General features: G+C 30.1%; 3 protein-coding genes and 1 long non-coding RNA gene across 4 annotated transcripts in view; 3 read left to right on the top strand and 1 right to left on the bottom strand.

Moving 5' to 3' along the window:
- LOC145950796 (uncharacterized) overlaps window positions 1–5 on the bottom strand; it is a 5169-nt gene extending 5164 nt beyond the window's left edge. Inside the window, exon 1 of the long non-coding RNA XR_014428650.1 lies at window positions 1–5. This exon is cut by the window's left edge and continues 107 nt beyond it. This is a non-coding gene — a long non-coding RNA (uncharacterized LOC145950796).
- The window catches only part of LOC109817239 (putative aminotransferase TAT2), a 12159-nt gene extending 7390 nt beyond the window's left edge, over window positions 1–4769 (top strand). Inside the window, exons 5-7 of the mRNA XM_020382455.3 lie at window positions 1–39; window positions 939–1032; window positions 4372–4769. The exon at window positions 1–39 is cut by the window's left edge and continues 117 nt beyond it. Coding sequence (XP_020238044.2) covers window positions 1–39; window positions 939–1032; window positions 4372–4499 — 261 coding nt within the window. The 3' untranslated portion in view covers window positions 4500–4769. The remainder of the gene's footprint in view (window positions 40–938; window positions 1033–4371) is intronic.
- Window positions 4770–29752: 24983 nt separating this feature from the next.
- On the top strand, window positions 29753–32439 carry LOC109817238 (protein CUP-SHAPED COTYLEDON 2). Its single transcript, XM_020382454.3, has 3 exons — window positions 29753–30147; window positions 30353–30636; window positions 31334–32439. The coding sequence occupies exons 1-3, from the start codon at window positions 29913–29915 to the stop codon at window positions 31919–31921; spliced, it is 1107 nt and encodes a 368-aa protein (XP_020238043.2). The 5' UTR covers window positions 29753–29912; the 3' UTR covers window positions 31922–32439.
- A 15314-nt stretch (window positions 32440–47753) lies between these two features.
- On the top strand, window positions 47754–65990 carry LOC109817230 (ARM repeat superfamily protein). The gene is made up of 17 exons (XM_020382445.3): window positions 47754–47920; window positions 48004–48067; window positions 48807–48915; window positions 49737–49799; window positions 50971–51074; window positions 52304–52370; window positions 52485–52556; window positions 58078–58239; window positions 59205–59278; window positions 59374–59471; window positions 59914–60021; window positions 62392–62498; window positions 63513–63650; window positions 64298–64345; window positions 64947–65061; window positions 65183–65283; window positions 65706–65990. The coding sequence occupies exons 1-17, from the start codon at window positions 47866–47868 to the stop codon at window positions 65790–65792; spliced, it is 1572 nt and encodes a 523-aa protein (XP_020238034.1). The 5' UTR covers window positions 47754–47865; the 3' UTR covers window positions 65793–65990.
- The last annotated feature ends 6099 nt before the right edge of the window (window positions 65991–72089 follow it).

Genomic DNA, 72089 nt, shown 5'->3' with positions numbered 1-72089 from the left:
TTTTGCCCTTACAAACCAGAAGGGTCCATGGCTTTGATGGTGAGGAACTAAAGATATACTCCCAAGCTTCGTCCCTATCGTTCCTATTTTTAAGATATATTTTTCTTTTCCTTTCGTTTGTCTTTTTTTATACTTGACTCCTTTCCAATTATTTCTTCACTAATTGCTTTTTTACTAAAATTTTCTTAGTTACGATAAATTCGCTGGCTCTTTTATGAAGATTAGAGAACATAACATGCACACATAATTAAGTAGAAAGTAATTAAGTGCAGTGAAATGATGAGTACCAATAATTTTAAGAGTAATTTTAGAAATATGATTCTAATTGTTAATAAATTTAATGTTACTAATAAGAATAACTAACTTCTTAAATGGGTATGAATTAGTTAAAAGAGTCCTACATTTAAGAACTAAAGGAGTGTCACAATTGAGATTCTTTGAAAGAAAATATAAAGTGTAATGATATGACTAAGAAGTAATCTTCATTTCATAAATTAGTTTTATATAAGTTAATTATGCCACACAAAAAAAACTACATAATAAGATAATATCATAATGTATCTTAGCATTTGTTGGGCTCACATGTTATCAAGTTATTATCTAATTACTTATAAATATTTGATTTGTAAATTTTATTTTCTGAATGTTGAACCATATATCTGCAAATGTAAATGGAGCACTCATATCATATAAATTATTGATTTTATTAGGTTGAGTTAGATATAAAATACATATTCTAAGAAATAATCTTAATAAAGGTACTCTATTTCAATTTCAAGGAATGTTATTTGTATAATAAAATATACAATAAATTTTACAAATAAAGAAATAAACAATAAATATATGTACTGAATGTGATGGGGATGTATAACATAATGTTATAAAAATTGTGTCATGTATCAGTATCACCCTTTTATTTATTCTCGAATGAAATGCAGGTGAAACTAAACCTTTCACTTTTGGAAGGGATTAGTGATGACATAGATTTCTGTTTCAAGCTCGCTAAGGAGGAATCTGTTATTATTCTTCCAGGTACAATTGCATAAATCATGCTTTACACTTTACTTTTGTGGCAGAAAAACATCTGATAATTTCGTCCCATCGGAAAATTTTGTGGCAATTTGTGTGTGCCAATCAGTAGTAAAAGCAAAGTTGACTTTGAGATGGGTGATTTATACCATAAAGGTAATTACTTTTAGAAAGTATACTATTTAAGTAATTTTAAAATAAAATTACCCATATTTAATAAAATAGTCGAAGATGGTTTTGTAAAAATATTAATAAGTTTTAGAAAATAGGCTTTGTGATTAATACATTAACAATTAAAAAAATTGTTAAGTATTAAATAAAATTTCACAAAACATATTTTCAAATCATTTTCTCAGGACAAATTGATCTAAAGAAAATTTCAACAAAAGAATAACTTGAATACGCAAATTTTTTTAATTAAAAACTAAATAAAAAACTTTTAAAATTGATTTTAGGATTTTCAGCTTCTATATTTTTTATTTCAAATTCCAAGATATATATATATATATATATATATATATAATATCTAAGAAATTTTAAACTTGAAAGTAATTCTTAAGTTTAAAATGTAACGATCCAGCAAATTTTATACGGTCTATAGTGTTAGTGGAAAATTTATCAATTACATTTTTCCATATCATGCAAAATGCATAAAATAAAACATCACACTGTCAAAGTTATATACATACTGAGAACATACAACTAAATCTCATATATTGATACATATACAACTGGAAGTAAATGATGAAATATCATATACAAAATAACTAGGTGGCCGATCACAATAAAAAACAACAAAATATCAACTCATTTGCTAAGTCTCATCCAAAAGAATGTTTGCCCAACATCGCAAGGGCATATACTCCTAATGTGCTTGCATACAATTGTATGGTCATACCAGTTTCAACTATAAGGAAACAACCAGTAAGCTCACAAAAACAATCATCATATAAAATCAACATCATATAATGAACAACTAAAGGGAACACAACATTCAACTTTCAACTGTCAACTTAAACAATAACATATATAAATATACACAACATCAACAAATATGTCGTCACGCATATACAACTTAGGAGATCTTCAACAACTGAGGTTGAGCAGTCTAGGTGGCATAAACTCTATCAAATCTAGCTTTAGACCTATCTCAGTCAGGTCAGGTATAGTACAACTTTAGGAACTCTAAAGAAAATCAGGTATGAACAACAATAGTTGATTTCTTATGTGTGCTACTTAGACTCGGAGGTCTAGTACTACTATTAGGGTAGAAGGGTTTGGGTATGAGCCTACCACGGCCTTGGCCTGCATCACCAATCCACATGTGGAGTTAGTCCACCCATTGTCCTCCAAGTACCACGCATCCTCCAGTACTTAGTCAAAAACTACATCTCTAATAAGATACCTTATTCACTTTGGTCATTCAACCATAACATGGATCAACTACTTCCATGTTGCCCATATAATACTAAGGGAATCCACTTTAAAAACATCTTTCAACTTTCACCTTAACACTACGTAACTCAACATAAGACACATATCATCAACTATATATCCTCAACTTATCAACTTTACAACCATAGGCAGCAAGTTATCGACTTTTAAACAACTTAGAAAATTTCATTCAACGTAGCAACTTTTAATCAACTTTGCAACCTAAACAGCATACAACTTAACATTTCACCTTAACCACTCAACATATGTCTATTGCAACACATTAATATAGCATCCGCATTAACAACACATAAACAACTGAACCAGCAAGTATACAACTCATTTTCATCATTAAGAAATCAACATTTCAATCCACATATTGTAATAGAGTTGTGCCCGGAAAAATTCCCATTTTGCCCGGTGTTAAGCTCAAATAGAGAACTCTAAAGCTCTCTCTCACGCCCGGCATGGGAAAGTCACCCCACACGTCAGTCTAGCAGATCTCGCCAAACGTGGGAATTTCCACGCTCGACGTGGTAAGTTCCACACCTGACGAATATACCCCGAGGGCAACAAGGCCCTCTCACGCCTAGGGTGTCTCGCCCAACACTAAGACTTGGCAGAGACTCCTTTAAAGAATTACTCCCGACGTGGTAAGTGTCATGCCCGGCGCCATATCAGTAGAGGTTCCCATATTCCTTTTTCTGATAACACGCCCGGTGCCACCTCCTCCACGTCCAGCGCCATTCAATCAGAGACCTCAATCTCACTTCATGCCCAACGCGACCAACTTCGCGCTCGGCGTGGTTGTGATACTTGGGTCTCTATTGAATGCTCGTTCGGTGCCATGAAGGCACGCCCGACGCGAGTTCAAAATCCAACATACCCACTTCACAAATTTCACCAAAACTTGCAATTCAAGGAGAATCCAACACATACAACCATTCCCAAGCCTTTACAACAATGTAAAGCAACTGAAACAACTTAGAACATGAACATACAACCATCATCTTTGTCCTAATTCTCATCATTTCCAATACAACACCAAAAACCCAACTTTCCCCCCTTCAACAGCTCAAATCGTCCCACACACACCACCAACACCTCAAACAACACGAATTCAATCCACACAACCTGAAAGTGAACTTCCCTAACCTAATTTCAGAAGCACCGAAGAATGAATGAAGTGTGGAAAAGATGGAGAAGAAGAATGAGACAATTCCCGACCCTCCGAGTTTGAGCTTCCCTCCCGTTACAACTGATCAGCTAGAAAATGAGGTGGAAGAGTGTTTTAGGAAATAGGGAAGTGTAGGGAAAAGAAAAGGAAAGACTTGGGGCATCACATAAAAGATACTCCCTCCGTTTTCTTTTCATAGTCGTTTAAGGTTTTGCACGAGACTTAAGGAAATCATTGATATTTTAGTTTTCAAAAATATTTATTACTTACTTTCCAATTTTACCCTTTATTTTTTTTTGCATTTTTTAGACTGTTGAACTACTCCATTAAATAGTTGTCCCTTTTTATATTTTTTTATAGTATTGTGTTGGAAACATATTGCTCTTATAAATGCACATTAACTTTATATGAGTAGTTGGAGAAAAATTAGGTAGACATTAAAAATAAATACACACATTGTTCATGAAACATGTATTAATTATCAAGGGTAAAAATGAAAGAAAAAAATTAATAACTCATTGATTTTAGTAATATGACAATGAAAAAAAAACAACAAACTTTGACAAAACGACTATGAAAAAAAAACGGAGAGAGTATAAAATTACTACAGAATATTTTAATTTTAAAGTTAAAGATCTTATATTTCAATTTTAAATTAACTATTAAATTTATATAAATAGATAAATAAAGTCAGGTCAAATACAACCTTATTCTTATAATTTAATTTGCAGGAACTGCAGTAGGGCTGAAAAATTGGCTTCGTATTATTTTTGCTGTTGACCCATCTGATCTTGAGGAGGGTATGAAAAGGGTAAAATATTTCTGTCAAAGGCATGCAAGAAAATTTTCCAAAGACTAGTCAATTCACAGATAAAAGGAGAGTAATAATTTCTGTACACTCATATGATATATGATATATACTCAGTGAAAAAAGTATATAAACATGATAGATTATATGATATAATAAGAAAAACAGATAAAGAGAAATAATAAGTATTGTGAATAATAATTATTAACATAAATGGTTGAATAGTTGTATTGGTTACCAAAAGATCAGAATTTGATGATTAACTTATGTAAATTATCAAATCAAAAGTATTATTTTACTTTTAAGTAGATTGACAGGAAAGGAATTCTATTTTCTTGTTAACCAAAACAATAAATAATTATTGTTCTTTATGTATATAAAAAAATGGGGTATTCAAAAATCCTTAGTCATAATTCATATGGCTACTAATATTATATATATATATATATATATATATATATATATATATATATATATATATATATGTATATATTTGTATTGAGGACTTAAATATCGAATGTTGGAAATATGTCTATTACATAAAAAGGTGCTGAAACATAAATGTAGTTCCTACACGTGTAGAAATACAATTATTAAAAGCAAGAAAACATAAGCTACTGTATGGGCCTCTATCAGCAACTCCTGGCCCAAAATATAATCTTTCATCCAAGCTGGGCTGGTCCTGGTACTTTTGGGCCTTGTTGGGCTAGCCAGATTGCTATCATTTGCCTTCGGTTTCTGGACACTCTAGTTGCAAGTAGTGAAAGCAGCCTTTTTGTTGCGGCGAAGTTTTTATGTTTTTTTTTTTTTTATCAATAAGAAAACATAAAAGCAAAACTTAGTTTTTATTTTTCTTCTCAGAACACGCATAACATATCTAACATTAATGAAGATAGCTGAGGTGGGACCCACATTCGTTACTCGTGTGATGTAAAAGTTGTATTAGTTTTTGTATTATATAAGTTAAGAAAATTGTGTTTATTAAATAAATAATATTTTTCTTCTTTATGAAAATCTAAAATACATTTTTTAAGGATTTTCTAATTTTACTTTTTTCTTAATTTTATGGAAGAAGTTATTAGAGCAAAAAAAAAAAGGAGAGTTAATTTTCCGTGCATACTAAATCAATTAGGATAAAATAATAAAACTTAATAATGGGAACATAACAAAAAAAAAGTGCAAATTTAAATTTTAACTCCCATATAAACATACAAGAAAAAAATTTTATTACTTTTAATGAATTTTTATGAGGAATATTTTTTAATCAAATATTTTTCATGAGAAATATACATATATTAATATTTTAACATGTACATACATATTTATTACATATAATTAAAACTTATTATAAATTATATATAAATAAATATTATATTTAGATATAAAAATTATATTTTAGATTTATGATAAACAATTTATATTGTAACCAAAAAATATTTTTATTTATTGATAAATTATTTTAAAATAATATATAATTTATAAATAATTATGATAAATAAAAAATTAAATTAGGTAGGAAGTTAAAAAATCTCTATAAACTCTCTCGTTGAAGAAAAATTCCTAAAAACATTTACCCATAAAATAGAGGTTCATATTTAATATATGGGAATTGATATATATATATATATATATATATATATATATATATAAAATTTTAAATTTATATAAATGTTTGTTAATATTACATTATAAAAATATATAGGTAATAAGTTTGATAAACTTGACTAAATTCATAGTTTTAAAAATCTGACCGGTCATCAAACTGATTAGGGTACTGAGTTAGTGGGTCAAAGGTTGAACCGATGGGTTACTAATTGAACTGCATGACTCGGTTTTTATTAATTTTTAAAAAAAAATATTCATGTTAAACATATTTTATGCTTATAAATTTCAATAAATTCATATCCTATTTTAAATTTTAATTTTCATCTTATTTAAAATTACCTTTATTTTTATTTTGTATAAAGAAATACATAAAAAAATTACATGTTAAACTGTATATTAATATAAATTAAAAATATAAATAATATGTACATATATAATATGCTTGCAACTGATATCACAAAATAATATATGTAATATCTACATAAATATTATATTATTAAATATATAATTTAACATTAATAATATACTATAAAAGTTATTTAAGTTGCATATATTACAAATAAATACATTAGAACAAGTAGTCATTGTTATGTTTAATAAAACTTTTTGCTTTTCCATTAAAAGATTCAATTCTCATTGTTATTTTTGTGATTTGTGGTCCCTTAAAAAAAATATAAAAATTTTGTGGTTGAACCGATTTGATCCACCAGTTCACTAGTCAAACTGAAAAATTGTCTAGTTCAATCCAGTTTAAAACGGGTCGAATGTATAACCGATCTAACTTAAGGTTCGGGCCGGTTGGATCACCGGTTCCCGATTCAACTGATCCGATCGGCCGGTCCGGTCCGGTTTTTAAAACACTGACTAAATTATACTTTTAGTCCTTTATATTTTTTTTAGATTTATTTTGATCATTTATCTTTTATATTTTGATCAATTTTTGTCCTTTTAAAATAATGATCATTTTCAATTTTGTTACACAATTTTGAATCAATTTTTTATTCATTCAAGACATTAAACTTGTAATATTAGATTCACTTATATGAAAATAATAAAATTTAATTGATGTTTGAACCCAAAAGGGTTATTAACATGTTAAAATTGTGTGAAAAATATATCCTAAGAACAACTAGCAAATAATATGAAATTAGACTTTTTATTTTATTTTTTTTGACTTATTTTTATGCGATTTTCACCATAGCATGACACTTTTTGGCTTGAACTTCAATTGCATTTAATAATTTTCATATCAATGAATTAAATGAGACAAGTTTTAAATCTTGAATCAATCAAAAAATATTCAAATTTGTGTTTCAAAATTGAAAACAATCATTGTTTCAAAAAGACTAAATTTACCAAAATTTAAGAGATGAAAAACTAAATAAACATTTTAAAATATAAAGGATCAAAATAAATCTTAAAAATAAGATAAATAATGTGACACCCTTCTACCCAAATATTTAACAAATAAAATACAACAAGAATTTCATAAAATAAAACAATGTAATGATACTTTTCATAAACTTGTAAAAGGATTCACATCATTCTTCAATTAAAACATATAAAGCATCATTTAAAAATAAATAAAAATATCTTATTAAATCAAATAAGTTTTGAAAACAAAACAACTTCATATAAAATTCAACATAAAACATTCATTAATCCTAAAACTCAGTCACAATGTCACACTAGTAGAGCAAGACCCTTCTTTATTGTTCATCATGTGCCTAATATATTCCTACAAATGGTGATTAGTCAAACACAAACATACAAATACAAGGAGTTAGAATACATCTCATTCATCACAACATATACAAAGTATAAAGATAGACACACACTAATCAAACAACAATTACATCTTATACACCTTCATTAATTCTCTCATACAATACTAATAACAATTTAATACATCACACTCCATCTATCACCATCATTCCATCAATCACAAACACAACATATTCATCAATTAAGACTTATGAGATGTATGCTCCTAACTTTATATGTATGTGATATCAATCTCATCATTATCATCGAGTCAAGTGTACAAAATAGCCTAGAAATAACGGAATGGGACCACCCTATCGAAAAGTGTAGGAACTACTCTGCAACAATGACCACCCAAACCACCTCACTAGCAAATGTTTATCAAGGTCCTATCGAAATATTATAGTTGACCATGATAGCCTCTCATTTTCGATATAGGTTTTTCCACCATAACACCCCATCGAATAGTGTAGGAACCATAGGGATGGCAAAGTGAGCCGTGGCCTGCGGGCCGGACCCATCATTTCAACCCGCCAAGCCCGCCAACCAGTCGGGCCAAATAGCGGGCCGATCTGCCAACCAGCCGGGCCAAATAGCGGGCCGGCCCGCCACAACCCGCCGGCCCGCATTTTTTTTCTTCTAATTTAATTATTTTTTATGTTTATTTTATTTTGATGTAGAAGATGAGGATAAAGATGATCAAGAAAAAAAGTACAGAAAACTTCTTCCAAGAGAGCTTCTAATATTCTTAAAATAAAAATTCAAAGTTAATTAATTGTATTTGAACTTGTTTTGTAGACTATCAAAAAATTTAGTTTATAAGTAATTTGTAAGTTTATAATTTGGTTTTGATTTTGGTGTAAGTGGACTAATTTCTATTTGATTTTGTTCTAAATTTGTAATTTGCTTTTGTTGAACATATATTATCTATAATATGTATGCATTTTTAATTTCATATGGTTATATTTATTTATTTGTAGCAAAAAAAATTATTTGAACATAAAATATATTATTTTTTTCATTTTTAAAATTTTTTTTTGTATGCAGGCTGGCCCGCCAGACCATCCTTAAACGTGGCAGGCCAGCATTCCCAGTCCGTTTTACATTGGCGAGCCGGGCAAAAATTGGCCGGGCTGGCCCGTTTTGCCATCCCTAAGGAACCACTCCGCAGCAATGATCCCCATAACCACCTCATCAGGAGATGTCTATCAGGGTCTTATCAAAGTGTTATAGTTGGTCATGGTAGCCTCTCATTCTCAATACAAGTTTTTCCACCATAACACTCCCTAGAGCACAGGTAAATGACCTATGATATCGTACCTACATAGACACACTATCCCGCAAAATAAAGTATGAATTCATGGATTCAATAATCACATCACAATAGCACAATATGCAATGACTTACTTCCTCGCTTCTTAGTTTGCAACACTAGACTTATTCATCTCATCTCATCACAATATTCATCATAAACACAATAATCCAATTCCTCATTTGTCAATCCGTAGTAGTGGACTTATCCACCACATCTCATCACATTACTCATGATAATTTAATACATCATACATCTCTATAACTTCTCATACAACATCTTCACACAAGGTAAAATCATACATTACTATTACTCATATTATTCATTTATCAATACATACACAATAATTCAATTCCCATTTGTCAATCCGTAGTAGTGGACTTATTCACCACATCTCATCACATTACTCATGATAATTTAATACATCATACATCTCTATAACTTCTCATACAACATCTTCACACATGGTAACATCATACATTACTATTACTCGTATTATTCATTTATCATGTATTATTACATTCTTCATTATCACATTATTATCATAACATCGTCATCATCATGATCATCAAAAGTCATAATATTATAAATTATCATTACTCCTATAACATATAGGAACTTAATGAATAAAATAACTCACAAATTATTTATTCTTATCTTAAGCTTATGTAACGTCGTATAATCTAAGTGTATTGTCTAAATATGTACCTATGTTATTAAGTTGATATTAATTTTATTAGAAAGCTAAGATAACTATCTATGTTAGACAAGTAGCCTCATATAACTTAAGAGGGGGTGAATTAAGTTTTCCAATAGTTTTCCGAATAATGAAGAGTTTTTCGAATTTCTTTCTTATAAATTCAATTCCTTAGATAAATTTATATGTAAAGAATGATGATGCACACTACTTAAACACAATCAAAGGAATAAATAAAAGAGTAAGGAGAAGGAATTGCAAACTCGTTTTATAATGGTTCGGCCAATCCTGCCTACGTCCAGTCCTCAAGTTTCCAACTTGATATTTTCACTATTCTTGTAAACCTTCACTACTAGAAAAACATTATTCTACGTCACCTTATTTACATCGGTTCCCCACAAAACGATGTAAAAAAATTGTGCGGTGGCAATTTCGTAAATAACTTGAATAACTAAAAATATTTACATCGGTTATTCTAAAAAACGATGTAAATATAAACAATTCTACATCGGTTATATGAGTGACCGATGTAGAAACAAAAATGGTTTTGTGTTGACCGATGTAGATGCGCTCCTCATGCTCAAACCTAAATTCTTCCCCGCCCCCGCCACCACTCAGTAGATGCACGCTCACTCTCAACCCTAAAACATTCTCAAACCTAAAGCGCTCACTTCACTTCTCGACGGCGCCAAGGTCACGGTAAAAGCCATGGAGCCCCGTATCGTGCGCGAGATTGACGCCATGCGCCGCCTCCAGCACCACCCTAACATCGTGGACTTCGCCGGCGGCGGTGAGCTCTTCTCTAAGCTCTCCCGCCGCGGCTGCCTCCCGGAGTCCCTCGTGCGCCACTACTTCACGCAGCTCGTCTCCGCGCTCCGCTTCTACCGTCGAGACGAAGGTGAAGGAGGTTGGCTTGAATTTGGGGTTTAGGGTTGAGGTTGGGAAGCTTCTCCAGACTCCACCTCTGCGCTTCGCCTTTAGGGTTTTTCACGCGATCGCTGTCGTCCTCGTCGGGGAAGAGGTTGGTCGTGCCTCTGGCGAAACGACGATTACGACAGATTGGGTCTCGGCAACTTGGATTCGCAATGGAAACCCTCCGTTTGCCCTGCCTTCCGCAACCATACCCTTAAAGCCATTGCTTGTGGCGGTGCTCACACCCTCTTCTTAACAGGTTCACTTTTCATTCCACTTTATCAAACTCACTATTCCTCCATTTATTTATCCAAAATCCTGCCTTTTTTATTTTAAAGGTTCCAAAAATGGTTGTGTTTTTATTTTCTTTTAAAGGAGAAAGTGCAAGTAATAGCTGAAAAATTTTCTGAGGACTTTTGTCAAGAAAGTTTTCTGGAGGAAAAGTAGTTATGTCCAAATTGAAAAATGTTTTGTTTTCATGTTATTTTGCTACTTAGGTTTTTGTTCTATTTCCTGGATAAATGTTAGTGAGAATGTGAGATCTTGTGCTTTCAAACTTTCTAGTAACCTGTAAAACTATTTTCTACAATCGCCTTTTCTACAATCATGTTTGAAACAACTACAATGAAAAGGTTTAGTTATGTGGTTAAGTCATGTGCTAGTAACCTGTAAAAATATTTTCTACAATCACCTTTCCTACAGTCATGTGCTTGTAAATTTTTATTTTTTTGATTTAGCAGCATGGGATTGTTGAATGAAGAGATTGTTGAAGATAGACTTGTAAATCGTTCATTGCAAAAAGGGTTGCTTTTGGAATTCAAGAAGGATTCTGATAGAGTATTGCAAGCAGTAGCTCAGAGACCTGATGGCAAGAAGAACTGGATGGTTTTTGATCAGGTTCTACAACATAATGCGGTATGTTTAATAGGTTGCTAGGTGTTGGAACTTCTTGCATTTTTATAAATGCTAAATATTGCTGGATTTTGTGTAGTCTAACTCTTCCTTGTTTTTGTTGGGCTGAAGAATGATGTCAATTCTTCCATCAAAACGCAGCAAGTGACATATATTGTTTCTGGTGTTGACAATTTTGACCAAGCAGATATTGCAGATTTTGCTCAGAAGGCTCAGGATAACATGGTCAGTTCCAGTGTTCCACAATGGAGATGGTAACAAATAAACCAAATTTAAAACTTGTTCATATGTCAATAAATAAATTCTGGATGATATGATACAGGACCCATCACTACTTGAATTTTCTTGGATTGAGCTCCTCGAGAAGAATAAGTCTATGACAGATGAAGTATACTTTACTGTACTGGAGACTAAAGGATGCCGCTCCATTTATGGTCCTCGACCAAGTGGGCAGGTAGATGTATTACTTTCACGTGTTGAGTAGCTATAAAAATTATGGATTTTCAATTACTCAAGTTATGTAGCTCCTCTTTGGAGTATTTTCCTAACATATAAACGTGCTACATGTTTTGTTTCACTAGAGCTTTTGAGGTATTTAATTGACAACTTTGTATCTTCTCTTCTATATTGGTGCTTGATATTAAAGCCTGATTGAATTACTTTCTCTTAGGCTACTCATTTTTTATTTATTTATTTATTTTAAAAAGATAGATATGTTAAAACGTCACAATGTATTTTTTTTTCTCTTAGGCTACTCGCTAAACTGATTCAAAGGAATTTGTTTTCAGTTCTATCAGCTTCTTCTACCATTGATGATTTTAGTTTTAGATACAGTAGAATATTGTTAGTTAACTTTGACTTTTGTATATATATATATTTTTTCTCTTTAAGCACTATGGTGAACCTTCCTTTTGGTTTATGAACTATTCATACAAGCAATGCACTGGAAACCTTGTGGGATAATCCTTAGAGTATAAAAACTTTGCTTTGTTTGTATTCATTTCCATGTAAAGAAGAAGCCTTTATACAAATGTAATTCAAACTTGATTGGAAAATGGAGAAGAAACTGTTTAAACATTAGTTATTGAAACAAACTATTTTTTTCATTATTTTCTTGACTTATTATAACATTTTGCATTTAAACTAAACTGGTTTGCTGTTTCTTTTCATGATTCTATGGCAGGCAAGGCAATCACTTATTGTGAGGGGTCTTTTCCCTATGCTGGCAGATCCCCGACATCCTGTAAGAATGATTTTATGTTAATTGATTTAGTGATGTAAAATGGGGAATGCGAACCGATGGAAGATCTCAAAACCTCAGAAATTCTTATATTGTGCAAATCAATTAAAAGAGATTCTACTATCAAAGCTAAGTTATGAAACCACATGCAGAATAGAAAATAAAATACTTGTCCAACTGAAAGTAATATTCCAAGGCCCAAAATCTAATTGCCAATTCCAAATTACTACCTAAATCTCAATCATAATTGAAACTTGATATAAACCAATGTCCTGTCTTTTGATTTTCCTCATCACATGCAATTCTAGGATTATTTTGATCTAGGAGTGTCACTCTAGTTTGGATTTGAATAATCCTTCAATCCATGAAATTTTGGGTTAGCCATTACAAAACTGTAAAAGTGAAGTTTATTTGGTATTGCTAGGGTATATTTGTAGTCGTGCACATGTTAACATGTACGCATGTCTTTTTGGTACAGGCTGAGTCTAAAAGTGCATCAAATGAATCAATTTTGAAGGTAGCTTTAGATCATGGCAAAGCTTTTGGTATAATAAAGCCACATGATCGAGTTGTTGTTTTCCAGAAAGTTGGTGACTCCTCAGTTGTGAAGATCATTGAGCTTGACGATTAGAAGTTGGATCGTTTTCAAGGTTGCATTATAAGATGTCCTTGTTTTAGTATTTTCTGTTGTATGTTGTAATAATGAACAAACTTAAAAGTTATATTAATAATGGGTTTATTACACTGGAAGAAATGCTCTCGGGTAATGGAGATCATCCATTACCAGCATGCCAACTGATTGTAGAATAAATCCATTTGACCCTTTTGTCAGTACATAATGCTGGTTCATTTTCAGTGGATACAAACGAAGTATAATCCAAAAACAAGCATAATTTTTTTTTATAAAAAAAATGCAATCTACATCGGTTCTTAAGAAAACCCATGTAGATTTAAGCATAAATCTACATCGGTTCTATGGACAACCGATGTAAATTTATGCTTAAATCTACATCGGTTCTCTAGAGAACCGATGTAGATTTTAGCATAAATTTACATCGGTTTTTCAGAACCGATGTAAAAATGTATACATTTTTTACGTCGCTCTATTCTACATCGGTTTTAGAACCGATGTAGATGCCTTTAGAGAACCGATGTAGAATATGTATCTTGTAGTAGTGCTTATAAGACTTGAATCCTCCAACACCTTGGAACTTTTCTTCCTTGTGTTGAGATTCAAAACCACCCAAGAGAAAAATACTTTCTCCTTTACAAATTGAATGATATAATGGGTTTTTCAGAATAACTCACTTGAATAGTAGATATTACAGTATAAAGATTCTTAAAGAACTCTTATGAATTTGTAAGTGATTATGGCCAAGAAGTTTTTGTAATAATTTTTCACATTTGAGTTCGTAACCCTTTCTTGAAAAATTATACATATTTATAGTCAAGTATCTCATGGTTGTATCTTCTCATGAAAAGTTGTAACTCTTTGAATTTTTCAAAAAAGACACACTGGTAATCGATTACAAGGGTTTGGTAATCAATTACAATGGTTATAAATTTCAAAACAATTGAAGCATTTGTTGTATCTTAATATTCAAATGTTTTAAGTTTCTTCTGCTGGTAATCGATCACCAGAACATATTGTTGCATTGTTTCAAAAACTTTTATGTAGAAAATTTTATATCAATAATTTCTTTCGCAAACTCTTTGAAGAAATGATTTGAACTATTCTTTAAAGCTTTTGTTAAGTCTTTTGAAAATATTTTTACTTACTTTCAAAAGATTCAAAACCTTGCTTTAGATTTAAAGAGATTAAATTGAGGTTTTTGAAATCTTATTTTTAATGGTCAAGCATACTTGCAATTCTAAAAGATTCTTTTACATTTTTAGCAAAGTTGACAAAACTTATCTATTTAACTCTTGATATCTTGTTCCTTGATCAATTTGCTTTAGCTCAACCTTGATTCTTCTTCAATGCTTTATAATCACTTTGGCATCATCAAAACGTTTGTGCATAATGCCCTCCACAATCTATAACTTTTATGTTAATCTTAAGAGTTTATTTTATCATCTACTATTTTTAAAAATTACAAAATTGCATTGTTTAAGTCTAACTCTGACAGTTTGATCTTTGCTCACTAATTTGATCATAACTTGAGTTCTAAATTTTCTTTCTAGGTGATTCCTGTGCCACTCAAAATCTAACATCCTAGCTTACAACTCTTATGAATAACAAGAAACCTAATTTGGCCATCTAAGGGCTCTCACAATGCTTATACGTGTCAAATGTTACGTTTTGCGTATAGAATGTAAGACTCATCTTGTGACTCATATAACTCACTCATTTCTTAACATTTTTATGTAATTCTTACGTTTAACTTGTAAATCAAACAAATCATACCAAATCTCTAAATCATACACTAAAAAAAGGAATATGTAGTTACCATAATAAATAAAAGGTAAAAACATCTTAAAATTTGTGTACACAAAAATGATGAATTACTATATATATATATATATATATATATATATATATATATATATATTTATATATATATATATATATTTATATATATATATATATATATATATATATTTGATTTAAATTGAATTGATTTTCAAAATCAAATATGTAATTCAATTAAATGATCTAATAAAAATTTCAATTTTTGACTTGTTTTCATCAAACTTTTCTCTCAATTTTTATTGAATTGGATTGATTTATGAATATCTTTAAAAGAGACTTTATTGTAGATGGAAGAATAATTAAAATTATTAAAATTAATTTAGTAATGAAAACTTAGAATAATACATACAAAGTCTCAAGTCTGAATTTCCATGTCATTATAATTCTTATGATCAACAAAAAGATAGTTAAAGGATATAATTAATACAATTGGTACATAAAAAACTAAAATTGCGTAATTATTAAAAATAACATAAACCTAACTAAAATTTATTTTTGTTTACTGCCGTTTGTTTTCTTCAAGACTTTATTCAAAGAGCAATGCGGTTAATTTTATTTTATCTTTTATCAAAAGAGAAAAACGGTTAAAGATTTAAAGAATTGCATTACTCAAGCAATGTTACATACAATTCAAACGTTGAAGGTCAAATTAACTTTGAACACAAAGGTACAAAGTAAAATAAAGGGTGATAAAGGAAGACATTGACCAAGACCTATAAACCTAAAAAGCTAAACGCATGGCCATGATTAAGAGAATAAAACAAATGATTACTAAAGAGAAATAACGCATGCATGTCTTATATTATTATTTTTTTATCACATTACTCGTTATATTTTTAAATTATTTTCCTTTCATCTCTCTTATTCATATAAATTACCATATATATATATATATATATATATATATATATATATATATTTGTTACATACACATATTTTGTCTAATAATCAAGACTTGATAATTAATTATTTGAGTATGGTATTGAATGTTTGTCATGGTGTAGGCTGTCTTATTAAAAACATCTTTTAAGATAAATTGAATTAAAACACGTGGAAGATCTTTTGCCTGTAAAACAAGAACAAAGATCTGTGTTGTTGGTATTTTTTTTATGAAATAAAAATGAGAATAATTAATTAATTAATTTGATTTTGTGGTATATTAATTAATTTTGCCTTGAAAGTTGCACTTGGCATGAGTGTGTTCACGTACATTATTAGTACAACTACTATAGTCAGTTGCATAAGCATAAGCATAGCAGTAGCCACCCAATCTATGAATCAGACGGCGCACATGGTCCCATTTCAGCGATGGGCACCAACCAAAGGACGACTCAGAATCTGACACGTCAGAGATGGGACCCACTCGTTACCCTTATTTTTATCGATAACAATTATTATTATAAATAAATATTAGTAAATTGTCACTCTCTCTCTCTCTCTTTCTCTGCCGCTGCCGGAGCGAGGGCGGCGGAGGGTGACCTAAAACAATCGTCACGCGTCTCCTCGATCCACGCGCCTCCTTGTCTTATTCGATTTATTTTTTTTATTTTTTTATATTTAAAGAATATAATAATTTATTGAAAAATGAAAATAAAAAATAATTATATATCTCTAATATCATTTTTATAATATGTATAGATGAAAAAAAAAATTCATATTTGTTAGTGTTTTAGGGTGTTAAAATTATAAATTTAATTGTTACACTGGTGACATGTATAATAATTAATTATTAAACACATTTTATTAAATATTATAAATAATATTTTTGTATTATTTATGTACATGATTTTTGTATTTTTATGTTACGTGTTTCATTTTGTTAATGGGTATTTTTTTTTTTTGGTCTTTTTATCATGTACTACATGAATATATATTATTAAACATTTAAAATCATTTAAGATACCATTATTTTTATATTTTTAATGTAATAAAATTCATCGTCAAAAAATGCTTTAAGTGCTTTCTTTTTATCAATAAAAGCCTCTTTTTTTTATACTTTTTATGCCAATTCTTACAAACCATTTAAAAATATGTGACTAAATTCATAGTTTTACATGAGAAGGCAATTTCTATTTCCACGAATTCAATTCTTAATTTTTGATTTAAATTGAAAAGAAAAATTACCTTTCAGTTCCCACAACATCACTGTGCTGTGTTTGGGTTTAAAAAACATTTTAATTTTTTAATTTTTGAGGAAATTGGCAAGAGGGTCTTTCTGAATTCTGATGGTAGTTTGTATTTTATCTAAAAGAAGTGAACCCGGTTGGGTTAGTATTCCGGTTCAGTCGACGTCCATCAATCACGCATGATGAGGCATATCATATCCACAATGAGTTTCTGTGTTGTCTTAGTAGCATTGAATTTGTGTTTTTTCTTTTGTTACTTAATTTATTTGATTTGTGTTTCTCTTTTTCAACGTTTTTCTGAGCATGCAGACGCAGGGTATGGGTATTCGGGTCGACCCGTATTGGGTTGGGTTCACGAGAGGGACGTAACAGAGGAACCGTGAGTTCCAAGCCAAAAAGGTTGCAACGCTACATGGGATCGATATTCATACAAACATATATTAATAATAATATTATCATGCACAGGGAAAACCTGAAAGGGTTTAGCCAACCCAGATTGGAGAAAATCGTGGGGGCAATTTTTTGCTTTTTGTGGGAATCACTGTTGCAAACTGCATATACCACATTTAACATCACTTTCGAGAAAACTATAAAATAATGCTTTTGGCTTTTCAGGATTTCCACAACCTTAAAACATATGTTTAGTGTACAATATAGTTGACTTTAGAGGGAAGATGGGTAATGAAAAGGTCTGGGTTGAGTTTACTAATTCGACTTATTGTTTTATTACATCGATATAAAATTTGTTTAATATAATCATTCATAATCAAATAAAAAAAATTGCTCATTTATTTATTATTGAAGATTTTATATAAATTAATAATATGATCAAATTAATGTATATAAGTGAAAAATAATTTTTATCTTACAAATTAATTTTTTGGAATGATATCAAAGTTTATATTAACGATTATTAATTGTTAGATTTATCATGTTACTTGTTATTGGTTGTTATCAAATTACCTACAGGTATTTAATTCTGTTAATTTCTCATGTCCAATCTTGGGTTGGAGATCCTATATCATCTAGTGAGATGTAAGTAGAAAGTAATTTTTATCTTGTTTGGTAGGATTGAATTTGACTATATTTATTGCATAAATAAGAAAATGACTCATTTATGTTTTAATTATCCTTTCCTCTTATAGAATTTATAGAAAAACAAAATTGAATTTTTTTTATTTCTTATCATTTTCAACATCCAAATAAAAATACCATAGTTTACCATATGTCTGAGATAAAAACAATGGGGGTGAGAAATTAAAAGAAAATTATTTTTACAATACCCATTAAGAATATTTATCCTCAAATTTAATAGTTACTTTCCTTTTCTATTTTTTAATTTCAAAAAGTTAATTAATTTTTATATTAATTAAAAATTATTTATGTATGATTTATTTATTCAATTTTCTCATCAAAATAAACAAAGAGAATTTTTTATATTATTTTTCTTTTTTATGCATTCAAATATTGTTTCTTATTTCTTTTTATCCTAGCTATTAATTTTATTCTTTATTTTTTGTTTCACTCTTATTCTAAACAAATCATTAAAGCATTTTTATGTACATTTCAAATTAAAAAGAAGAACAAAAATTCAAGAGTTCCCATTGACCCATATCTCCGGTCGATGATATATAAAAGAAAGTACAACTAATTAAAAAACTATACACTTAATTTAAATTATAAACAATAGAAAACAATATGTGATGTGACATTCTACTCACCAAATTATATATAATAAAAAAAAAGTGATTATTGTTGTTGGAATAAACGAATGCACGAGGGGGTGGACTTAAACATGCAGATTGAAGAAGTGATTTGATGTAAAGCCTGTGATTGTGTATTCTCAAAATCCGAGCACGATGTGTCAAATTTACATTGCATCAATGCTTCCCACCCACGCACACACCAATTTAATTAACTTAATTACACCCTCACCTTCTTCCTCTCCCCGTTTGTGTTGCTGATAGCGATGGATCATGTTCCACCATTAACATCATATATACTCCTGCTCAAATATCTCAACATTATTTCTTTTAAATCGGATTATGTAAGCTTATATGCAATTTCTTAGTTTATAATCTTTAGTCGAATTGCATGTAATTGTATTGTCTAACTTGATAACATTGAGTTAGTCTTTTCCTGTTCTTTTATCTTGGACTTTCAATTCATCATTATAAACTGATATTTTAGACGATTAAATCTTATTATTCATGTCTTCTAATTGTACTGATTTTAAAACAATTAACTTAATATCTAAAAAAGTTCTGGTATAATGTTATTATTGAAAGACATATTTATAACATAATTTTGTTTTTGTCTATACGTACTGTAGGATGTTTTAAGTTTGTAAGGTTGTTGAGTATGTAATGTTTATCGATTTATAATAACATGTTTCATATGTTATTTAATATGATTTTTTTCATTATTTTAATAATAAATCTAATTAATCGATCTAAATCCATTTGAATATAATTGAATTAAAGAATAAAAATGAAAAATCAATATAAACTAGTTAAAGTCAATAGGTTTGGATGAAAATATATATATCAAATATTAATCCTTCTACTCATGATTGGGATATGAAAGTTAAAGATTTTACATCAACCAGGGATAAGATTATACCAATTTATATAAGTTAAAAATAATCATTACTTTACAAACTAGTTTTATAAGGTTTAATTAAACTTAAAATTTACTTTTTAAAGTTATATCATACATATCATTTTTGTTGGATCTATCTTATTATCTATTATCAATTTACTATTAGATTAGTAATAATTTACATATATCTAATCCTACAAATTTTAAGTTCGAAATATTAGTCATTGACATATGAAATAAATGTTAAAAATTCTATATTAACTAATAATATAATAATATATACAAATAAAAATATTTTTAATATAAGTTAATTTTATAAAATTGTTAAATTGAAATATATTTTATAAAGTGAAACACGCGACATAGGGGAAAATCAGAATCAATGCGTTCAAGTATTGAAGCCCCATCACCGATTTCATTTCTTTTAATGCCAATGTTTGGTCCAATATTTATGCTTGGAGCCATGAGCAGTGATTTTATTGACAAAAGAAAAAAAGAAAAGGGTCTCAAATAGTGTGCCTTTAGTTATCCAATATATATCTACCTCATAATGTTTTCGTGTGATTGACCCTTTGTAACGTAAAATCAATAAATCAACCTCAACTATATACTCTCCCTTTCTGCTTTGCTTTCATGGTTTCAGATGCAAAATACCCACTTCTGGTAACATTTGTTTTCTTCTGCCAATGCTCACAAATGTCTTATGCTATCAAAAGCTGCCACCACGAACACCACCATATCCCTTTCTCATTACATTCTATATAAAACTATTAAGTTTGTGTTTTGTTGAGGCAAAAGAAATAGAATGAAAAAAAATAAGAAATAAATTAAAATTTTGATTGTTTGATTGAAAAAAAAAAAGTGAAAAAATATAAAAGAGAGAAGAAAAATTGTCTTTTAATTTCTCTTCTCATTATTTCTCTTTGATTATACAATCTTTTTTTATTTTTACTCTCTTATTTCTACACTTCATTTCTTTTTTATCAAACATGACATAAAAGTAATAATTCTCTGAATTTTATTTTTGTTTTCTTTTCCCTTTTATTGATATATATATATATATATATATATATATATATATATCCAATTTCATACTAAGAGAGTTTATAATATTTAACTCACTTAGAATCACTTCATCAAAGAATTGGGATATGAATCTCACTCTACATGATTCCAAAAGGTTTTTGTTTAGTTAGGTAATTAAATTTAACTTGAAGATCGATGTGCTCAACTAGGGATGGCAACGGGGCGGGGCGGGTACGGGTTTTATGATACCCGTCCCCGTCCCCGTCTCCGCGAGTCAAATCCATCCCCGTCCCCGTCCCCGTACCCGCCGGGTATGTGGTTTTCATCCCCATCCCCGTCCCCATCGGGTATCAGGTATACCCGTACCCGTACCCGTACCCGTCAATTTTTTTATTTTTTATTTTTTGTAAAAAAAATAATATTTTTAAATTATTTTTTTATTATATTATAATTATAATTAAGTTATTTTTCTATCTCATATTATAATAAATAATAATACATAAAAAATATTAATTTTTTTTTAATATAATTAAATTAAAAGTGAGTATTAAATTAAAAATGGAAACGGGGACGGGTACGGGTACGGGGCGGGTAAGTACATACCCGTACCCGTACCCGTACCCGATTTAATATATCGGGTTTTACCCGTATCCGTACCCGTACCTGGTCAAACCGGGTATTCCCCGTCAAAATCGGGACGGGTTCGGGTATTACCCGCGGGTACGGGTATATTTGTCGTCCCTATGCTCAACCTCTATATTTTTTCTTTCGACAGACTTAACCTCTATGTTATGTACGAAGTTATTATTATTTATTTTATAAAAAATAACTTTTTGAAAAAAAAAAGGTAAAGAAAGTACAAAAAAAATTGTACTTTTGTTTCTGTTTTTGGATAGATATTTATTTGTTAATAAAAAAAATATATCACAAGTTTTGCAAGTTTCAAGGGTAATTCTCAACTATTCCAAATAAGTCAAAAAAAATAAAAAATAAAAAAAGGCAAATTAATTATCAACGTATTTTAATTACATGTTTGATTTAAAGAAGAAAACAAAAGTGAAGAGAAAAATGATTTCATAAGTTGTTTGATATGAAAAAAAAAAAATACTCATTTTTATATAGTTGTGTAGAAAGTAAAAAAATAAAAGTATATAAAGAAATAAATATCATTAATAATAATAATAATATTATTATTATGGTCTTTTCAATACATCAAGATACCTTCTCTTTCCTTTTTCTTTAAAAAATGAAAAGAACACAAAAATGACGAGGCTTACGTGAATTTTATCATTTTCACATCTCCCTTTCTCTTCTTCCAAATTGATGCTTGTCACTGTGTTTGAACGAAGGAAGATAATAATTGAGGGTAGGGGTGAGCATTAAGTCGACACCCGAACCGAACCCAAAAAACCTGATAAAAAATATTGTTTTTGGGTGGGTTCGGGCAGGTCTTATGGGTAAATTGGGTTAAAATTTTGATTTTATACGGGTTATATTGGGCGGGTTCGGTTTTGAATTTTTAAACCCGCCAAAAACCGAACCCAATTGAAAATGAGATAAGTTTAAATTTTTATTACTTTTGTATAACTAAATAACAATGGTTCAAACTTAAAAGTCTTTATTTCAAGTATAATATAGCCATCAATTTGTAACTTATTTTTTTCCTTTTTCTCATAACTTAGATATTTATTTTGTCTTCTCCTTCCTCATTCAACTTCTCAACACACTAGTCCATTTTTAGAGTTATCTTTTTGTTTCTTTCTTTGTCTTTCTTTTCCATCTTCTTATCTCCATTTTGAGTACATTTTGTGTGACTGTGATTTCTTATGATTTTGTAATCTAACTTTATATTTATTTTCCATGTAACAACTATGAATTTTGTTATCTTTTATTTTTGCTTCTTTAGTTTGTAAATGTTTCAACTACGAATCTACTTACATCATCTATTGTCACCTTCATTCTATTTTTATACACTATTTTAAAAATATTTTTTATCGTTTTAAGCTTCATCTTCCTTAAGATAAATTGGTTTACAAAAAAATTCAAACCCGATTATACCCCACCCGCTTAAATCTGAATCCGTTTCAACCCGAACCGCCTCAAATCGAAAGCTCAGTCAGTCGGATATGGGTCACATTTTTTCAAAGTCGGTTTACAATGGGTTGGACATTTTTCACCCGAACCCGACCAAACCCACCCGTTGCTCACCCCTAATTGAGGGTGAAAAGAAAAAAGTAAATGGGACTCTACATTTATGTATTCCTTTTGTTTTGGATGAAAAGAGTAAGTTAAGAAAGATGATTTTGTTCATTGAAGATACTAACGTACTCTTACTTTTATATACTTTTTTTATTAGGAATATCTGTCATCTTATACTCATATTTTTACCCTTTATTTTTTTTTTTTATACTTTCTATACAACCATTATCAAATAACCTAAAAATTATTTCACTTTTTTACTTTTCTTTAATTTCTTTTCTTTCACTTTTTTTTTCTTACATCAAAAAGACTCTCACATGTTGATTAAAGTGATAGGATATGAGAGGTTAATATATAATGAAAATGTATAAAAAATAATAAATATAATAAATGATAGATATAAAAGAAACAAGAAATAATATATATATATATATATATATATATATATACTTACTTCAAAAATAAGTTTATTTAAAATTATTTTACTTAACAACTCATATTCTATACCAAATTTTAACAATTTGGTCGTTAAAATAAAATTTCTTAATGTATATATAAGTTTGCAAATATTTAAAAAAAATTAAAAATTATTTAACATTTTGTCTTATTGATTTAAATCAACAAATAATAATAAACAAATTATAAATTGATTTGAATTAATGAAATATTGTATCAAACAGTTTTTTAATTTTTAAAATTTTACAAAATTAAACTATACATTAAAAACCTTTTTATTTTAATAATTAAATCATTAAAATTTAATATAAAACATAAATTATTTAATATTCTAAATCTAAATAGACTTGCTTTTAATTAGAGTAACTAAATCCTTATATATATATATAACGTTGATGTTTATTTTAGGATTTTTTTGGATTTAGTACAGTTGCACGAGTGGCGTTGATAAAGCAAAGAAAAGGAATTTTAGATACGTCCACATCAAAGAGGGTGAAGGAGATCAAAGCTAAGAAAACTTAAACAACTTAGAGATAATTGAAATAGGTCTCTATTAATATTTGACTGAATAGGCAATTTATAACTTAGCATTTGAAAATTTTATAGGTCTCGGGTTATTTAGAGAGAAAAAAATTGAATATATATATATTAACTTTAGTAATTTGTTAAGATTAAAATCTATTATGGAGATGAGAGAAGGAATAAGGGAGAAAAAGTTACTATAATTGATGACATTTGTTTAAACATATAGTAGAAAAATAATTTTATGGTCCTTCTGAGTATGACAAAATCATATAAAGAGGAGTATTGACACCATATATTTTTAATACATTCACTTTAATATATTTTTAATAATTAAAAATAAAAAGGATGAGTGAAAACTTATTGAATGCGAAGTGAAACATGTGTATTTATATAATTTTCAGAAAATTCAATTATTTAAAGGCATGTGTTAAAAAGTTTTTTATGATCTGTATTTCTTATCAAGCAAAGGAATTGAAATATAATTCTCTAAATTGGGTGAAAAGATTGGTAGATAAAATAAAAATGAAATAGAGGAAGACGTATATAAATTATTTACTTTCAATTTCTTCAGACATCATTTTTCCTTTTACAATTAAAAATGTTTATATCAAATGTTCATTTGAAAGAAATAATCATTTTTAAAAGGAGAAATTTAAGTAGTGGTAATAATTTTTTAGGATACAAATCATTTTACCATAATGGTATTAATGGACATTAATAGAGAATAGACAAGTGTTCAATAGTCAATATTATAAAACGAAAAACAAGGTCGGCAAAACCTAGCAATGACCACCCTAGTTCCTATATAATAAAGAACCAACATCGCCAAGAACAAATCGAAAAAGTTTCAAGAGGGAGAGATAAATATTTGTATCATAAAAGGTGTACAGGTACGGAGGTTCGGGCACCACCCCATCGGCCGCCGAATGGCAGAACCAGGAAGCCGAATGCCAGGCCACCAGGATTGGCCTACCATCATTTGGTACTCTTAATCAAAGATTAGAGGTTAATTAGTCTATTAAGGTGCATTACCTAATATACGGTAAATATGTCGCAGGGCCCATGGGGTCCAGAACCAATAAATGTCCGTATAAATAGCTCAGGACAAAAGATAACGTCACTGTTCATTAATTATCCTAGATATTCGTGTTTGTCCTGACTTGAGCGTTGGAGTGCCTTTTGTAGGTACCAACTCCTTCACCAGCGTATTGGATCGGAACTCCCGTTCGGTCTTCGGAATACTAGAAGACTTAGTATGCCTATCAGACAGGTACATAGGTAATAATTATTTTATAATATAAATAGTATATAAAATATATTAAATAAGAAAGAAATTATAAATATAAAATATAATAATTAAATTACATTTATATTAAATGTACAATTTTAAGTTTTTTTATTTAATTATTGTTATAATATTTATATTTTTAATATTTATAAAAATTAAAAATTAACCTTAATATATATATATATATATATATATATATATATATATTATGTATTTTGCTCCAAAAAAAAATGTAACAAGATGGGTATGGAAGCATAGAGTTATTACATAATCAAACCTACACTTGAATCCAATTTTTCAAGATAGGAGAAAATCTATATGCAATTAAAACAAATTTTTTTCATGAAAAATGGATTAAGGTTAAAAAAGTATCACGAATTTAATTATCATACCAATTTATTATGAAATAAATTATATTAAAAGAGAAATATTCATCTTATTTATATTCATAATCTTTGACAAAAAAAATTAATCACTATTTCAAACATATTTCAACCTATATCATGATCATAAACAAAATAAAATTAAAAGTATACATATATATTAAAAAGAAAAAATGTTGTGATCTATAATAATACAATATTCTTGGTAGCAAGAACAAGATTATTGGATCTAAAACCATATCTGGCATGTCGTACCAAAGGGCAAACAGTTGCAGAGACAATTAAAAAATCGAGAATTGATGTAATGAAAAATGAAATGCATATCTACTAGGTTGAAGCTACATAGTGATACCATAAGTGTGGTACACAATTGACCACTGACCAAGCACCTACAAACATTAAACAGAAATAATTATGTGTGTATCACATAAGAAAGAAAAATTAAAGGTAGAAGAGATTTGAAAGGGAATGTGTGTTGAGAAGGTTGTGACCAGACGTACCAAAATTTTCGGAGATGAAGAGAGAGAAGTTGGCGTGTAAGACACATAGCCTTCTAATATTTAATGTTCATACTGCGCTGACAGACAAGATATACACTATATAGTATGCACTTCACCTAAACAAAATACTATATTGTATGCATGTCAAAATCTCATTAACCCTCAAATCTCATCGTGTTAGGTTAAAGAGTTAAAGAGTTAAATAGTAAGAAGTACTTAAATGGGTAATGATGAGTAATATGTGAGTCAGATATTACATTATATTTTAACACATTAATTATTAGATAATTATTTTTTTCCACTTATATCTCTAATTTTAATTTATGTGAGACTCTTTTTATACTTAAACTTCAAAACACATAAAAATCTCTCATTTTTTTAGAGGTTATGTGAATTATTTTTATAAAAGACAATTTTATTTAAATCAGATAAAATTATTATAAATGAGAAATCAGTTTTCTAAAAAATATAATTTTATTCTTTTCCTAAAAATTATCTTAATTAAAATTAGAGAACGAAGTAACTAGAAAAAAACATAAATTGTTATAAAACTGCTCTTCTAATACATTTTTATACAAATTAGAATAACTATGTGTTACGATCTTAAATTAGTGCGTGAAAATATTTCGGCTATTTATTTTCTTTGTTAATGAACTCTTAAAATAATTAAAAAGTCAATACATGTTTAATAAATATTATTTCTAAAACAACAATTATTTAATTATTTTGTTTAAAATAATTGAACCTAACACATGTAATAATATCTCTATATATATATATATAATGTTTAATAAGTAAATTAAACTTGACTTAAATATATTTTAATTTCTATAAAATAAATCATTTTTTATTTTGATTTTTTATAAAAAAATATTTTTTATTTATCATCTTTCTAAAATTTATAAATATTCTTTTTTATTATAAAATTAGTGAATTTTTATTTTAATTCTTATAAAATATTTTTCTTTAATTTTTATCTTATTAAAATTTTAAAATCATTTTTAGTCTCTAATAATTATTTTAAGGTAGATAAATAAAGTATATTTTAAGAATTTATAATTTTTTTGAAAGTATCAAATAACGATATAATATCACTAATAATTATAATAGTCACTTAATAAGTTAATATTTTGATAAATAAAAGTAACTAAAATTAAAAATTAAAAACAATAATTTCAATTTTAAGGAATTAAAAATAAATAATTTTTTTTACAAAAATAAAAATAAAAAATTATTAATTTTTAAAAAACTAAAAATATATTTAAACCTATAATTTTTTAATAACTTTACTTTAATGAAAACTCACAATGATCAGGAAAACATGTCTTTTGCTACAAATTGTTGTTTAATTAGTACGATTTACCTATATTACACGATGTTTTCTTTTTTACATATACTATCTACTGATCATTTAGTTAAACACTTTACTTTATTTATATTAAAATATAAAATAACATAATTAGACACAATAAATTACTAAATTTATCGATTGTTTCACTCATTTTCGACTAAATATTGAATGACAAAATCAACAAGTTTCAGCACAACTGATCCTAAATTATCAATTGTTTACTGCTAATTTCTGCTTATCATTGAATGATAATTAACAAAGTCTACAGCTCACAACAAAATTTGTACAACATAAAAGTGAACTTGTTTAAATTATTGTACGACTTTTAATATACATATAACGTTATTCTGATGAAAAGAATGAATCATGATTCATTTCATTTCATTACTTAACACAGAAATAAATTTTAAAAAAACTATTTTATCATTATAAATTTTATCATCATTCTCTATATATATGGACAATATATTTAAAGTATAGGTAATATGATAACTAAAAGGTTATAACTCGTTCAATTATGTCCTCTTTTCAAATAATGCAGTGAAATTAGTGTTTTATTTCATTATAAAATATTCAAATAATGAAGTAACATTTTTATTTCATTTCATTCCATCTCATCTCATTCCATTATATTAATTTCAATATATATATTTCTTTTCATTATCTATCCTCCATCCAAATATAGCCTTAAATAAAAGTTAGTTTTCGACTATCAATTGAAAATTAATATCCTTATCGTGCACAAATAAATAAATAAATGAATAACAACTTATTTTTTAAAATTAAGTAGCTAATAATACATAATTAACTAAAAAAATTGCCTTGTAGTGATGGATATAAACTATCATTACAAATTGAAATTTTTGTAAATAAATGCATATTTTACATTTACCTATATGTGATCTATATATGTACATTATATGAGTTATATTGCAACAATTTTATAAATTTTATCTATAATAAATAGTTATAAATACAAGTATTTGAGTTTTATTTATACTTAATATTTATAGATAAAAATAAATTTTAATTTTACTTACGGTTATCATGTCGGTAAAAATAAAATATTTGCAAGCATTGGTCTCTATCATTATACTTTATATAATCATTGTCACAATATTAAGAAAAACATAATAATGTATTCGAATTTAAGAATATAAATAATGTTAACCGGGGCTCTAATAATATTGATTAAAGAATAAGAAATATAAAATTTTATTATAAAGTATAACAGCACATTCTCTCGGATTGCTTTCATATAGTTTTTAATAACTTTTTTATGTATTAATTCCTTAATTAGTATAGGATCACTAGTCAACGAGACCCATTAAGAATAAATACAATTAATACTTATAATTTTATAATTATATTTCTTGTGTTTTAATTACATTAAAAATATATATATATATATATATATATATATATATATATATATATGTTTTGTCTGTTTTCTTTTTTACTTCTGATACATGCAATACAACTACTTTCTGCTCCTCCCTTGTAATTTCCTCACTGACAGAGGAGAATACCTGCACACTTTCTCACACACGCACGCATACTCAATGCAGAGCCTCAGAAAGAAAACCACTCCTCCCTACGCATCACACTCTCTCTCTCTAGCTAGCTATATAGAATTGTGGGATATGATAAGGACCCTAGCAGAGTGTAAAGATAACTCAGAACAAAAGGACACTGCTTGCAAAATATTTTTAATTAATCTTTCTAACACTTGATCAAAAATAAAGGAAAATGTTAAATAAATAAAAAACACGTTTTCAGCCACATCAGACATTGTTATTATTGTTTCACCAATTTCCTCTGTCAATGGATTCATTAAATCCCCATTAAATAAATAAAAAAAAAGAAAAGAAAAAAACAAAACCACACACACCACAAACACACTCTCATTCTCTCTCTCTTGTTGCTAAGCATTTCTTATATAATGAAGAGCCATGATGTGTTTGAACCCAACATTCCCATTCTAATCAATACCCTTCTGTGAAAAACATTGCACAACTTTTACCTTCTTCTCTCCTTGTGTCTTTGCTCTTCTTAATCAACTTCCTTGTGCTAGCTCTTGTTTTGCATGCTCCTATGGATAGCTTCTACCACCACCATCATCATCATCACCATCATCAACCTCACTTTGACAACAACAACAACAACAACAACCACAACGAGCCACACTTACCTCCTGGCTTTCGGTTCCACCCCACAGATGAGGAACTCATCACATACTACCTCCTCAAGAAGGTTCTAGACAGCTCCTTCACTGGCCGAGCCATAGTCGAAGTCGACCTCAACAAGTGCGAGCCATGGGAACTTCCTGGTAATTAACTAACTAATCACAACAACAAAAACCAAACCCTTCTTTCTCATGTTTTCAGGATAGATCCCACTTCGACGAGTGAGATGATCATGATAGTGTGTGTATAAGCTTTGAGTTAGGTCTAAAGCTGTGTCGTAAGACATATATAAGATAACAAAAAGTGCATGATCCTTCTAACTTTGTTGTTTATTGTTTCGTGGCACAGAGAAAGCAAAGATGGGTGAGAAGGAATGGTACTTCTTTAGCCTTCGTGATCGAAAGTACCCAACTGGGTTACGCACCAATAGGGCCACTGAAGCTGGTTACTGGAAAGCCACAGGGAAAGACAGAGAGATCTATAGCTCAAAAACTTGTTCCCTCGTTGGCATGAAGAAAACCTTGGTTTTCTATCGTGGAAGGGCTCCAAAGGGTGAAAAAAGTAACTGGGTCATGCATGAGTATCGCTTAGAAGGCAAATTCGCTTACCACTACCTCTCTAGAAGCTCCAAGGTAATCATCATCGTTTATTAAATCATTCCATGATCCATGATTTTTCTCTTCATGTGTTTTGGAATTAATTTCGGTTCACGATCACGAGTTTCACATATTCTCGTTATTAATTATTACTAGTTTCTGAGTTTCTCATTAATTCAAAAGCTTTATCAATTTCTACCACTTAGCCAACGGGTATTACCCTCCAGTGCAAAGGCACGTTCCCTTATCATGTACAAGCTGCATGGGGAATATAAATTATTATCAAAGTGATGACAACAAGGTATAATCATCAAAAGGGCACAGCAACTTAGCCACTGTATCGTTCATCATTTGTGAACTTTTTCCCTCAGTGCTGCTTCCAAGCATAAGATCCTGAATCCTGCTTCTTGATCTCCTTTCTATAACATTCTGCCACACTCCAAACAGTTTCTCATTTATTACCATCAGAGAAACGTTAGATTCACACTTTTTCACATACTAAAATTTACTAGCAATGGTGATTAATTATTAAATTTCCCAATTACTGAAATTTTGTGGTTATATATTATCCTAAGAAATTAATTACATCATGGGCATCTCCAACATGTTATTTTTTTTCTTTGTAGACACGTCCTTCATCATTTTTTGATTATTACTATAGAGTAGTGCATTTTCATTGACTAATTTAATTAAAATGGCTAAAGTTTTTTTTTTTTTTTTTGGATTGATGAAGGACGAGTGGGTGATATCACGTGTGTTTCAAAAGAACACCACGGGCGGTGGCTCCACCGTGTCGGCCACCGCCACCGGCGGTTCGAAGAAAACGAGAATGAGTGCATCAAACGTTAGTAGCAACATTGAACCGGGTTCACCCTCTTCCATTTACCTTCCGCCGCTTCTAGAATCTTCTCCATACACCGCCGCCAGCAGCACCACCGCCGCCGCCACATTCAACGACCGAGAAAGCTGCTCCTTCGACAGCGCCGCCACCAACCAAAGGGAGCACGTGTCCTGTTTCTCCACCACCAACCCCTCCGCCTTCGACCACCTCGCTCCCCCGCCGGAGCCGCCCCTCGACCCGTTCTCCCGCTTCCACCGCAACGCCGTCGCCGTCTCCGCCGTCCCGAGCCTCAGGTCGCTGCACGACAATCTCCAGCTCCCCTTCTTTTTCCCTCCGGTGGGCCACGGCGGCTCCGCCGACGTGGCCCCCTTCGCCGCCCCGGGGAGCTGGCCGGCGCCGGAGGATCAAAGGGTGGCCGAAGGTGGCGGCTCCGGCATGCCGATTGTGGCCTCGGAGCTTGATTGCATGTGGGGGTATTAAATTTTTTTGGGTTGACCAATGCTGGGTCCTGTGTTGACCACTATTATTCTTAGGGTTTTATTAGGGTTTGAATATGGGATTAGCTAGTTGTCATGTACTTTTCAATTATTGGGCTTGTTAGGGTTGTTGATTGTGATTGTTAGGGTAGCTTGGTATTGTGGTTGGTTATATTTAACCTAAGTTCAGATTTTACTAGGATGCATTATTTAATGTTACTGACTGACATGGCATGGGTTAGTTAGTTAAATTGTGTGTTCTACTTTCTGAATTTTAATGCGTCACTTTTTCTTTCATACAAAAATTTAATTCGTAACTTGTGACTACATACTATAGTACTACCATCATTCCGTAAAATAATTCCAAAATTTCCAACATCTTTTATGGGACAGGGTGAGTTCTATTGAAGTTTTCATCTGAAATCCTTGAAACGGGACCTATTTCTCTCTCTTTATTATAGTTTTGAGATACATGGACTCGCTTTCATTCTCTTATCTTATGTGGATCTAAGGATCTTGCATGAGTGAGTTATTGATCTATGTACGAAACTCGCATCAAATTCTATTAAATGGCTCACATGGATATTTTGTTAGCATTCTGCGCTTGTTTAAAAAGAATTCACATGTGGTCATCATCTGTGACCAAAACAATTAATTTGAAAATAAAAATGTGAGAAACTTGTTTTGACTTCTAACTATGGTGAATTGTAAGATAAGGGATGAAAGACCTTGTTCATGGGTTGTTTTTTATTATTAGATATATAATTAAAATGAATGAATGATGATCGTGTATAAAATCTCAACTATTTATTTATTTTAATAATGTACTTAACGTTTAAAAATAATCCTATATGGATGAGGGATTTTTTCACTACTCATCTTAAAATTCTTCTCTAAATCCATGTTTCATTTAACCAATGATAATGATTTTCTTGCCTAGCTTTTTTACTGATTACATATTCTTTTGAGATATACAAGTTTATAAATGTTAACCTAGGAATCAATTCCCCAAAAGTCAAAATAATTACACAAAATAATACGATATATATACTCTTATGACTCATTTTAGCAAAAACTAAAAGTATTTTATACATGAACTATTGAGCTAAACACATAAATTACTAGGCTGTATGCGTTTAAGCAGAGACACTCCTACTCTCCTAGGAGTATATGACTTTGGTCATATTGCTTTTCCATGTATGCTAACAGCTCCATAGTGAGTGATGAAGAACGGACATTGGTGTTTTTTTCCTTTTCTTTCATGAACAGTACTATCACATTCCCACGATAATAAAAGTTGAAAGCATAGGATTGAGGTGTTAACTTTTGAATACCATGATAGGTTGTTCATGAGTTAATGTAATAGTTAAATACATTATTGTCAAGATAGTTTATTTAATGTAAAATTTTGTGTTCAATCTTTATAATATATGAAAACTCTTTCGACTATAATAATCAAAGTATTATAATTGAGATTAGTTTTTGATTTAATAGACTTCAAATAAAAAAGTGAGGTGTAATATTAATTATCATGTTGGAGAAATTTTTCTTTGATCGATCAACTCTCCTTATTTAGTGAAAAATTCTATGTTCTATCTCACTCATGTGTGAAAATTCTCTCAGTCAATGATCATCAGAAGAATACTGTAAGTAAAATTAGTCTTTGATCTAGTTTTAAATTCTCAGTCCATAATAATGAGAATATTTTAAGTGAGATTAGTCTTTGATTTAACATAAAAATAATGTAATACGGGTAATTAAGAAAGTATGAGGTGAGATATTAATTATGGTGATAGAGAAATTTCAGTATGATGAATTGTAGCAAGGAGAGATTGCAGTTTTGTTTTGTTGTTTGTTATTATTTGTGACATTTAATAGGCAGTTGAAGAAGGTATATGGTACAGTGGGGATGGTCAGAGGAAGACCCTGAATTTGGCTCAATTTCACGTGGGGTCTGTGTCTAAGTTTAGGGTTGGAGAGTGAGTGAGTGAGTGAGTACCATGGCCAAGCTAGCTACACCCGTCCTACTTTTGGAAGGGACAAATTTAATGCTCTTGCTGTTACCATTGTCAACTTTTTCTTCCTCTCGTTGGACTTAATTTGCTGCTACAGCCTCTTCTGGGACCCATAAAAAGCCACCCCAACGATATTTGCACCCTTTATTTGAAGCCATTCAAACTTCAAACTTCAAACTTTCAAACTTTACCACCCCCGTCCCCCCGGGGCCAATTGTCCTCTTGTGAAGATTGCAGCAGAAAAATTATTGCAGTGGTAGTAGTGATGCATATGATGATGCCACACCACGGCACAAAAGTACAATGTTTCAGAAAATCTCACCTTAGGAAATTTGGTGTTCGCCATTGGCATGCCAATCAAATCAATGCCCAATGTTTGGAACAAGGGATGCATGCCATAAGTTCCCATGTGATCGTGAATGTTGGTTACTAGAAAAATGCATCACTAAGCCTATATAAAGAAAGGTTTACATTATCATGTTATTAATAATAGTTATATATATGTATATATATTGAACAAAATCAAAAATAATTAACATAAGTAATTTGGTACTTTATGATCTTTAATTAAGGGTCAAGATTTGATTATTAATTTAAGAATAAATTCGAGATTGAAAATATCACTTTATTTTTATATGAAAAACTTTATATTAAACAAGAAAAATTAAGTAAAAATGACATGTTTTGGTGATGAAAAGAGAAAAATAATGTGTATAACAAATTATATAATAATTTATACATCTAATAGAGAAAAAATTGAAATATAATAAATGATATGATGAAAAATAGACAAGAAAAAAATGTTCTATGAACAAATTATTAGATAAATTGTTCATGTATCACATTTTAAAAAAAAAATGAAATAATTTTATGTGAACTCAATATTTTCGAACATATAACAAAAAATATATATATTTTTAACTAAAAGTCGAAAACTAATATTTTAAAATTCTGAAATGTATTTTAGAAGTGTATATATATCTCTTAACAAATGTTTTACATATGTACAAATCTACAGAAAAAAAAAAAGTATATGGTAAATACTTAATAATGGAGAAGGTGTAAGCTACGACCCATAAAAGGGTCATTCTTGTGTTGAAATGGGTCATATAGTTGGTTTCCCCACTGATCAACCCCTCACTATATACCTAAAGCAGAAGGTGGAAGCCAAAGTGAGCCAGAAAATGGTAAATTTTTGGGCTGAAATGGTTCATAGATGTATTCCACACTGATGCACTGTCTTCTCATATACCAACAAAAAAAAACACATCCTTCTGATCAGCTCTCACAATTCAGCAGACTGAGGCACTCATGATGATTCCTATGTACGTACTTTGGGTTATATATGCAGCAAAGTGAAGGGCTCCAATTGGGTGAGAGGGTCACAATGATGGTGGTGATGAAATTGGAAAGGTACAACTGAGTTTGAAATGGGGTGTGTGATCTGTGCATGGTTGGTGAGGCAATGAGTATAGTGCTGGTTTTGTGAGCGTCCGTTAGGGGCAGAGAGAGCAGAGTTTTTGTGCATCAAAATGGCATGGCACGCGGTGTACCACACTCAGGCCAAGGTTTTGGACTTTCTCACAATTATTTGGGTCTTATATTGCTGAGTTCTAACGATCTTGCTTGTGCCTCCAAATGGTTGGGGAATGAAAGTAAAGGGTATCAAGCAAGTGCTATAGTCCAAGGGCAAAAAGCTCGGGTTTGGAACCTATGGTAACGGAAACAATCATGGATTTGTTTTGGGGGGTCAAAGGGAATCATGGGGGTTGAAATTTAAAACATATCATGGACTGTTTTTCTTTCTTCTGGTTTTTGCCCCACTAATTCTCCACTTGCTTTCTTTTTGTAAAAATGTAGGTTGAGTTTATTCTTTGAGGTGATGGGATGAATTAATAACCTTGGATCACATGAAAATGATGGAATACTATCTTAGGATTGATAAATGAATTTATTTATTTATTATTTATATAATTCATTTATAAATAAATCTATCAAATTTATTTATTATAATAAAAATAAATAATGAATTAAATATAATTTATTTATTTAGTTTTATATATGAATAATTAGTTATTCATCTATCATTTTTTTAAATTTCATTGGATTACAATATGAGATGTTTATTGAATTGAAATTTTAATAAATTATTTTAATATAATTTTTTTGTGAATTTTAAAGGACTATATAAAAATATAATGATTTATAAAGAAAAGAGAGAAATAAAATATTTTAAAAATAAAATATTTTATTTTTAAAACATTACTTTTATTGATGGATTGAATATTCATCCATGAAAAATTGTTAATGGATGGATTTGATGAATTTTTTGCTTTAAATGGATTAGATGAATCACATTTTTATATGAAATTTTAATTGATTTAAATGAATGAATGAATTATTTTCATCCAATCAATTATGATCCATCTAAAACATCATCTGATCCATCCATTTGTCACTCTTAGTCATAACTCATCACAGGTAATGGTTTATATAGGTTGTTTGGAGTTTGGACAATCTTAAAAGGTCTTTTAACAATTTCTTAATTAAAAAAATTAATAGAAAAATTCTAAAAAATACTTATAAATTATAGGCTTTTGATCAATTATGGCTACATTTTGCTAAATATGGACTAGTGTATGACTAATGTTTGACTTATTATATAGAAAGTGATCAAATTACACTGCCGTGACTTTTATAACTATTATACAGTTAAATAATTTTATAAATTTTTTTTATCTAACCATTGAATTGAAAGTTTTTTTTATTTAAATTATATATATAAAATTTTATATTAATTCAAAATTACTTGATACTACGTTTATATCGATCAAAATTAATATAATATATACGCTTCAAAATATATTAATATATGAATAACTTGATCACGTTATATATATATGAGAAGAGTAAATTATAATTTTTAGATTAAAAATAATTAATAGTTATGATTAAAATTCAATTATAAACACCTCTTTACAAGTTGATGATTATTATTTATTTTACAACTAGCAATATTACTATCACCTACCTACCATATTGCAACCATTGTAACTACCATTGTTATTGTTGTCACCACAACTATCATAATTGACATCATAATCACTACCATTATCACTACTACATGTTAGCGATACAACGATGGCGACGATGATAATGATAGTAACGACATTTACTGCCACCATCACCTCCAACATCATTACTAATGGTAACAATAACAACAACAATAACAATGACAATGGTGGTCTTGATGGTTGTGAAGGTCAATGATGGTAATGACATTGGTTGACAGTTGTGATAGAGGTAATACTAATAACCTTGTGTAGGAATCCCTATGATTAAGTTTTAATTTCAACCATTAACTATTTTTAATTATAATCTATAAATTATTATTTACTCATCTCATTTCCTATAATAAGATATGCTCTCATTAGATATACTCTCCAACACACACATATATATATATTATAAGCATATCTTATAGGTATATAATATTAATTACCTTTGTGGAAGATTAATCTATGATGAAAAACTTGATTAACCACCAAAAATTTATATAAAACTGTTTATTAATTTAAATAACAGCATTATTGACTTTAATCACATATCAACTACCTTTGTGGAAGATTAATCTATGATGGAAAACTTGATTAACCACCAAAAGTGTATATAAAGCTGTTTATTAATTTAAATAACAGGCATTGTTGACTTTAATCACATATAAGTATGGCTTTTTATAAGACAACTATTGTGGGTTGCTACGCAACATGCTGGTGACTTAATTAGTTGACTAATCTGCATTTACCTACATATTTTCAGTGGCTCAACATGCTGCTTCATTGACAGAATAGTGTTTGAGAAAGCCCCAATTAATTAAACTTTTACAAGAGTTGCAGGTCATTTCAATCAATGCGTCAAATATTGCATTTCTATTACTAATCTACTAATTTACAATCTCTATTTAGTGTTTCAACTAAATTAAAATACCATAATCTTTTGAATAAACAGTGTTACAGAAATTAAAACCTATATATAACTTTCAAGTTCGACTTCGTCCTTGGATGTCATACATCAACATTTTTCTTAAAAATGTTTTTGCAAGGTTGGACAAATATAACTTCAAAATCAATCATCCAATGAAAGCGTGAGGGAGAATAATAACTTGTTTTGATGCACATATGGAATTTACATTCAATCTATTATTATATATTTGTTATTTCTATTTGATGGTGTTGTTGATCCATATTTTTTATTTGGTTCCAAACACACACTAAATAAAGAAAACATTTATTTTTAATTATATTGGTTCACTCAAATCTTGAGTTATGTTTAATTATCTTTGAACTAGAAGGATTCTACTAACTAAATAAGATTATAAAAAATATTCTCTACCTTACTTTTAACTACACAAGTATTATGAAACACACTTTTGACAAAATTTGTAAACTTATCCCAAGTTTACTTCCTAAATATTTTTTGTTAACCAAGCCTTTCCAAGTTTTTAAAACCATATAACAAATCAATTCACATTCACAATGTGAGAATGTGAAAGTTCAAACACAACACACGGTAACTTTAATTTGTTTAGCAAAGGATAAAAATGTTGGAGCCTTACAAGCTATCGATTAATGGATAAATATGAGCCAGTCTTAAGAAGATAAAAATTCGTTTTAGCGAAGTTTGAACACTTAAAAAAAATTTCTTTGTTTCAACACTTATATTTATAGTGTCTTTTAAGGTATTTGTTGAGGATTCTTTAAAACTTGTCTTCGTTTGTTCATGTTATGTTAGTGGATACTTGTTTTTGAATTGAGAATAGTAGTCCAACTCAACTCTCTCTTCTTCACCAAAAAGACACTACACAAGCTTCTTTTCTTTTTTTTTTGAAAATTTCTCATTTATTCTCTTTCTATACTTGCCTCGTAGGTTTTGCTTATCTTTGATTAGATGTTGTAGATATAGATTATAAACATTATTGTTGTTGTTATTGTTTGTTTGTTTGTTTTTTTTTTTTTTTACATTAAAATATAAGTATATTAGAAAGTCATATCAAGAAAGTTTTGTTCAAGGTTCAATTAAAAGGCCCTTTTTTTTACGTCAATTGTGACAAAAACATAGTAAGCACTTTTAGATGATTGTATCCAAGTTCTTAAAGAAGTCTGGACGTTAAAACATATGGATTCATATAACAAAAATCCTTTGGACGCATAAAAATGAATTTTGAGCACATTTGTTAGTTACTTACTTCTCACCAAGTATAAAGGGATGTAGATATTTATACCTTACTTTCCACATTGGACAATAAACTTTTTGAACATCTGGATAACTTGATTTCATTATCAAAATATAATAATCTTTATTATCATTAATATTTTTAAGGGATTGGATATTTTATATATTATGGTATAAATGGGTTGGATTGGTTAAGTTTGGATGAAATCATTAAATTTAATTAAAATTTAATAAGTTGAATTAGGTCAAGTTTATTTATTTATATTTTTTTGAAATCTAATCTAATCCGATTTGATTTTGATCGGATTAAGATAGGTTAATCGGGTTAATATAATTAAATTTATTTATTTTTTAATAAAAATTTAAATATTTTATAATAAATATAAATCATTTGTTATTTTGTTGTAAATATAATTTTATTAATTCCATAAAAAAATAATGATACAAATTAAATTTTAAAAAATTTATTGATTTGTTATATTGTTATCTGTTCAAATAACTAATATTAATATAAAATAAAATTTAAAATAAATATGTTGTATTATTATAATATTGTCATTTTTAAAACACAAAATTCATTACTGAACAAAAATGATAAAAAGTATTGTTCTTAATAAATGATTATTCAAATACTATTTTTTTATTATTATTAGTAGTAGTAATAGTATTATAATAATAATAATAATAATATTATTATTATTTTATTGGGTTACAAGTTAAAAAATGTAAAACTTGTTATCTAACTTATACAATCACTACTAGAATTTCTCTTATTACATGCGACTTTTCTTGCGAATTTTTCATAAAAATTTGCAGGAAATGTTGTTCCTACAAATTTTTCTGCGAAATTTTATTTGCAGGTAAACTTTCGTGGATAATATATTTTTGCGAATTTTAAAATTCGCAGGAAATTTTTCTGCAAAATTTCTTGCGAAAAAAATTCGCAGGAAAGTTTTCTGCAAAAAAAATTTCGCATGAAACTTTCATGCGAATTTTTTCGCAAGAAATTCTGCAAGAATATTTTTCACGAAAAAAATTTAAAAAATTACTATAAATTCTATATTTTAAGAATTCATAATCTTTTATTTTCATGTCTCATACATAATCTTTTAAATTCTAAGATTGTAGATTATAAGCCTAACACTCAAACATACAATTCAACTTGTAAGGTAAGTGTTACTCTAACTTATATACTCTTTAATTGTTTTATTTTCAATTGATGTGGGGTACTTGAAGATTTTTTAAAATATTAAACTTATGAATTTAAATATTTTTTTTTATTTGTCCTGCGAATTAAAATTTGCAGGAAAATTCGCAGGAAAAGTTACCTGCAAAATTTTTATACCATTTAGTAAACATTACTTGCGAATTTATTTTTGCAAGAAACAAAATAAAATTCTTACAATATTTTCTGTAAATTTTTACCATAGAAATTTTTTTTCCATGATTATTAAAATTGTAGCAAAATTTGTAAGAAATATCTGTAAATTTTTTTTTGCAGGAAAATTCGCAAAAACTTTCTACGATAATTTTTTTGCAAGAAAATTTACAAAAGAATAACACTTTTCTAGTAGTGAATATAAAATTTTGATTAAATTTGATTGAATTTGACCTAAATGTTAAAAAAAAATTCAATTCAAACTCATTGGTAAATATACATATTTAGTTCAACAATCCCTCTCTTTAAAATGATTAAATATTATATTATATTTTGAAGTTCAACAATCTTTGTTATCATCGAGGTAGATGTTATATTTTCAAATTCATGCAGAAATCAGCGTGGCAAATGACATTGAATGATGATATATATATATATAAATATGACTCCCTTAAGTCTAATATTTATGATATGAAAATATGACTATCAAAGTATAAATGAATAATAAAAAAATACACTACAAAGAGTAATAGAGTATAAATGTACTATCATAAATGAATATCTTCAACTGAAATATTTTGAATTCTCTAATGGGATATCAGCGTGTCTTCATACAAGGAGAAAAAAACACATCAATTTTTTATTTGTGTAATTGGATATATTGACAACTGTTATGAATAATAATTAGTGGTTTAATTAGTGGATGCCAATATTCATTATCAATCATTATCATTTATATTTCTGTTATGTATTATTCTCTTTATTGTATAATTGTTCAGTTACCACATATACTTATAAATAGGTTAGTCCTCTCCCAAAGATAATACACCAGTCAGATTCTTTTCTCCATCTTATACTGTCTTGTTTCTTCTCTCTACTTTTTCTTCCTTTTATAAGTCTTGTTTCTTCTCTCTACTTTTTCTTCCTTTTATAACACGTTATCAGTATGATAGTCTTTTATCTATTGGTGTTGCAACTACAAGAGAAAGTTGTGAAGAATTTTCTTGAAGAAAGTCATATTTTTCAAGACAAATATTTCAAGGTTAGCTATTCATTTTTCATAATAAGAATTTTATCAAATATTTGTATTGTTTACATTGTTATGAATCAAAGTACTCTTTAAGACATTATAGTAGTCTTGAAGACACTATTAAATAAAGAAATTCTTCATACATTTTTGAAATATGTCTAGAAGACAATATCAAAGAAGAATGTTTAACCTCTTTTACTTTATTATTTTTTTTCTCACCAGAAGTGGGAAAATGATGAAAAAAAAATGAAATTGAAGGAATAAATTTTCTCACTAGAAGTGAGAAAATAATATGAAAAATGAAAAATAAAATAAATTTCACCAGAAGTGAAAATTTTCATATAAATATATTACATTGTATTTGATCCTTTGATATAAATGAGGTCATCACCGGAAGTGGAATAATTTTGTAAATATCATAATTATAATATTGAATGATATTTGAGACACTTATAAATATTATGACTAATGAAGCGTGTCCTTAAGTCTATTTAGGTTTTGTGTGATTTCTTGAAAGGATTATGAGTTTTCCTACATTTGTAATTTGATATTGTTCATGATTAAATTGATTGAAATAATCAACTTTTCATGTAAATCAACTCATGTGTTACGTTATTGAATCTTAAAGAGTTTGGTTTCAAATCCTATTGATATTATTTGTTTTGATAATGTTATGCGTCTATTATTTTAATTGATGAAGATATCATTAAATTATAATTTGATTGTGATTTGTACAAAAATATAGAATTTAATGAAATTATGATCAATGTTTATTTTCTCTTTTTTTTTCGATACAACATTTATAAGGAGAATAATTTTTCTAATTTTTAGCATTATTTTTTTCTCCTTAAAGTCAACCTAGTAATGACATAAATATATTTTTATTAAATAATTTTTTTAATAAGTCTAATGAGAGAGACTCATTTTTTTTAAGAAAGACATAAACAAGTTATGATTTTTTTTTCCAAATGAATATATGATTGTATTGTATCATTTATTTCCTAAAATAAAGTGTTAGTGAGATTTTTTTAAAATTAGCGTAGATTTTGACATTTAATTGATGTCTAATGATACATAACAAGAATGTCAATTTTATAATGATTTCTTAATTTGAAAAATATACTATATTTTTCATACATCTATTTTGCTCCAAAAGTAGCAATATTTAAAAAAAAAAGGATTAAGAAATATCCTTAGTTGGTTTATTGTCTCTTGAAGACTAAAACAAAATATTGAGATTTTTTTTGTATGCAAGAAACCATTTTAACTAACATTATTCATTCCCTGAAGTGAATGTTCTAATGTATTAATTTTTATCTTCTCATATTCAATAATGCAAGAAAATAATGTTATATGATACTACAAATATAATTGAAGGCTCCGGAAGAGCTAATATATTGTTACCAAGAGGAATGAAGTTGCATATTAAAAATGCATTATATTTTTCTAAGTCTTACAGAAACTTATTAAGTTTCAAGGATATTCATTTAAATGGGTTTCATATTGAAACAAACAATGAAGGCAATGTAAAATATCTTTATATTACGAAAATCTACTTGAATAAAAAGGAAGTATTAGAAAAATTACCTACTTTCTCCTATGGACTGTATTGCACGTATGTTAATACAATTGAAACACATACTACTATAAACCAGAAGTTTACAAATCAAAATAAATTTGAAGTTTGGTAATGATCGATTGGGTCACCCTGAGAGTATCATGATGCGAAAAATAATTGAAAATTCATGCAGACATTTATTGAATAGCTGGGAGATTCTTCAATCAAATATTTTCTCATGTACTGCTTGTTCCCAAAGGAAGTTAATAATTAGACCATCACCAGCAAAAATTGGGAATGAATCTATCTTATTTTTAGAATGGATACAAGGTGATATTTGTGGACCAATACACCCCCCATGTGGACCATTTAAATATTTTATGGTTTTAATTGATGCATCAACAAGATGGTCACATGTTTGTTTATTATCAACTCGCAACCACACATTTGCGAGATTATTAGCTCAACTAATTAGATTAAGAGCTCATTTTCCTGACTATCCAATTAAGAAAATTCGTTTGGATAATATTGGTGAATTCACATCTCATGCTTTTAATAAGTACTGTATGTGCATTGGAATTGATATTGAACATTCAGTAGCACATGTTCATACACAAAATGGACTTACAGAATCATTTATCAAACGTTTAAAGCTAATTACAAGACCATTACTCATGAGATCAAAACTTCCAATGTCAACTTGGGGGCATGCAATCTTACATGCCACAATATTAATTTGCATCAGACCAACAAGTTATCATAAATTCTCTCATTTACAGTTGGTTTTTGGTGAGTAACCCAATATTTCTCATTTGAGAATCTTCGGGTGTGTTGTATATGTTCCAATTGCCCCCCTCAAAGAACCAAAATGGGTTCTCAAAGAAGGTTGGGAATATATGTTGGGTATGAATCTCCATCTATAATAAAATATCTTGAACCATTAATAGGAGATTTATTTACGGCTAGGTTTGCCGATTGCCATTTTAATGAGTTGATTTTCCCAACATTAGGGGGAGAACAAAAACAGTTGGAAAAAGATATTAGTTGGAATGAATTATCACTATCTCATCTTGATCCTCGTACAAAATAATGTGAACTAGAAGTTCAAAAGATAATTCATTTGCAAAATCTAGCCAACCAATTACCAAATGTATTCACAGATCCAAAAAGGGTGACTAAGTCATATGTACCAGCGGCTAATGCTCCAATAAGAGTCGAAGTCCCTGTTGGACAATTTAATACTACAAACGAGTCACAAATACGCCTGAAGCGTGGTAGACCAATTGGTTCCAAGGATAAGAATCCTCGAATAAAAAAGGGAGTTAAAGAGCAAAATGACCAAATTGAGGATGTAAAAATTCAAAAAGATTCCTCTGGCATAACTAATAATTCCAATTCCAGAAGAAACTCAGGTACCTGAAATTATTGAAAATGAAGAGATCTCAATAAATTATGTCATGAATGGAATACGATGAAATCGAAACAATGTCAATATTGATGACGTGTTTGCATATAATATAGCGCTAAATGAAATAAATGATATTGAGGATCAAAAACCAAAGTCCATCAACAATTGTCGACAAAGAAATGATTGGCCAAAATGGAAAGATGCAATTGAGGCAGAATTAGACTCGCTTGCTAAGCGAAAAGTTTTTGGACCAATGCTATGTACACCAAAAGGTGTAAAACCAATTGGATACAAATGAGTTTTTGTGCAAAAACGAAATGAAAATGGTGAAATTGTGATATACAAAGCAAGACTAGTTGCTCAAGGTTTTTCACAAAGACCCAATATTGATTTTGAAGAGAGATTCACCTGTAGTGGATGAAAAAACTTTTCGATATTTAATTAGTTTGGTTGTACATGAAAAACTTAATTTACATCTAATGGATGTAGTTACAACATATTTATATGGCTCTCTTGATGCTGACATTTATATGAATCTCCTAGAAGGATTTAATTTGCCTGAAGATGCAATTTCTAGAGAAGATTATTCGATCAAATTGAATAAGTCCCTATATGGGCTAAAGTAATTAGATCGTATGTGGTATAATCGACTAAGTGAATACTTGTTACAAGAAGGATATAAAAATGATCCAATTTGTTCGTGTATATTTATAAAAAGATCTGAAAACGGATTTTCCATAATTGTAGTTTATGTAGATGACATAAACATTATTGGAACTCTTGAAGAGCTTTTAAAAGTAATAGATTGCTTAAAGAAAGAAATTGAAATGAAGGATCAAGGAAGGACAAAGTTTTGTCTAGGACTGCAAGTTGAATACTTAGAAAATAGAATTCTTCTGCATCAAGAAGCTTATATAACAAGGGTGCTTAAAAGGTTTTATATGGACAAATCACATCTATTGTGCACTCCCATGGTTGTAAGATCTTTAGATGTTAACAAAGATCCATTTAGACCCCAAGAAAAGGGTGAAGAAATAATTGGTCCCGAAGTACCATATCTTAGTGCTATAGGAGCACTAATGTACCCTGCTAATTATACACGACCTGATATAGCATTTGCTGTTAATTTGTTAGCAAGATATAGTTCTTCACCTACACAAAGACATTGGAATGGAGTTAAAGAAATCATTTGTTATCTTAGAGGTACAATGGATATGGGGTTATTATATTAAAATGTTCTCAAACCATAACTAAATGGTTATGCAGACGCAGATTATTTTTCAGATCCTCATAATGGTAAATAACAAACAAAATATTTGTTTACAAGTGGTGGTAGAGCCATTTCATGGCGATCTGTAAAACAAACCATATCAGCCACTTCATCTAATCATGCTGAAATTTTAGCATTACATGAGGCAAGTCATGAATATGTTTGGCTAGGATTTGTGATTCAACACATATGGGAAACTTGTGGTTTATCTTCTAGAAAAATGACATCGACAGTTATATATGAAGATAATGCTACATGTATTGCACAATTGAAAGATGGATACATAAAGGGAGATAGAACAAAGCATATTCTACCTAAATTCCTTTTTACTCATGATCTTCAAAGGAATGGTGATATAAATGTTCAACAAGTCCGCTCAAGTGACAACCTAGCATATCTCTTTACAAAGTCACTTCCAAGAAAAGTTTTTGAACAATTGATACACAAGATTGGACTCCATCATCTTAAAGATTGTATGCATGAGGGGGAGAAATAAATATTTATGAATGATGTACTCTTTTTCCTTCACTAGATTTTTATCCTATAGGGTTTTTCCTAGTAAGGTTTTAACGAGACACATTCTAAATATTGGACATCCAAGGAGAAGTGTTATGAATAATAATTAGTGGCTTAATTAGTGGATGCCAATATTCATTATCAATCATTACCATTTATATTTCCGTTATGTATTATTCCCTTTATTGTGTAATTGTTCAGTTACCACATGTACTTATAAATAAGTTAGTCCTCTCTCAAAGATAATACACCAGTTAGATTCTTTTCTCCATCTTATACTGTCTTGTTTCTTCTCTCTACTTTTTCTTCCTTTTATAAGTCTTGTTTCTTTTCACTACTTTTTCTTTCTTTTATAACAACAACTATATAGTGCTAATTTAAAAGGATTTTCATTATCTCCTAATAAGTTAACACCCACATATGCTTATCTATGTCCGTATCATATAATTTAGTAGTTTAATAAATTCACTTAATTTAATCACATAAAATACAAAGCATTGATGATAACTCACAGTAAATATTGGAATTTGAAGTAAGATTGGAAATGAATTGAATTGAAGGGAGTTTGGTTTAATCCATCTCAATAATATTGAACTCAATTTACGGCTTAACTCAAATTTGACATAAATATTTTTCTAATTCAAACTCAATTTGATTCAAATTTGAGAACAACTTAATTCAACTAGTTTAATCAAAACACATGAGTCTAGAGTCAATATTTTTTTTTTGAATTTGATGCATTTCATAATTTTGATTTATTAATAAATTTGAAATAAATCGTTTACATTTTTAAAAAAGGACAAACTAGAATTTATCCTACTAGCTTTACTAAGTTATAATATATGATAATAAAAAAAATCAAAATTACAATCAAAATTTATATAAATAAAAATCATCTCATTTAAAAAAAAAATCTAATTCATAATTATAAATTTTAAAATGTTCATTTCTTATATTATTATTTAACTTATAATAATAAGATTTTTTTGCTTCAAATTCTAATAAGTTGAAATTATATAAAATGCCAATTATATATTTATATGTATTTATAAATTAAACGATTTAAATTATACTCAATTCGCGTTCATTTATTTATCTATGGAGTTGAACGAGTTCATTTTTTTTTGAAAGTTGAATTCATTTAGATCATGAACTCATTTCAATGAGCTAAATATTAATCAAATTTCAAAGTATCTTTCAATTAGTTTCTTCATTATCATTCTTAGTTTCTTACTTTGAATGACTAAGACAAGCATGAAACTAATAACATCAATTTTAAATTTGAAGGAAATAAATAAATTTATCCTGATTTGAGCGAGTAAAAACACGTTTAAGAGATTCTTACGTACACTCCACGCAATAAAATTAATACTACTATGGTTAAAACAATTTATTTATTTTTTTCTGAGTCCATTTTTGTGCCTGCGTTACACGTAGAACGCCTATTGCCACGTATGTAGTTTTTTTTCCCCCTTTTTTTCTTCTCCTTTTTCTTCGCTCTTCTTTCTGGTTTCCGCTTCAGACTCAGTGCGAGTGACGGCATGGACGATCCAACTCAACTCCTCGAAGCAGCTTCTGATTTTGCTAACTACCCAGGTTGCTAACTTCGCCATTCTTCACTTCCCTTCTCTATGATTGTTACGTTTTTCACTTTTTGACTCGCATTGTTTCACTTTCAGGGCTGCTAAGCGATGATTCCGCTAGGGACTTTCTCAATCGCTTCCCTCTCCCGCTCATTATCAAGTTCGCTTCTTTTCCTCCATTTTGTGATACCCTTTTCCTCGTTTTGTGTGTTGTTGCTTATTGGAGTGGTTAGTGGTTTGAAATGGGGGCAGTTTTGAGTGTATGCATAGAATTATTGAAAAAAAAAATGTGTTGTCTGAAAGAAATGGAAGTTTATATATTTGTTATTTTGGTCTTTGTGTTGAATTTTGGAGGAGCTTCAGGTTTTGACATGTTTCTGAGTTGAGTGCATTTGGTATCTTCTTTATTAGTTATTACTTGATATGAATGCATTTTGAGTAAAACTATTGAACTCATTGATCTGTTGGCTACATTGTTCTTTGACCTAATTGAAAAAAAATGATTTTGTTTCAAACCTGTCTTGATTAGTAGAGAACTATTCTTCATGCCTAATGATGTCTGAAGGGTTTTAAATTGTGGTCATGTGTCACAGTCGCAGTTTTTCCACACTTGATATTGTGAAAAACTTGAGACAAATGCTTTTGATGCCGCTGTGGATGCTGCAATTGTGGTTGCCATGCGGTTGTGGAAACCTTAAAAACCTTGATGTTAAGGCCAAAATTGTGGTTGCTGGTCATTTTAAATAAAACCTTGGATGCCTGTATTGTATGAAGTGTTGTAGAAATTTTTTTAGTTCTCAGTCATGAAATTAGGTTGAGGTTTTGTTCAGTGTTAATTCAAAGACATTATACATACTTCTAGAGAAATTTACCCTTGATTTTCTCCTTTAATTTTGCAGTGCGTTACAGACTCAATTTGATGTGCCTGGCCTAGAAAGTACTCTAGTTGCATGCCTTGATAGGTTATTCAATACGAAGTTTGGCGCTTCTTTGATCCCACAGTATATGGTTTGTAATATACTCCCTTGGCTAATTAATTCTATTTTTGTTTTTTAGTTGTTAGTTGAACTGGCTTGCTCATTGCACTGAAAGTGAAACTAAAAGTTTTCTGTTTTCCCAAAAACCTATCTACTTATAGTTCTGGTTGACTAAGCTTTTTTAATCGTTTCTAAATTCACGGAAGTTTGCTAGTAACAAATGACTTAATTTTTATTTGTCTTTGTTTCTTATGCACCAAAAAACCTGATTGAATTAGAGTTTGTTTTTCCTCTCTCAATGATGACTAAATTGATTGTTATGATATCTATGGGGAAAGTGAATGTTTATTTTACCTGTCTTTGTTTCCTAGCCCATAGAGTGTGTCACTGATCCAAGTCTTTTCCTCCATTACGTTTTAAAGCATTGATATTAGTTCTATTTTTAATTTAATATAATTGTTTTCTGTTTTCATATAATGCTTCAATATCTTGGAACCACCAGCATTTGAATCATTAAAAAAGAATAGACAGAGTAAATAAGATAGATCTTGGACCAAGGTGCAGTTTGGATTAGTGGGTAAAAACATGTGGAAAAAGTTTTGACTTGATAGATAGTGTTCGGAAGTGTGCTCTTAACAAGTAAGACCTACGAAGAACTGACAAGCAAAGTACTTAAAATATTGTATCTGTGCAGTTTATCAATTAATTTAAGAGGGGGCATTAAAATGTTTTCTGTGTTCAAACATCAGTCTTCATTCTGCATAGATAAAGTTATGTATTATTTCTCCTATTAAATTATTTTATTATTTTAATAGTTATTCTTATTGCTTTGCTATTAATGTTTTGGTTCAGCCTTTTGTTCAAGTTGGTTTGCAGACAGATTCTCAAGCAGTCAGATCCTTAGCTTGCAAAACAGTATGTGGTTATACTTTATGCCAAATTTATTTAAATCCTTCTGTAGAATGCGCAATGGAGATTCATCACCCTCCACTCCTCCAATAAAAACAAATATTTTATGTTTAATGGAATGTACTTTAATTTTTCTTTACATAATTCTTTGCAAATTATATTAGTCACTCGTCAAAAATAATTTTTATGAGGTTTGACACTGATGCCTGTGGCCTGTTCTTAAGTATGTGTGCACTTGTGTAGAGATCTACAATCAATCTTGAACCTTTACTTAATATAATAATAGCTTAAGCTTTTAGGATACTTTGGGTTGTGTGGATAAACTTTTCCAAAAGTACTTATAAGAAAAGAAAATAGGAAGAAAAGATAAAATTAGCTTCTCTATGAGCTAATAAGTTAAAATTAGCTTATGCATAATCTAATTTATAAAAGCTCTCATATTAGCTTCTCATAAAACTTATTTTTTAACTTAAGCATAAACTCATTTTAGCTTTTGGAGAAGTTCATTTCATTTTTGCTTTCCAATTTTATTCTCTTATAAGTGTTTTTGGAGAAGTTTATCCAAACAGACTCATAGTTTTTGACATGATGTTATCAGATTCAGGAGCCTTTATGACCATGTAATCAGGTATTCGATCTTTGCAGGCTGATGAGTTTGGGCATTATCCGTGGTTCAAGCCCAAAGTGTTGTTGTTTGGAAGGTGTTTTAGAGACATAAAAATAATTGCAAACCTTCACGTAATTGGTGTGTTTGGTTTAGTCATTTTTGGAGAATTAAACACTTCCTAGATATGCACTAAACTCTTGGGAGAATTTGTCCTTGACAATTGCAACTTTTTAGTGTTCACATATTTCATTCTTTGTTTACAACTTATTGTAAGGTTAGTTTCTTTAACAATCATGTGTGTGTATTTCTGTAACCGCAATTATTTTACTCTCATATTTCCGTCTCATCATTCCTTTCATTCTAGTCCACTCTATGGTGCTTCTTATTAAATGAAGTTAGTCAAAGTTGTATATGCTCTTCTATTGGGATTTAAATGGTCTGATAATTACATATGAATTTATACACCTGAAAATAAATTTTGGCTAGCTATTTTTACCAATGCATATCACTACTTATGTGGTACATTTTTTTAGCAACATTATTTTTGTGTGATATGGTATCAATTTGCAGGTCACTTGCCTTCTAGAGAATATTGACAATGATTACAAAGTTGCTGTTCGACTAATTGAAGACTCTAACATATATCCTCTTTTGCTTGATTGCCTTATAAATGGGTTAGTAGAGAGTATTATGAGTTTCTTATTCTAAATTTCTAATTGTTTAAGATGACACTGTTTAAGATCTCCTTGTTTTGTGTAAAAGTTGGAAATTATGAAAGAAAGGATGTTATTGGTAATTTATAAAAATGAGTGGAAATTTGTACTTGAGAATATTGGTTCCCCACATTTGGGAGGTATAAGATGGCATTCTAGTATTTGGATGCCTTGATTTGGGCTACGCCTAACTCAACCCCAAAAACTAGTTGATGAGGTGAGAATTGCCCAAGCCTTTTATAAGCTCTAATTTAGCCATATCTATAGTTTAATTGGGATCTCAATCAACGTAACCATATGTCTATGAGGAACTTAGTTGCTGCAGTAAAAGTAATTTATACCTACAACCAACGCAAGCATCTTTTTTAGGTATCAATGATAACCAGGAATCATAGATGCTTGGATGAGAATGATAGTGTAGCAAACATCTCCATAGTTTCATATTGATGTCAACTGTACCAGTATTTGTATTTATTACTGGTTTGCTTGCTGGTACTTTGATATGAACCAGAATCTCACAGTAGCAATTAACACATAAATCAGATCAATAATGGAAAAATATGGTTTGTAATATTTCTGGAAAACAGGAATTACAGTGGAATGAATATCTCTACTACCACAGACTAATCTCCTTTAGGGAACCCAAGTTCTCTGCCCATGACAAACCATTTGATTCTACCCGATACCCCTCTCTCTTCCCCCTGATTTCCCTCATAACAGAATCCCATCACACAAGTCTCACCCCTCCTATTCTTTCTAGCACATATTGGGCAGTTTAGGTGCAAATTGCCTATTTGGACCCAAATCCATCTGAGGTCCTAACATACTTTGTATCATTAAGCATGGCTTCCTCTGTTTTTATGTATGATAAAGGAAACCCTACAATTCCTGTACAAGTTTCTGTTTTGGTGTAAGGCCAGGATCTACTGGTTAAAAATATTTCTCTAAGCAGGGTTGAGAGTTGAGACTAGTTTAATATTAAGCAGTAAATCAGGATTCCTGTAAAGGACCTTTTTTATACAGTGGTAAACGGTTGCTTTTTCAGAGGATTCCATTATTACTCCTTGTTTCATTATATTTTACATTTCTTTGGTTAGATCTGGTTGCTTGCTCACAAGTTAAGTATAATGTTTTTGATAGTTCACCCTTATAATAGATCATTTGATTTTCATATCTTCTCACATATGTAGCAATGAACAAGTGGCAGCTGTGGCAACGGATGCAATTAAAATGTTAGCTGGTTTTCCTGAAGGCATGGTAATAAAATTCTTTTGTAAAGTCACGTAATTGTCTTTAACTTGTATGTAAGGTATGAGATTAATTAAAACCCTATCATTCAAGAATACTGGCTGACATGCTTTACTATTGTAGGAAATTATCTTTCCATCTGCCAAAGAGGGTGGTACAGACCTAGCGATTTTTGCATCAAAATGTTCATCACTGGTATGGTAACCAATCTGTTAATGCATAGATTTGTATTTTTCATTGAATATATCAACATATAAACTATGTTGAGGGCTTTACCATGAATGCATGGGAGAGCTTGAGCGAATGATCAGACCTTTTGCCTCCACAAAAAGCAATGATATGTACTCTTGCTTTATTGTATTTGAAAATAAATTTCAACAGACATTTACGTGAATTGGGTGTTTTGCACTCAGCATATTGATATTTCTAAACAGGGAAAATTAATACAATTTGTATTTACAAGAACAATGAAGAATTTGATTATTTTCTAATATCCTAATGTTCCCAATACTTCGTAAATTCCTATTGTTTATAAAGCTGTTGTAAGTACGATTAACATTTTCGACATTCCCACCCCCAAGCTGGAGGCATAAATCATATGCACTAAGCTTGCTACAATAAATATATTGTCTCATGCATAGTCAGATAATTTACTGGTTGCAGGAGAGAACCACAAATTGGTTGGTGCATACCAATTCATGGTTCTGGGACGTCCGAACTCCCAATGCATTACCTTTGATTGTCAAATATCTGAAGTTTGTCACGACTGCCCACCTTAACATTCTGTGTTTCGGTCCACAATTTCCCACATTCTGTTGTTTTTTGAATTTTCAACATCCCACATTATGCCACAACTTCCCACACACTGGAGGATGTGGTAACCTGTATATATGATGTTGTTATATGTTATAAATGAAAAATATATTATACATATATGCATAGTTCTATTTATAGTTTATACAAATTTTTAGTTAGATAAAAAAATTGTTTGCAATATATTAACTTGTATATATATATATATATATATATATTAGAATATATTTTAAATTTAAATAAAGAACTGAAGCGTACCGACTATGTATCAACTATGGTCCTACGACTCCTAAGGGACTTTTTAAAGATTTCCTGGGAAGAGCTTTTTCTCATAAAAAGTTACAATCTATGTCAATATGCTTAGTTTTGTTTGTAAAAGTAAATTGGAGGCTATGCGTTGTTTCTTGGTTATCATAACACAACTTTATTTGTTTGATTCTTTCCAATTTTTATTTATTTTTATTTTTTATTTTTTATTCTTGAAGTAGTTGTTTATCCTAATGAGCTCACAAATATATATGGTCATGGCTCTATATTCAGCTTCCACACTTGATTTAACCACTACATTCTCCTTTAGTTCTTCTTGCTTTTCCATGATACAAAATTATTTCCAATAAAGATACAGTATCCTGTGGTAAATTGTGTATTAATTGAAGGTCTTACCTAATTTGCATTATAGAATATCTTATTACGAGTATTTATTTTATCTTCATTCTTCTCATGATAATAAACCTTGATTCATTGCGTACTTAATATATCTTGAAATTCAAACAATAGTATCCCAATGCTAGTATGTGCAGATTGCATGAACTGGTTTATAACTCCCCATATGAAAATAGATTGGTATTTTAGTAGTCTGTGTTGCACGGATAAGAGTATGGTACCAGGTGTGGTATGAGATACGCGATTTTTCAAAAATCTAGGGTACGGGTACATTAATGTTATTTAATATATATATATATATATATATATATATATATATAATTATATAAACCTGAGTAAATTGTATAAATGATAAAAATGATTCACAAATAAACATGACACTTGTCACTTGATCAATAATATCAACAATAAAATCATAACAACTAAAGCATGATTATAATATCACATTTAAATTATGATATCACACTTTAATTGTGATATATCACACTATATCACACTTTAACAATTTCAATCTAATCGTTTCCTTGTCCATCATCTGTGAAAAGAACTACTTCTAGCTTTGGTTCATCCAGAGAAATTGTAGCAACTTCAAGAATGTTAGCCCCCTTAAATGGATCCCATTCATCTCCACCAATATCTCATATTTTGCTTTCATCCTTAATGTTGTCAAATATCCGTTATAACCCCGTTATAACGGAAAAAACGTCGCGGTTTGAACCTAAACCGCCATTCGCCATCCGTTATATGAAGGTTTATGGCGGTTTCCGCCATTTCCAATATGGCGCCCGCCATGGTCATGGCGCCGTGAAGGTTTATGACGGGCATGGCGGTCATGACGGTTTTTTTTAAAAAAAAAACCTATTTTTGGGCTTTGAAACAGGCCCAAATGGAGTGAGTCCTAAGTTTTTGGCTTGTCTCCGCGTCTCGTCTCTCTTCTCCCTCATAGTCGCGACTTTCTGCACTTGAAGAGGAGTGAACCCTAAACATCTCCGATCACCTTTATTCAACTCCAATCACTGCACATCGGTCACCTTTGCCACCGACCACCTGAACCGCGGCAGCCCAACACTCCGGCCAGCAACCACGAAGTGCCAACAACACTTACGGAAGTTGAAACCGCCCCTAATCACCTTCGTTCACCGCCCCTTTGTCCCCTTTCTGGCCGGCGACCTGAACCGTGGTGGCCCAGTACTCTGGTGAGCTACTCCGGCGAGCAACTCTGGCGAAACTAGGTTTTTTTTTTTCAGTTTTAATCCTACTTTTTTTTTCAGTTTTTATCTTCCTCCTACTTTTATTTTTTCAGTTTTAATCCTCCTCCTCCTTTTATTTTTTCAGTTTTAATCCTCCTGTTTTTTTCATTTTTTTTTTCAGTTATAATCCTCCTTTTAATTTTTCCTACTCCTTTGAGTCCTTTGTTAATGAATTCATTGTTGCATCTGCAGCAAGCAACAATTTTTTTAATCCCAATTCTTCTACCAATTGGGTCAATTTAAATTCCTATTTTCTTCTAAATTCTAAACTAACATTGAGTGCCTATTTTATTATTCTTTTTCTTATTTTTAGGACAATGTCTAGCAATCCAATTCCAAGCCAAAGTCAAACATCCTCAAACTTTGTTAGGAGAACAGACATAGGATGGAAACATTGTCATCCTACCAAAGAGAATGATACCAATGAAACTATATGCAATTATTGTAAAAAAATCATGAAAGGGGGAATTACAAGAGCAAAGCAACATTTAATCAATTATGTTATGAGACTTGATGAATTATGGTATTGTTTTTATGATATTTAAGTATTTAAGTTGATATTATGTTGGTTTTAATTTAGTTTTGTTGCTTGTTATTTATTATTTTGCTGTTTTCTTTGTATATAATATATATAAATATTTTTTTTATTTTTATTTTTTTGTCTGCCATGACGTCCGCCATAGGCCGCCATGGCATCCGCCATAGAGTTATAAAGGATTTTTGGCCTCGCCGCCATAGACCGTTATCCGCCATCGATAACCTTATTGATCCTTTACATAACTCTTGCTCTTTTTTGAGGGAAGACAAAAAATTGTATGTATAAAAACTAAATCTTCAGCTCTTTTAGGATTGAGCCTCTTTCTTTTCATAGAATGGATAAAAGAATGTGTTCCAATTTCTCTGACAAGAAGATGATGATGGTTGTGAGAGAAGTTTAAATGCAACATATTCAAGTTTGGAAATTGCTACACCATACATGACCCACCAATCTTTTGGTTTAATTTTTTTAATTTTTTGTTAGACATATATAGGTTTTATTTTTCGGATTTGGGTACGGGTCTGATACGTACCTAAAAAGTATGTGTACCCAAATTAAGTACCCAATTTTTTTTTTTTTTGTTGAAAAATGTTCTAAGTGTGTGCTTGGTACGTGCTGACGAGTACCCAATGTGTACGGTGAGATAATTTAATTTCCCAATCAATCTCCTATTATTTTCCGGATCTATATATAGCTCTTCCTGCTCCGATTATTTATTATTATTCAGGTCTGTTACACTTGGATATAGACTAGCCTAGCCTGCAATGTGACATACCAGTTTCTTTTAGCATATCCAATGTATATTTCCTTCATGAAATAAAACCATCTCTTGACTCGGCAACTTCAATATTGAAGAAGTATTTACACTTTCCAAAGTCCTTGGTCTGTTAGAGAATATATGAAAATATACAAATAGTATCTTGAAAATTTCTAGGAATATTCTTTAGGATTAGTTTTCTCAATCCTCATCATCTCTTAGGATGGTATATCTCATGATTTGTGTCCCATTTAGGTAAGATTATGATTAATATAAATAAGGGTTAGTTCTCTAGGTTTTATGAGCATATCACATTGTAGTATCAAATTATTATCAAGTAATAATTCTCTCCCTTTTATCTCTCTATACCTAGAATCCCCATACTTCAACTATCTAAAAGCTTTTAAACTAGTGTTTCTTCAATTAAATAATTTTCTGATTGGAACCATATTTAATTAATAAAAAAAACAAAGCAAAATTATTGACTGGAAAAAGAACTATAACACAATATGACCCTATAATCCTAGAGCTAATGCTCCTCAGAGAAGATATGATTCTCTCCCCCTGCTCAACCTCTCAAGGTTCTAACAGAAAAGATTCTTCATGCCTTCCTCTTTTTGTCCACCCTCCCTATAAGTACATTCCCTCCCCTAACCAACTAGCCACATCAACAATTGTAACTCATTTGTGTTCAGCCCAGCTCCCAAACCCAGTATTCGATGATTATTTTTATCTTTTCTCTCCTTGTCCTCTCCATCGTACAATTTGTTCCTAGCATTCAGGGAATAGCTTGTTCTTGCTTTTTCCCTGCTGATTTCATCTTCTTTCCTGTCCCATAACTGATTCTATAGCCACTGCACTTCGTCTTCTGGTCACTCTTCATCATTTCTCCTAGAATTTGGTTGTTGCACCTTTTTTCATTCATGATCATTCTCTGATTCTCTTGCAACTTCTCCCCACTGATTGCTCAAAGATTTCAATGGGTGATTCTAATTCTCTTTGATCTTCTTTCAAGATAGATAGACTATTAAAACTCCTGCAATCATAGCTGATTCTGAATCTTCTTATCATAGCGTGGAAAACGACTCCAATCTGCATCAAGGTCCTCTAGGCACCAAGACTAAAACCAAATCATTGCTTCATCCTCCACGCTCATGAATGCCCATTGAAGCTTATCATATGACTGATTTTCTTGTTCCATAAAGAACCTCATTTCTAACAATCCACCCAATGGGGTTCATTCATGTAAAGTCCGGCAGCTCCACCTTTTTGGCCATCTTGATCTCCATCTCTGGTAACATTAACTCTGTCTTGGGCAATCTGGCAGGTTGGACCATTTGGTAGAAAGCAGATATAATAAAAGAACACAACAATATTATTGGTTGGAAAAGGAAGAACTAAAACAAAGGATGATCCCTGTAATCTCAGAGCTAATGCTCCTCAGAGAGTCATACGACTAACATTATAGTACTTATTCATGAATATAATAAAATCAATAAAGAGCATAATTTTTTGTTCCCCATTTATAAAAAAAATACTAAATTGAAATGCATGGTCTATGTATTCTTTCATTGATTTTAATTTTTTGATATATTTTTTTTTCTTTTGGAGGGGGGTGGGGTGGGGCTCTGTTTCACACCTTGTGCATAATTGACTTAATTTGCTTCTGTAACTTTTTTACTGTTTTTTATTTAGGGTCGAGTTCGTGTACTGGCTTTAGTGGTGAAGCTTTTTTCTGTATCTAGGTCAGCAGCATCTACCATTTACAGATCAAATCTACTTAAATTGTTGGAAGCAGAAATCAGAAATGCAGATGATACCCTTGTAACTTTAAGTGTTTTGGAGCTTTTATATGAGGTTACTAATCTCTCCTTTCCTGTTGATTCTAGACTTTAATCATGCATAATAATCCTTCTGCTTGTGCATGTTCACTATGCTTAGTTACTTTGTAATATAAACTTTGTATCCAGAGAACAAACACTTTACTTTGGTTTTTTTCAGTAACAGAATAATGAATGTTTTACATGGAACTAATGGGACTAAGCCTAACAATCATGTTAATAAACATCACACTAGTGTTCATTGCCTGTCAAGAGTTTTTCCGGATTAAACTATCTTTTTTATTATTCATTTTGGGAGAGATAAGAATGTGTGTGGTTAATTTATAGATATTGGGGCATAATCTATTACCCTTTTAAAGTGTATTTGTTTCACGGATTAAAAACTTATTCCCAGGAATATTGAGTTGGAAATGTTATATTCCCATGTTTGTTTAGAGTTTTGAAAAAATATTCTTGCGTATAATTTATTCCTAGGAAAGTAGCCATAACATGATTCACTTCATTTTGATTCCCATGGTGGACGATGGGAAAGTTGTATTTGCATGGGAATGTGGGAAGTTATTTTTAACCCACTTTTTCCACTCATTTTTTTATTTTAATTAATTTAAACTTTTAAAATATTCTCAGGAATAACATTCCAATAATAATATTCCTAGGAGTGTGATTCCCAAGAAAGTAGTAACTTACTTGAAAACAAACGCCCCCTTAGTAATTGGAGACTCAAGTGTTTGTTCCAAAATGTTTCCACTCATGGTTCTTTTAAGATAGCATCCTCCTCTGCTCCCTCCAGACACAAACTGAATTTTATAAACTACAAAGATTCCTTAGATAAACCAAACTCAAAAGAATAATCTCATCACACATGTAACACGTGCCAAATTCAGGAACTCTGCATTAGCAACTATCAGTTGTTATGCACTTCTCCAGTTCACATTACATGCACATATATACATTCTCACTTTGTGTCTCAAATGGATGCAGCTAGCAGAAATTGAACATGGTACAGAATTTTTGTCAAAGACTAGCATCCTTCAATTGCTTTCATCAATAATTAGGTAATCATTATTATCTTCTCAAGAATATTTATTCATCTTATGGATGTTGGGATAATGTTTTCCTGATATAAGTACATCCCTTTTCTTGAGGCTAGCAACAATTCTATGGAATCAATTTTAAGATCAAGAGCAATGATGATAATTGGAAGGCTACTGTCCAAGGACATTATATACTCCTTCACAGATGAACCTTGTAAGTGTTGCAGTATATCCCTTTCTCTTTGGATTAATATTCGTCGGAATATGCTGAAAATTGATTTCAACATCACATCTTCAGAATAACAATTTAAATACTCTAATCCATCTGTCTGCACATCTAAATGCAACAAGGTTTTATTGCAAATATAGTGGGTCTCTTGCTGGTTTGTGCTGAATGCTGATTTCATTTGTCAATTGCCCATGTACTTCACACGATATGCTTCATAATCTTATTATTAAAGAACTAGAAACTACGGATATGCTGCAAATTGATTAAGTCCTTGTTGTGAAAGATGTTTCCTTGCAGGGGTTGTTCTTCATTTTTAAAGTGTCCATGTGTTTCTCATATTTGTTGCATAATTTAATAATTGTTTTTGAAAGAGATTGAAACTGTTAACTAATGTATATTTGTTGAACTTTTAAATTGATAAATTCAGGTGTTATAGCTGTTATTTCATCTATTGACGGTAGACTTCAGTCATTGGAACCTTCAGATAGAGATGAATGTGAAACTGCACTTGAATCATTGGGTCAAATGGGATCATGTAAGTATGTATTTTAACATTTTTTTTTTGTATCTTCTTGGAAAACTAATTTTAGTTGATTAAATTATATTGGTCCTATGCTCTTAGTTATCAATCTTGAATAACGTGGAGTAGCCTACCCCAAAAGCACTATAGTGGGATGACCACTGTTATGATTTTTTAAGTATAAATTAAATAATTTATATTAAATATATATAAATGATCAAATATAAAAAAGATTCAGTTACTAAGTAGGTCCCTGAACTATTTGGTAATTTTCAAATAGGTACCTAATCATTTTTTTAATTAGGCCCCTCCACTAAAAAAGTAGGTCCTAGGGGTTAATTGTTAGCAGCTTGAAACGTCAGAAAATTACATTTAATATCCCTAGGGTCTCAATTAAAAAATATTACATGATCAAGGACCCAATTAAAAAAAAATTTAGCTCAGGGACCTATTTGAAAATTCCCAAATAGATCAAGGACCTACTTAGTAATTTAACCTATAAAAATTACTTAAAATTGAAGACACATTCATAATTAATAAATAAAATTCATAATTTTAAGCCAAATACAGAAGTTAATAACAAGAAGAGGCAAGTAATATAAAAGGAAAAAAAGTATAGCAACAGTACACCGGTGCTATTGCCCTTGATTAACTGCTATGCCTGTGGTCTACCTTGAAAGTTGATTACCTCCCATCTTTTCTAGATTTCTGTTGTACTTGAAGTTACAATAACCTCCCTGGGATTTGACAAATTACATAGATCTCCATTGTTTTAAATTTTAAACCAACATGACTCATTCTTTTTAAGAAAATTACAGATATTAAAATTTAAGATATCATGCTACCAAGTATATACTACCTTAAGTCCTAATTATAAGCAACAAATTGAATTTTCTTTTAGCCTTATTTATAAGTAACAATCATTAGTTTTTAAAGTTAATCAAGGTTAAATTTCTTTTATACCTTTCATTTATTGTTAACTATATTTCTTATGCATTTACTTATAATTAGTGTTAAATATAACAACCACTTAAAAGTAGAGGGTATATTTGGAATAAAACTTGAATTTATGATAGAACAAATTAGAAGTAACCATATTTATTACTTGGTTTTGATAATTTGTCTTATATTGCTTACAATTAGGACTGGAGGTAGTATTATGCTAGAATTCAAAATGAGGGAGTTCTTCATAATTCAGAGACAAATATGTCCTTGTAAATTGATCTATCTAATTGACTTTTTCTATTAATAAAAGAAAAATATATTGATTGAAGAGAGTTGAATACAACAATGGAGAATATGGAATCCTCTGGAGCCAATACAAAAGGCAGAAATAAAGAAAAATTAAATTTTACTCAAGCAGTGAATAGTTCACGAGAAGCTAAGAACACATTCCTATTGCACATGTTTTGCATGGATAAAGTTCTCTGTTGTTACATTCAAATGAAAGGCATCACAAACCAGTAAACAGATCATACTTCCACAAATCCTTCCAATCCTCTGCCTGAAACCTTAACACGTGCAGTGAAAATGCTTCAAAGCATTGGGACAAACTCATTGTTGGAAAATGCTTACTACGACCAATCCTTCTGAGTTATTGCCCTTACCTCACTAGGTTGGCCTGGCTCTTGGGAAATGCTTATCTTTACCCTAAATATGCCAAGTGACTTCACAATGAAGAGATTGGAGAAAAACCTGACACCCAATCCAAACCCAAAATAGCCGAAGAGAAAACAAAAGAAGATTGTTTTGGTGAGTTCAGGTGGGCATATGGGTTAATCGGATTAAAAAATCGAGTAAAAGTGGGTATTGTTGGTCAGGTTCGGTTTTGAGTTTTTGACAGTCAGTAACTGAATCTGACCAACGATGTAGGTTGCAAAATTGAAAAGATAAGGAGACATTTATGTTTGTAACTGTTCAATAGATTTTGCTTTATGTATTTACCTACCACTCACATTCAAGCATGGGAATGATACATTGCAAATATAATTTATATTTATACAACGTGCACTAAGGCCCCTAAAACAGATTTGTCATTGCTTCAAGCTGATTGACATTGGGAAAAACCTTTGGATTGATTCCCTTATTTGATCAATATCTAGGAAAGTAAGATAGAAGGTTTGAGTGAAATACTGAAATGCTTGAGTGGTTTTTTCTCAGTTGGCTGTGTTCATATACATCAAAGAAGAGATACATCTTTTATATACCAGAACAATAAATAGGAATGGAACTGTTTCCTATTATCCTAAATTTCCAATGCTTCATCAACGCCTATTGTTTCAATGCTACTTCAATAACAATTGTTTGTTGCATCCAACAGTGACCATTTAATCCTAAATTCCTAATAATATGAGAAATTTTAATCTATGGTTTTTGTGATCATAGCTGTCCAAGGAGCCACATTACTACTCTCAGGTTTATTGCCTGCTGCTAGACATGTTATATATGCCGCTTTTGATCGACAAGGACCACAAGGACATGGTAAACAGCTGGTTAGTGAACCAATACTTGTTCTTTCCATTTCAAAGTGTTTTAAGGTATACTAAACTATTGTGATTTGATACTGTAATCCCATTGTATGTTGTGCTCAATTTCTTGCTAAGGCGACCTGAAGAAGCATATTGTCCTCAAGGTTGAAGTTGAAAATAGCTGAAACAGCATTTATGGGGCATTGATGCAATGTGCTGCAAACAGTTATTTGGTAGTAATGTTCTGAATCTTGAAAGTGTTGTTCCCTAGGACTGTAGCATCTATTTAAGGATCCATGGCATTCCCAGGTGATTGAAACTTGTTGTTGTTGGCCTCCTTGACATCAATTTGATGTAGCATTCAACTAGCCTGTTTCTTATAACATCTTATAGGGACCTGGGTATTATTGGATGCCTAAGTCCCACATCGAGTAGTATGGGATGCTTGATGAAGTACTTAAGTGGCTTGGTTCTCCTCCCTTGACAGCTAGCTTTTAAGGGAGGGATCCCCAAGTGTTTGGGTTCTTGTTAATTGATATTAGGGCTAGTTGGTTGTGTTTCAGAAAGTGCTACCTATAGAGGGTCTGACCAACGGACCAGTAAAGCGTTGTAGAGAGCAGTTGCTAGGATATCAGCTCCCAGGGGCGGTGCTATGGTATTATGGGGTGCCTAAGTCTCAAATCGAGTAGTATGGGATGCTTGGTGGAATACTTAGTGTTTTGATTCTCCCCCCTTGACAGCTAGCTTTTAAGGGGGGATTCCCTAGGTGTTTCGATACTTATGAAGGACATACCATTCAAGTTGAGAAAAACATAAGACATGTAATTTCCAAGGATGTAACGAGTCCAGTAATATAATTTTGTTTTTGTATCCTCTGGAAGGTACAGTTCAAAAGAAGATGCATTACTTGAATAAATTCTTAGTTGTTCTTGATTGTAGATAAAGTTGGGATTCCATTTTACATGGATGGTGTTATATTATGCTAATAAATTGTCTTCTAAGTTATAACATACATGGTTTCTTAAATGGAAATAACAGGCTGCATTGCATGCTCTTGGAAATATCTCGGGAGAAACCAGATCTGAGAGTAACATCATACTGAATGCTGAAGCAGAAGAAAACCTGCGACGCCTAATATATGAAACAGCATCCAGAAGCTCAAAGTTGACACCATCGGTTGCCTTTTTTCATTCTTTTCAGTTTCAACTTCTTTTTATTGGTTAATTATTTTAAATTCTATTTATGATAATGGTTTGGCTTCTCTTTAATCTTTGAACTAAAGGGGCTAGACACACACACATATATGAAGCTTTATCTAAGCTGTAGCTTTGTCCTAACTTAATCATGACTGCCTTTGTAAGTGTCAAAATAAAAGAGGACCACACTGATCAGTAGTATGGTATATATCTGTGTATTTTTTGTATTAACACTTTTTCACTGAAGAATGCTTACTTTTGTTTCTTTCAATCCTTATCATTATGTGTCACTATACAGAAAGTGATTTAAAATACATATTAGCCATGTGAAAATTCCATCTTGAAATATGCACATGACAAAAAATGTTAATAGCAACTTACCTACCAAATGACTGTTAATTAAATAGTAATTGTGCCCCTCCTAATTAGACGGAACATCTTTGCTTCCATAAATAAAAGATATTATTGACCAGTTACTTTCAGGCAGCAGCCTGTAAGTAAATTTTAGAAAGTCCTCTTAGAACCAAAAATCCTCAAAGCTACAATGTTCGTTTAGTCGTCTTGCATGATAGCTTTTTAATTAAATGTTGAAATATTACAATCTCACCAAGTTCATGCACTTTTCAGGGTCTTTTTCTGTCTGTTTTGCAGCAGGATTCAGAAATACGTCTAGCGGTGAGACACTGAAACATCAATATGAACTTTTTGTATTATGATCTTATATGCACTTTAGTTTTTAAATAATTTCCTCAGTGCATATACTTTAGAAGTCAACCTGTCTAGGTGATTTTGTTGGATGGAAATGTCAGTTCAATAATTCCAAAACTCAACAATGTTGCATTTAGGTCTTTGAATCCAAATAATTTGATTAATCTTAGAGATGAATCTGTTTATACTAGGCTTTTCTTAAACTGTAACATGTCAGTATGCTGTAAAGCCGAAACATAGCAATCAATAATGAAGCACTTATGTTTATATATAGGGGCACGTGTCTATAAGAACAATTCCCATTTTAAGAATGCGAGAGCTACTAAATTTGAGTTATACAATCTTTTCATGAATGATTAAAATTTATATTTTCTGGTCTCATGACCACTTAAGAAAGTTATAATCATTATCGTTTAAATATAATCTAATAATATATATTTATTATCCTTATTTCATACAATAACTAAGAGTTCTCTTCTATATACTCTCTCTATCTATCTATCTATCTATATATATATATATATAATTGTCCATGAAAAATTTACAAAAATAAAATCAACATTTTCAGAGCTATAGAACGATAAGTGGATTGGTTGCCCGACCATGGTGCTTGATGGAGATATGCTCAAAACAAGAGATTATAGATAAAGTGACCAACCCGAGTACTGAAACCACAAAAATAGGTATGTAATATGATCTAGATGTCTGTTAATATGCTTATAATAGTCATACCAATACCATATGTTTTCCTGTCACTTTGCTCCAACTGTACTTTCCTATTTTAACATAATTGGAGCATTTCAGGTATGGAAGCTAGATATAACTGCTGCAAGGCGATACAAAGATCATTGACATTGTCTAGTAGAGTTTCTGCTGATCCTGCTTTTGCAGGAATAGCAGCAAAGGTGAGATACCAAATCTTTCCTCTATATTTGTGCATGTGTATTTGTTGGTATCCTTTCCAGGCTTTTTTGTATGCACTCCTTCTAGATATAGATACCATATGTGTTCGTGTTTGTGTGTCTAGTGTATCAAGTGAAAACCCTTGTTATTGTGAGATTGAGGACTATAAATATAGAATTATGGACTATTAGATCACATTTAAATAGTCGAGATTAAAATGTGCATGACATATTTAAGTAGTCTTGACTATTCATGTGTGGTTTTATGACTCAGATTCATAGTTTTAATTTCTCACAATAACAATAAATTCTCACTTGAAACAAACCATATATATATATATATAAAGAGAATAAGAGGAGAACATCAGCATGCTCATTTACCTGTATATTATATTCAAGTGATAATTTTGTAATCTTGCATGCAGTTGCAGGAAGCTATTGGAATGGGTCCATATCTTGTTAAAAAAAGGGTTGAAGTTCAACCTATTGTGGAGACGGCTGACAGATTTTAGTTTACACACCTGCCTGGTCAGCAAATACATGTAATAGGGTTATATTTTCTTTTCTTGCCCCTCTAATACAATGTGCAGTACCATAGAACAAAATCCTTTTTGCTCAAAGTCAAATGTTGGAACTTAATGGAATAAGTATATTTGTCATAATTTTGAGTGGATTATATTTCAATGACTTTTTTCAACTCAAGCAAATAATGATTCTATTCAACTGTTAACATTATTTGGCTACGAACTGACATATTTCTTTTCTAGAAATTCTTATAGGAGAAAAAAGTATGAAGTAAAAATGAAATGCTTTTCTCTAAGTTAAAATTAGTTGATGCACAAGCTAATTAATTTATGTAGGAACTCTCTTATGAATTTTTCAAAAATGAGATATATGTTTAAGTAATTATCTCTTGGTTTTTATTTTTATTAGACTCTTTTATCCCTTAATTCATACCACCCACTTTATAAATTTTAAAATTACTTAATCTCCGTAATAAACATATACTATCCACTCTCACTAATTTGTAGGATTATATACTTTCAAATCTCTCTCTCTCTTATTATTTTTTTTTATTTTTTTACAATCATCTTGTCTTAAAACTCTAACAAATGTTTGTATTGATTACTATTTTCATATGGGTTACATGTGACTATGAACAACATACGTGCATCTCACATACAATACATATTTAATATGTGATATGATTATTTTAAAATATATGATGTACGAGAAGTCTAAGACATGTGCCTTCATATGTATTGATATTCATAAAATTTTCATAAACGGAATAAATCCTTCCTCCATTCTCTATTATAAGACAATTTAAAAGAAGCTGATAGTCTTTTTTATAAGATATTTTACAATTTTTTTATAAAGTATTAATTTTAGTTTTTATCTTATGTCCCTATGAAAAGTTGTGAGAATATATGTTTATCTCTTAACTCTCAAATTGTTATTTATCACTTTGTATCGGTAATTTTTTCACATCTCATGAAAATTTAGTGGCAAGTAAAGTGGGTAAAATTGATAAATCATAATTTTGGTTTATAAGAACATCTGTAATGAGGTTGTTTATAAGTAACTTCTATGTCACATCACTGCAAATCAGTTCTGACTTACTTTATGGGTTGTTTAAATTTTAGCAGAATTGTTTTTACAAGCTGCTAAAATTTAAGCAACCCATAAAGTGGGTCAGAATTGAGTTGGCAGTGATGTGACACAAGGAGTTGCTTATAAGCAACCCCATTGGAGATGCTCTAAGTAAAATTAACTAAAATAATAACTTATAATAAAGATTGGAATAATTGTAATTTTGCAAATGCAAATTAAAATTATACTTATTGAATATTACTAAAAATAAAAATAAAACTATAAATTATTGCATCACTTCTAATTATTTACTAATAGAAATAATACCATTGTTCTCATTTATTTCTTAAAATTATCTATAAAGAAGATATTTTTTATTTGATTAAATTATCTAGTTAGTTTTTCTATAATATCAATTACACTTTTGTTCCTTTATAATATTAAATTTACAATTTTGGTCGTTCTATTTTTAAATATGTAATTTTAGTTTTTTAATTTTGTGAAATATGTAATTTTAGTTCTTTATTTGAAAGTTCATCATTGTTAAAATTCTATGATGTAAAAATATTTTTTTATGAAATCGCAACTAATATTTTTTTATGAGGAAAAATATTGAAAAATCTTTTAAGAAAAAAAGGATCCTTGAAATTAGATTTAAACTTATAAGTCAATTACATGTAGAAAAGGTATTAGCATCTTATAACGCTTGTTAAAAATAATATTTTTAATTAATTATACAAAATTATATATCTTTACAAATATTTATTTTATACCTAAGAATTTTTTTTATTCTTTATTTTAATAATAATTTACATGTGAAATATGTTTATTTTTGCATTTTTATTTAAAGGAAGGAAATGTGAATAAGAATTTATGCTAGCGAATGATTAGCTATTAAAAGACAACTTTTATTTTATTCTATGCATAAAAGTTTATAATAACAAATGACTATTTTACAAACTTTTATGATTTACATGATATTAAAAATAGAAGTATTATTCAATTAATATTACGAACTATTGTATAAAAAATAATTTTATATGTGAAATAGATTTTTTTTTATATTTTTAATTAAAAGGATAAACTTGTATAAAAATTTAAGTTAGTAAAAACTAATCATTACACCCTTATAATAAAGTTAAAGATAGAACTGTTATTCAATTAAAATATTAATTATTGCATATATTTTTTAAAAAAATATTATTTTATCAAAAGATAATGACTTTCATGTTTTAGAAATTATTCCGATACAATATTTTTAGCAAGCAAGTGACTAGTCATTAAACCTTTATAATCGAATAATATCAAAGATAAAATTATTATTTAATTGCATATGATTATATTTTTTTTAAAAAACAAATCCTATTTTACTTCATGCACAAATTCATGATAGCAAATAACTATTTCATAAATTTTTATGATTAAACGATATTAAAAGACAACAATGTTACTTAGTTAATGATCACTGCATGAGTTAAAATCATTTTTATTTTTCACAAAAATAGATACATAGTACAAATAAATAAATGAAAAAACTCCTTTTATCTTTTATTATTATTTTTTGTATAGAAAGCAAGAAAAGATGAATGAAAAATAAATAATAAAAATACTATGGTTATGTTTTTGAATGTCATGAAACATGAGGTTTCATTCCATTAATTTTCAATTCAAAAGAGAAAGAAAAAGAAAAAGAAAATATGTAGATACTTTCACGTAAACAGCGATCTAACGTATATATATATATATATAAAAGAACAATTGAAAGTAAAAAAGAAAAAGGTACTAAATGCGAAGTTGATAAGACGTTGTGGAGGAAAAAATAAAAGGAAAACCTCTCTGCTGCAGGGACCTCAAAGTATTTAGAGAAATTGGTAAACACTTCGCTGAATGGTAACTTTTACTTCTTATCTTTTATTTTTTTTAATTACTAATACTGTATCTCGTGATCCGATGCCTTTATTTTTTCAACAAAATAAAATTAGTTATTTACAGTAATGTTGATCATAATTTTTATTTATAGGAAAGATTACGAATTGAACTTAGGTGCTACCATTTTTATTCTAATCACTTCTCCCTATTTATTAGACTAATTCTAGTAATCATGTTAGTCACGATTTAATATTAAATAGACAATATAATAAATAATATTTAATAATATTTAGACTAAGTTTTATTTTTAATTTTCATTTTTATCTTAGATAAAATATGATAAAAATAATATAAAAATAAGAATTAAAAGTATAAATTAATTTATGCGTTATTAAATATTAATTATTGTGTCATTTATATAATATTCGGTGATAATAAATATTATAATTTTAGTGATTAATAGATAAACATTTAATAAAGAAATTAAAATTATAAATTTTATAAAATTAAAGAACTAAATTTTTTTTATTTAAAAATAAAGGGATAGGTGTCGAAAAAATTAAGGAACAAAAATTGTGATTAATATAACTCATACTTTACAACAAAAAATCAAACATACAAGAACTCCAAGCAATCAAGGGGGCCCCTAAAAATATGCAAAAACTAATGGTGGACTGTCGCGTGGTGATGCAACTCCCCCATCGATATCCACATAAGATGTTAAGCGTAGTGATGGTGTGGCCAGGAAGAATATCCTTTGCCTAGTGAAGACTTCAAATACCTTAAGAATTGATGAATAACATGAAAATGAGGGGTATATAGTTTGTTCATGAATTAGTTGAGCCAACTCATAACAAAGGTGATGTTGAGATGAGAAATAGTGAAGTACATGAGACGACCAATAAAGCACCATACATAAGAAAGTTCATCAACATCAATTTTGAAGTTCGCGGAATAACACATAGAAGGGGGTTGAATATGTATGTGTGAAAGAAGGACATTCTAAGACATTTTTGCAAGAGTAATATATTTCGTCCAAAATTCTTTAGAATACCAGACGGTTAGACAAAATTTGTTTAACACAAGATCACTGCGTCTAAAAGGTTTATCGTCTGTTGAGGAAAATGATTTACAATGATAATTAAAGTTCTTGCATTTTCCTTTTCAAGATAGTTTCATTTAAGGATAAGCAGTATATAAAACTTTTCAGTGTAATATATTTGTTAAACAAAATTTGCATCTTCGTCTGAGAAACGGTTTTAATGAAGAACAGACAGTAGACAAAGTTTTTAACATGATTTGTCAATTAACAAGAGTTTGCGTCTGAAATATAAATAAAACAATGCAATCATTTTTATACTGGTTCGCTCAACTGAGCTACGACCAGTCTCCTTCAACTGAAGGGTTCTACTAGATTTCAAAATGAAGTACATAAGTATTGTTGACCACTTCTGCCCGTTGACTTAGCGCTAATATATTCTTCTCAGCCTCTTCAGGCTAGTAGTGAGTATTATGAACCACCTAGGTTAGAACCACTCCTGGTCCAAGTATTCTCGACCACTCCTGACCCACCAGCTTCACTTACCAGTGCTAGTATTCTTAAAACACTTCTGGTTCTCCAAGTATTCTCGACCACTCCTGGCCTGCCAGCTTCACTCACCAGTGCTAGTATTCTTAAACCACTTTTGGTTCTCCAAGTATTCTCGACCACTCTTGGTCCGCCAGCTTCACTCACAAGCGCTAGTATTCTTAAACCACTTATAGTTCTCCAAGTATTCTCGACCACTCCTGGCCCGTTGGCTTCACTCTCCAACGCTAGTATTCTCTTATCAGCCACTTCTGCTAGTAGTGAGTATTTTTTGACAAGCCCCTTTAGGCTTTACAAGTATTCTTTCATTAGCTTCTTCAGGCTTTATAATTGATGATTTGGTTTGAGTGTATGGATTACTTTCATAGAGAGGATACATAGGTTTACAACACTCACTAAGGTTTCCTTCCTAAGATACATTTAAAACACCTTAGACTACTGAGATACTAATACAATATTACATCTTACATATGGCTATGAATGCTCATCTCAGGTTTCTCTATCTTGTGGGCTCGATATCACTCTTTTTCTTCTTCTCAAAAAGCCAACCTTTTAAGGTTTGAGTAGTGATATATATATGATCTAGTGGAAATCTGCTCGTTGAAGTGTCCGTTGAAGCAGACATAGTCGTTTTCGACCCGTTTGATCTTGTCATTTAATGCTCAGATTCTTGCATTAAATGTTGCTTCTTGTGATAGACCTTGCGTGAAGTGTTCTTTCTCTTGGTAGCAGCAGTGTCTAAGTTTAGTAGAGACCTAGGAACCTTTTTGTCCTTTTCTGGTCTCATAGCTGTGGAGTTTTGTCCTTGTCTGAGAAAGTAATGTCCTTTTTCTAACACATGCATGCTTCTAGTTCTATGCTTGATTTTCTCCTTTCCTCTTTTCTTCTTATAATTCAGATGACTTCGTGTGTTCTCCTGTGAGTGTGGGTGACATTCAAATTGTCCTTTGAAGCTTAATTCCCTAGGTGATTGCGTGACAATTTTCGTCTGCGTCTGATGGTCTATATGTAGATCAAACTTTGACCTTTGTCTGAGTATTTGTTTTTATCATATTGACTTTTTCTTTCGTTTGGTCAACCTTGTATATGGTCAGAATTTCCATTTCTTCTGGAGTTACTTTAGGGTCATTAACCATCTCCCGTCTGAGTCTTTATGTTTTGCCTTAGATTGTGCTCGATGCGCTGTCGTCTTGTTCTTGTTGAATGTACTGGCTTTTCGTCCGTCGTCTTGTATCATTTGATGCATATGTTTGTCCTTCATTTTTCCTGTACTTAGGTTTTTCTGAAACACTAACACACTTGTTAGAGATAACCATATGCATTATATTTGTTATACTCAAAACCTTCCTGGAAATTGCTTCTTTTGTCTTAACAAGTTTCATTGAGAAAGAGATTAATATCCATTGAAACGTGAAAAGGTTTGGTCGAGATGAACCTAGTGTTAGTCAACAATTCCAAAGTGTATTTTCATTGACATAGGTGTATCCCTTTTGTTGACTTGGCAATGTCAAGGCCAAGGAAATACTTGATATCACCTATGATCTTGAGTTTAAATTGATGTTGAAGTAAGGGTTTTTTGAATCAAAGGTACCACCTAATATAATATTGTCAACATATACAAGTAAGATGAAAAAGGACTTCCCTAAGCCTTTGGTGAACAACTAGTGGTCGCCTGAAGATTTTTGAAACCCAAGTTGGTTGAGGGTTGTAGAAAACTTGTTAAACCACTATCTAGAAGATTGGTGAAGACCATATAAGG

This window comes from Cajanus cajan, chromosome 8 (genome assembly GCF_000230855.2).
Source record: "Cajanus cajan strain Asha chromosome 8, NIPB_CcT2T_4, whole genome shotgun sequence".
In the NCBI taxonomy this organism is placed as follows: Eukaryota; Viridiplantae; Streptophyta; class Magnoliopsida; order Fabales; family Fabaceae; genus Cajanus; species Cajanus cajan.
Note: the sequence above shows the minus strand (reverse complement) of the source record. Positions and strands in the feature narration are given on the sequence as shown.

Coding starts and splice junctions, on each gene's coding strand:
- LOC109817238 (XM_020382454.3), top strand. CDS start 29,913: ATGGATAGCTTCTACCACCACCATCATCATCATCACCATCATCAACCT. Junction 30,148..30,352: donor CGAGCCATGGGAACTTCCTG/GTAATTAACTAA, acceptor TTCGTGGCACAG/AGAAAGCAAAGATGGGTGAG. Junction 30,637..31,333: donor ACCTCTCTAGAAGCTCCAAG/GTAATCATCATC, acceptor GGATTGATGAAG/GACGAGTGGGTGATATCACG.
- LOC109817230 (XM_020382445.3), top strand. CDS start 47,866: ATGGACGATCCAACTCAACTCCTCGAAGCAGCTTCTGATTTTGCTAAC. Junction 58,240..59,204: donor TTTTGGAGCTTTTATATGAG/GTTACTAATCTC, acceptor AAATGGATGCAG/CTAGCAGAAATTGAACATGG. Junction 59,472..59,913: donor CTCCTTCACAGATGAACCTT/GTAAGTGTTGCA, acceptor TGATAAATTCAG/GTGTTATAGCTGTTATTTCA.